General features: G+C 48.3%; 3 protein-coding genes, 2 long non-coding RNA genes and 1 pseudogene across 10 annotated transcripts; all 6 read left to right on the forward strand.

Moving 5' to 3' along the window:
* The first annotated feature begins 1,240 nt into the window (after positions 1-1,240).
* Positions 1,241-2,022, forward strand: LOC120701441. Its single transcript, XR_005686101.1, has 2 exons — positions 1,241-1,346; positions 1,724-2,022. It is a non-coding gene; the product is annotated as an uncharacterized LOC120701441 (long non-coding RNA).
* Positions 2,023-9,522: 7,500 nt separating this feature from the next.
* Positions 9,523-10,185, forward strand: LOC120699109. Its single transcript, XR_005685220.1, has 2 exons — positions 9,523-9,700; positions 9,785-10,185. It is a non-coding gene; the product is annotated as an uncharacterized LOC120699109 (long non-coding RNA).
* Positions 10,186-12,980: 2,795 nt separating this feature from the next.
* LOC120699110 (prosaposin-like) lies at positions 12,981-19,121 on the forward strand. 6 transcript variants are annotated; one of them, XM_039982978.1, is made up of 6 exons: positions 12,981-13,219; positions 14,023-14,115; positions 14,846-15,030; positions 16,025-16,032; positions 16,111-16,222; positions 18,451-19,121. In XM_039982978.1, the coding sequence occupies exons 2-6, from the start codon at positions 14,037-14,039 to the stop codon at positions 18,460-18,462; spliced, it is 396 nt and encodes a 131-aa protein (XP_039838912.1). In that variant the 5' UTR covers positions 12,981-13,219; positions 14,023-14,036; the 3' UTR covers positions 18,463-19,121. The 6 variants fall into 6 exon arrangements, 2 of the variants coding, with proteins under 2 accessions (XP_039838912.1, XP_039838911.1); XR_005685224.1 differs by lacking the exon at positions 18,451-19,121 and having other exon boundaries at positions 14,876-15,030; positions 16,111-16,371; XM_039982977.1 differs by having other exon boundaries at positions 16,025-16,222; positions 18,463-19,117.
* An 8,420-nt stretch (positions 19,122-27,541) lies between these two features.
* On the forward strand, positions 27,542-29,141 carry LOC120699112 (annotated as a pseudogene).
* Positions 29,142-36,210: 7,069 nt separating this feature from the next.
* On the forward strand, positions 36,211-36,902 carry LOC120700881. The gene is made up of 3 exons (XM_039985084.1): positions 36,211-36,312; positions 36,400-36,613; positions 36,720-36,902. The coding sequence occupies exons 1-3, from the start codon at positions 36,290-36,292 to the stop codon at positions 36,900-36,902; spliced, it is 420 nt and encodes a 139-aa protein (XP_039841018.1). The 5' UTR covers positions 36,211-36,289.
* Positions 36,903-37,306: 404 nt separating this feature from the next.
* On the forward strand, positions 37,307-38,066 carry LOC120700883. The gene is made up of 3 exons (XM_039985085.1): positions 37,307-37,633; positions 37,715-37,936; positions 38,007-38,066. The coding sequence occupies exons 1-3, from the start codon at positions 37,307-37,309 to the stop codon at positions 38,064-38,066; spliced, it is 609 nt and encodes a 202-aa protein (XP_039841019.1).
* The last annotated feature ends 32,929 nt before the right edge of the window (positions 38,067-70,995 follow it).

Here is a 70,995-nt window from a genome sequence, read left to right on the forward strand (position 1 = left end):
AGCAAGAAATTCCCAATGGTCAAATTCTTTTCTTCTTCGAAAGACAGTAAACTAAATATTCTTTTTTTTTGTTTGATTACCATTCCTAAAACATGTCGGATAGATGTATATGACTTCGAACGGAGAGGCATAGCACATACTCCCTCCATCTCATTATATAAGGCATAACCACCTCTGGTTCAAAGACCCAGAAACGTATTTATTTCTCTCTATCAACACTATTATTAGTGCATCTATGTACATATTTTCAGAGAGAGCACGCGTCTTATATCTTGGGACTTGACTAAAAAGTGGTTACGCGCCTTATCTTAGGACGGAGGGAGTAGTTCTTGAGAAGTTGAGATTGCATTATTAGTAGCTAGTTATAGACTTATAGGCACCGGCCATTGCTACGGTACACCTATTACCTCCAAAGAGGTAAGAGGTTGAATAAATTAATCTGGACCTTTGATATAGTATTAAGGAATCTGGCTTTCTGGTCTAAGCAAAATTCTATTTCTCCTCTTACCCAAGAGTCAAGACCACAGTAATTGTCTGCACATGCTTAGATTACATGATCGTAATCCAACCGCCAAATTAAACCTTGCCCACGTTCGTAATATTCTCCTCGTTAGCTGTTGGGAGATAAATAATATAGTGAAGTTCGCTCGATAAGTACATGATTGAACTTGAGCTGGATGCACATAAAAAATACATCAGAGTTATACCATAGAATTGTTTTAAGAGACGAGAATTGTAAATTAGTGGTTGTTTAACTAGTGTACTGCATACACAATGTACGTGTAATGTCGTAGAAAGAGGATATAGTTAATAAGTTAGTGAAATTTTACTTGTCATTCTAAAATTAATAGATGGTGAGCTCACAATTATTAGATTCGAGTGCAGGATCTTTCGAGTACACACAGGGATGGAGCCCAGTTAAAGCCCGTGGGTGCCTGTGCACCCAGGCCCAAAACAAAAATTAGTTGTTACTATCAGATTTTCACCCTGGGCCAATTCGTTGCACCCCCTAGGCTCCCACCAGGCCTGCAAACAGAACCCGAGTGAGATTTAGGCCCAATTTTGCAACCCCACACAAATCAGCAATTGTTGATGCCCAGCCCAGCTCAGCAATTGTTGATTGCCCCTTTGGCTCCTCATCTCTATCGTGACGCTTCGTCTACAGCACCGCCAGCGCCCATGTTTGTGCCCCTTCTTCCATGAGCAGTGAGCACACAGTGACCAAGAAGCCCAAAAGATTGCCTCCTCCCTCGTTGGTCAGACTGCCACCCAGCAAAAATGCCCGCTAACACCTGCACCAGCCTGCAGCATCTAGCAATTCGTCAGCAGCAAATTCAAATAGCAAGGTAAGAATACATGTACAAACTTCTGTGATTCTTTTAGTAATTTTGATTCCCACCAACTTGAGGCGAGTTCCGTCTATTGGATTCTAGGGTATTGTTTCAGATTGTGTCCTGCAATGCGTAGGGTTGGAGTTTTAAATATGGGTTTCTTGATTAGTTGATTAAATGATTATAATGAGGACAGCAAGCAACTGTAATTTCGATTCTTCTTTTCTTTAGGCGAGTGGGATTGAAGTTTCGCATATTATGGATTTGCTCGTGTCAGCCATCTTTTGTTCATGATTTTTACATTCTCTTATTAATTACACTAAAGTGAGCAACATTATCTTGGCTTTGTTATTATCAGTACTTCAAATTTGTTGATCTTTTCAAAATTTCAGCATTGTTCTTGGCTTATAGCGCATTCAGATACAATTTGGTACTCTAAATTATGATATACATAGCATAAATTTGGACAAGGGGCAGTGTTGTAAATCAAAGTCAAGAGAACAGTATATGAAAGCTGAACTTTGAAGGTGGCCAATTTATGAAGGGGAAGGAAAAAGTCTTTGGATTAACATTTCTGTAACTTGATCTTATCTGACCTGCTCTCCTGTACATAGGAGGTCACTCTCATCCTTATGTAAACACAAGTGAAAAGCTAAAAGGAGAAATACAGATAGTGACTCCTCTTCCTCTCCGTGCTCTGTGTGCTCTCGTGTGTCCATTTTGTATTCTTGTGTGTCCTTGTGTGAGTGCTACAAGCTGATTTCTAACACAGGTGACCCCAAGGTGTTGGGTCGATCTCTGGAACAGTGGTGCACTGCTTGCGTTTGCCATCGTTTGTGCCGTGTGTTGCTAGGCAACACTGACATGGCTTCTTACCACCCAACACTGGGTGTTCCCTTCAGCTACTACTATGATTGTTGCTGCAGCTTTTTAGTTTGGTGCTAAAGTATTTTGTGTAGATTGCTGGTGTTTTGCAATTCGCGTGGCTGAAGCTGAAGCACCTACTTTCATAGTAATATAAAGAAAAGCAACGACTGGGGTGGGTGAGCCAGAGTTAAAAAGAGGATTCCTCGCTTTTTTTGTCAATATTTTGAATATTTTGTCTATTTTGACCGTAACTTGCGTTGCTTGTTTTCATCATATATAGTTTCTAAAAATGTTTGTTGTCACTAATTTTTTTTTCGCAATATTGTTCTTTATAAACACGTGTGTGCCGCACGTGCACCCTACTAGTAGGGATAAAAGAAAGAATGGGAAAATCCGGTCCCGATCAGTGGCACCGTATTCCGTAAATATCGGCACCATATTCCACAAATACCGATCAAATACTAATTTTTCGAGATATATGAATCTAAAATCGGGAAACAAATTCATAAAAGTTCGGTGAAATAAAAAATGAGGTCAGTCGATGTATTTTTCACGATTGTATTCACAGATCCTAAATTTTAACACGAATTTCCAGCTTTCTTTCCAAATTTCATCCCATATTTAACATTGTGTTGCCGTTTATTTTAGCTCACCGGGAGGAAGCAAGTGGCGTCTACGAGGGCTTGCATGCTTCGGTTCGTGACCCGCATTTTTTGCTTTTTAACTCTTTTTATGAAAGATTTTCACAAATAAACCCCTAGACCCAGGAGGTCGGCGCCATGATTCGGGGCGCCGAGGTATCACATCTCGGCGCCATAGATCTTGGCATCGAAATATTTCTACGCTAAGTTGGCACCGACATGACAATTAGCTCGACAACGTAACCTACGGCGCCGAGCTCAGCTACGGCAACGAGGTAACTCTGCCAGCCCGAATCCCTGTTACGTGTTGAGGTTGTAATACCTCAATAGTAATTGACAATCTTGGAACTGGTGCTTGTCCGCAGAGCAAAATATACAAGATATACTCCATTTTTTTTTACTTGTCGTATAACCCTCCGGTGCACAGACCAAGGAGGTTATTAAACACCACAAAATCTTCTCTCAGTTTCTCCCTCCAACGATTAATGAGTGCATCTCGATTCCTTCCGTGCATGCAGCCATGCAGCCCGGAGATTGGCCTCTCTCAATTCCGCATGCAAAATCCTCCGTCACAAGCATGCGCGGTCCAGCTGTTTTCCACCATCTACATGCATACAGATTCAATTCTACGCGTGATCGAGGCGGGCGGGCCAGTACAACACATGCAGACGGGCCCATGAACCACTGATCCAACGGCAGAGATAAGCCATGTGCACACATGTACATGCGGCTCTGACTTTTCGGGCCGCGAGAAGAGAGAGGAAAAGGTCGGCACGGGCAGTCAGCGCCAAGGTTCACCAAACCGGTGGGAACCGGTCCGGTTTGACCGGTTACTGGTCAAACCGGTCCGGCCCGGTTCTGGTTTGGTCCGGTACCCAACCGATCAAAATTTAAATTTTAAATTTAAATTCAAAAAATGAAAAAATTTCAAAAAATTCCAAAAAATACTTCAAGGTGCAATGAATCTAATAGTGTCAAATTTTCTCAAAAATAGGCCGGCCCATTAAAGCCCACCGGTCAAACCGGTCGGTAAACCGGTAAAACCGGCCAGTAAACCGGTTGCACGGGAGCTTTTGAATTTGAATTCAAACCGGTCAAACCGACCGGTAAACCGGTAAAACCGGCCGGTAAACCGGTCAAACCGGCCGGTAAACCGGTCAGAACCGGTTGCACCAGATTTTTTGAATTTATTTGAATTTGGATTTGAATTCAACCGGTTTCCACCGGTTTCCGGTCAAACCGGTCCGGTAAACCGCTACCGGAGGGCGGCGGTTTGACCGGACCGGTCGGTTCAGTTAACCCTGGTCAGCGCAGAATACAGCAGGCCGCTTCGGCGCCGTAGCGTTTGGCCTGCTATGGCGCCGAGATATTTGCCACCGCACTCGGCGCCAAGATCTATGGCGCAGAATGGCACCACGAGTCATGACATCGATACTTGGGTTCAAAAATGCAATTCGTTTCGCTATGAGTCTATTTGTGAAAAATTTTCGCAAAAAAGATTAAAAAATAAAAAATGCAGGGTTACTAACTGTTGCAGTTTATTTGTTTGGGTTTATTTGTAATTCTTTGAGTTGAATGATTAGAGTGGTTATAATGCGTTGTTGTGTTTCATTTTTACCTATCTGTTTCTGACCGTTACCGATACATTTCCTACCTTCATTTTTCCGAAATGATTTGACTGATTCGGTTTCTGTTTTCAAATAAAAAAAATGAAAATAGTTAGATTTTTTCCGATCGCTTTGATCACTAGTTCTAACCGACACGAAAGAGATTCCCATACATTCCCTTTGAGCGCCTCAAACGGTAAAAAGTAGGAATGTAAATGATATGATTATTTCCCAACCAACCTAAAGGGCTGGGATAGTTATTCAGATATTATTTTTAGATATCCGAATTATTCAGATATTTTTTCGGATATCGAATATGAATTTCAATATCGCATTCGGATATGAGAAGGGTAATATCTGTCAGATCGGATATCCGATCGGATAATCCAGATAGTCTAGTAAGATACTAGATTCGGATAGTTATATTATACTAAATATATATTAATAAAAATATGATCAAATCTCTAAAATTTATAATTAATTCGCTTCAAATAAAAAAATATAACATTAGCATCAAATGTTTTCTAAAAATATAATCTATCTATTGGTACTCCATTGGAATAATAAAAAAATATTTTCTAAAAGTTATAACTCATTTAATTTAAGTCAAAAAATATATAATTAGTAGCAAGTATTTTCTAAATTTATAATCTATCTTTTGGTACTCTATGGGAGTTGGATGTTATTTATTCGTAGTTTAGATTGAGAATTTAACTGAACTCTAACAATAATTATATTTGTTCCATTTTAATATAAACTCAATAATAACAATTCAAAGTCTAGCAATAATTTCGTCACTCCTACATATTTATGCACGTAATAATTTAGAATGTCAATTTTGTGTAATTGAATGCTCAAAATGGTATGTCATCAGTATTTAAGTTGGTTAATCAAGCATGATTTAGTTTGAATCTAGCCTCCCGGAACATAAATCGACTAGTTGAATTTCCCACGCATTGCTGCAGGAATTTGAGGTTATAGTAAAGATGACAGTTTGGAATTATAGTTTAAGTAACATATTTAGAGATTAATGGAGAAAAATCTAAATAAAAATATTCCTAAGCAAGTAAGGATATGTTTGGCACTTTATCTAGGACATTGACTTCCCTTAGGCCCGCTTACATTTGGCAGTTTATCTAGTACATTGACTGCCCTCACAAATAAAGTCTTTTCTACATACTTTATCCTCACTCGTGCGCACAAATGAAGAACTTTCCGGTCGAGCACCCATCCCCAAATTGCTCCAGACCAAGCACGCTTAATCTCGGAGTTCCTTGGAGATCAGCTTCCGAAAAAAAAAGTTAAACTTGTTGGCATGAGTATTCTATTAATCATATTAAGCCTTAGGCCGAGATGTCGCATTGATGCTCTTGGGTCCACTCGCAGGTCTCAATATTTTTGTATGCTCCAAACTGCCCCTGCTGTCTCTCTTCTCTCCACTTGGTGACATGCGGGTCCCACATCGTATTCTTTCTCCTTCCTTTTTTTCTTGTGCTCATCCCCTCTTCCCTCTCTCTCCATGACGTCCATCCACGGCGGCTGCCATGCAGGTCGCCGCCCCTCCCCCCGGACGGAGGCGCGGCGCACGCATAGGCAGTGTACTCCCGGGTGGCAAGCTCGAGGTTGGAGCGGTACGCGACACTCGTGATGTAGTCCCGCACGTGAGCCGCGCTCTCCGCCGGCGCCACCTCCACGGTGCGAGGTTGTTGGCCCCCGTTATAGATGGCCGTTTGGCCCGATGCCCATGGGGGCTCGAGACCCGGCCCAATTTAGCCCGACTCGAGCACGATCCGGGCCCGATTATTATTGGGCTCCGGGCGGCACGGGCATGATAGCCGGGCCGTGCCTAGGCCTCACTGTCAGCCCATGGACGCGTCCAGGCACGGCCCGAAAAAGGGCGGCCCGATCGGCCCGATGGGTAGCACGATAGGCCCGTTTAAATACTATGTTATCCATTATCAAACTCTATTTAAACATTTTCGGGCTGCCGGGCTGCCGGGCCAAACGGGCCGGCCCGGCCTGATTAAATCAATTTCGGGCCGTGCCTGGGCCGGCACTTCAGCCCATGGGCAGGCATGGCACGGCCCGTTAATATTTTCGTGCTTAAGAGGGTCGTGCCTAAACGGGTCGTGCTTAGACAGGCCCGTGCCGGGCCGGGCTGGGCCGCCCGTTTGGCCACCTATAGCCCCCGTCGCGAGACGCCAGCTCGCGCTGCGCACGTCCGTCGGCACGTCATCCATCGTCCCCGCCCCGTGGACCCGCCACCAAGGACGACGGGAGGTCGATGACTAGCGGGCGCAGCAAGTGCTGCCGCGCGTCTGCCGCCTGCTCCTTGGACGTGTCCTGCACCATCGCGATCGGCACCAGATCGACCTACAACTCACCTCCAACATGCCGCGAGCCCGCGACGGTATCTGTCGGTACCTCACTCAGCTCCTCCACGCCGCCGTGGATGGACACCATGGAGAGAGAAGGAGAGAGGGGTGAGGGTAAGAAGGGCGTGTTTGTTTCTGCTTAAAACCCGATTCAGGACGGAATACTCGAAAATACCACCCAAACGGTCTGCTTAATTATCGATTCTATGTGCCGCCGATTCCTTGCGAATCAGGGAAACAATGTGAACCCAGATTCCCACCAATGCCTCCCCGAGCGAGCAGATTTTTCTATCGCTGCCCTCGCGTGTCTTCAACCCGACGACCGACACCCCGGTAATTCGATTCAGCCCCCCGTGGCAAGTGCGCCGGTAATCTGGGCGGCGGAGCGTGCGTCAGACGGGTGCAGAGGAAGGATCGAGATCGGAGCACTGTGTGTTTGGTTGGGGTGCTGGGTTCGACCTGGTTGGGTTCGACCCATTTTTGGGGTGTTTGGATGGGGGTTGGGGAGGGTTAGAGCCAACCTAAGAGGAATATACCGTGTAGATGCGGGTTGAGTTGGACTCTCAAAATCTGGCGGACGGAGCGGCTCCATCCGGGTTGAGCGCGTGCATGTGATTCCCATCACCCCTGCCTTTCCTTTTCTTCCTCCCACTCTCGACCGCACCCCATCTATCCTTCGAAAAAAAAGAAGCGCACCTGTCGCCTCGACCGCCGCCGCTTGGTCGCCTCCTCCACCGCCGCCCGAACCTCTGCCGCGCCGCCCGGACCACCGCCACCTGCCAATCCCGTGCGGGGACCAGGGATGCTCCAGGCCTGCGCGCTGCCGGCTGCTAGGCCCACGCGCCGCCGGCCGCGCGCAGGGCCGCACCCCGCCAGGCCGCCTCCCTCCGCAAGCTGTTGCTCCCACCGCAAGCTGCTGCTCCCACCGGCCCAGATCTGCTCAGTAGTTGAAGGTAAATTCATCCCCCTTCCTTCATGTGTGTATATGGCACATTGATGCTGGATTGATGGTTGATTTGAAGAATCTTGTGTTAGTACATGAAAACCGTACATGGTATTTTTGCTAGGTCATTTGTAGTCACAATTTTATTCTGTTGGATGTAGATGGACAAGAGGCTCAAGGCATTTGTTTTTGCTGCTGTTGCACATTGGTTGTTGTGTGTGATGGCAATTGTTGCTCGGTCTAGGAAAAGAATACGAGTTGTAAGAAGGGAAGGAATTACTTATGCACCAATATAAGAAAGGGATAGGAAGAGAATGGAATACCTCGGTGATAAAATCTGGAGGAACGACAGAACTTGTGTAGACATGTTTAGAATGAACAAAGCTCGTTTCTTTAGGTTTTGTCAGTTGTTTAGAGATCGTGCTTTACTTGAAGATACCGTTCATATGTGTGTTGAGCAGCAAGTGGCAATGTTTCTACATATCGTGGTGCACAATGTTAGGAATAGAGTAATTGGAACCAATTTTGAAAGATCCGGGGAAATGGTCAGTCGTTATTTTGTAATGTGCCTATGGATATGGCCTAAGACTTCTATTTCTAATGTGGCCAATACTTTTATGTGGCTTTTAAATTATTGTGTGTGCATTTCCTTGATGCATGGTGCAAGCATATGAAATATTATTATGTGTTGATGAAGTGGCTGTTAAATTATTACGTGACTGTTAAATTGCTGATGAAATTGAGGGGGGTAACCTCACCAATGGACTGCAAAGGTGATAACATTCAGATTTCATTCCAATCCATCCATCCAAACAAGTGACGGGTTGGCTCCAACCCTTTGCAGTCCTCGAACCAAACAAGAAACTGGAACGAACCCAACCCAGCAACCAAACAAAACAAAGGTTGGAGTCATCCCCAAAATGAGAGTTGGAGCCAACCCAACCCACACAACCCCAAACCAAACACACGGAAATAGAGATACGGTGCACCTTAACTCCTAAATACCATAAAATACGTATCCATAGAAATAATAAAATACTCAGTGCCATCTTTATCTTCTCCTCGTGCTTCTCAACCTCATCCTCTCTCTCTAGTTTCTCTCTCTCAATCTCAGGAGAGAATCAGGACCACGACCATCCCGAGCCGACGACTAGCCCACATGCCGCCGGCGTTGGCGGCCTGCAGGTTGTGCCGAAGTCGGCCAACTCCCTTCCTCCTCACCCGCTCTCTCCCTCAGTCCTGAAAACTGAGGTCGTTTGCTCCGCCCGTTTGTGGACGCCGGCAGCCGCCGAGGTTCAGATCCGCGAGCTCCTTCGCGGAATCCGTGCCTCCATTGGCCGGATCTGGGTCGTGGTCCCGGGGGCTGCACTCCCCTTCGCCGGCGCCGGCGCCGGCGCGGAGCTCCCTCCTTCGCCGGCGGTTGGGTGTTGTGGCCATGGTGCCCACCTGAGGGAGGTCTCCTTCGCCAGCGAGACGCAGGAACCGGCGCGGACGGCGACAAGCGGGCGGGCGGGGGGTCGGCGTTGGGCTCGGGCAAGCCCAGGTTCCCCAGGCCATTGCCACCGTCTTGCTCAGATTCACGCCCTCCTCGCCTCGGCTCGCCCCCACCGTCGGCGCGCGCCTAGGCCCGCGGCGGCCGCGCTGCTGCTCAGCTTAGTCAGCCGCGCCTCGGGCCGCGTCGCTGCTTGGCTCAGCTACCCGCGCGTTTGGCCGCTGCGGCTGTGCCTCAGCCCCCGCCACGGACCGACTCCGGCCGGACCGACTCCGGCCGCCCGAGCTCCACTCACAACTAGCCCTGTGGCGTGTCGACTGGGTCGACTGGCGGCGCGTCGGTGGCCGTGTGTGGTTGCCGAAGCCACAGGTGAACTATGATGACCATGGAGGAGCAACAGCATGCAGTTCATGACGGCGGAGACGAGGTGCACTTGCAGCTAAGGTGATTAGATCCTGACTGTTGCACCGAGACGTTGCTTTGCTTGCCAGCTCAAGATTTTTTTTTCGTTCTTTACTTTTTTCCTAGTCTGGACGATGGTACTTCGTACCCCCTGCCACTGCCGCTCCTATTCGATTCCAGAAGATGGACTAAGATGCACTTATCCAGTCGGTCCTGATCCTAATTGATGCAAATTTAGTGGCAGCAGCAAGTTTAGCTGTACATGTGGTTAGTGTGCAATATCCATTGTGCATCCTAATTTATTGTACAATTATTTAATTGTTTTCTTGAAGGATGATAATTGATATGTGGAACAGCTATTATTTCTATTATTGAGTCTAGATTTTTCACCAGCTCCAGCAGGCTTTTTTTTACATCCCAATGTAGTGAACATGTTTAGTTGTTTATTATTGTGCATCTATCATTTATATTCTGTGCCAAAAATATGTGCAACTCTTGTACAGTAAAGTACACTGTTTTATGTGCAACTCAATTTATGTGCTCTAAACTTTTGCAAGTCCATATTAGAATGTAGAATGTGTACGAGCTGATATGACATATGAGTGAAGAAATAACTAATTCATTTGCTATAGTAAAAATGTGTGGATTTTAGTGAGCACTGCTACGATATTTCCTGTACATTAATAATGCACTTATGTATATTCAACGTTTTATAATTTATTTTCTCGTTTATATATAGAGGAGTTGATATTATCCTCCGTCCCGATGCACAATTCTGTGAACATAAAGTATGTGCATCTTCATTTATTGGATTCCTAGAATTTTTTTATATCTGGAAAAAAGTTAACCCTAAGTTCATGCTACTGATTTGATGTTACAGTTGAGTTTAGCTGACCCATGTGGTGTATCCTTTCAATTCGACTCCTTTTTAGTGTAAAAAAACTGTGCTCCCTAATTTTTTACAGTTAAGTACGTCATAAAAACATGTGCATATATTGTGTTGCTTGGGTAATTACAATATGATTTTCCGGGCAACAAATTCATGTAGTGTCAATATGTTTTTGTAAAAAAAATCACTACATCGCACAATATTGTGTGCATCTTCATCCTTTATTAGTCATTCAACATTTGTTTTCTATCTTACTTTTTCATATTTATGTATAGAACTATTTATGAGTTTCTTTTGCATTAAAGTGTGTATACCATCATGCATCAGAAAAATGCATTAACACGGAGTCTCATCTAAGAATAATTTGAATAATTAGTCTATCATAATAATTTATTTGGCATGCAAAAAAATATGTGCATCATGACACAAATTTGCAAATATGTGATGCATACAAATTTCTGTTCATCTTTAATTGTCTAACAATCTAGGCTTCCCATTATGCCCAAAGATATGTGCATCTTGTTTTTTGAAATTTCTCAACCATAAACTTGTGCACCCTTATTTATTGAATGATTCCCATAGTTACTCTATACAGAAAATTATTCTTATGCATATGATTAGGGGGAATTTACAAGCTCAATATTAAATTTTTGGAACTTTACGTACTGAAAATACATATGATTAGGGGGAAGTTAGAAGCTGAATATTAAATTTTTTTTACATAATGTGATGCTTCTAAACTAAAATTTCTTGAATCATGTGCTTCTGTCGCTGAATGAACTTTTCTAGTTTCATTTGTATAAAAATATTTGCACCCTCAAACCTACTCTTTAAATAGTTGATTTTGTTTTTAAGAAATTGCTTGACACTAAAATATGTATGTTCCAATAGTATTTCCGACATTTGTTGATATGCACAAGTTCCGTTCATTGTGATAGGTATGCTGTGGGCACAACCCTAATGCATAAAGATTGAATAAAATATGTGCATCATGTATTTGATATAACAAATTTGTGTTGTGCAGCAACATGTACGTCATGGTGCATTGAGATATTTTGTAAATTTTATTGTGTAACAGAAGAATTACATGTGTGTTAATGAATATTTTTAAATAAGAGACGCCTTCTATATGAACGAACCTAGGTATTAAAATAACCTACTTTTACTGTTCAAGATTCCTAAGGTACGATGGGCTGATGGGCTGTTCCTGTTCAAAGCAGCTATCCTTTCCCCAATGCTCAGCTGCTCTCCTCGGTACTCGCTCCATATAAAAAAGAACACCTTACTACTATTTACAAATACATTCAAAATACTGCAAACTGTACCTGCCGTTCACAAATCTTAGCGTAATCCTGTCCGCACAGTTATCCGGCGCACCTGCCGCCCGCGGCTGAAAATCCGCGCTCCATCGACACCCGCCCTCCCTGCTGCCGTGCCGCTGCCCTCCCCCTGCTGCCGCGCCGCCGCCCTCTCCCTGCTCGTGCTCCGAGGCCCGCCCCCTACTGCCGCGCGCTACCCGCTCTCCCTTGCTGCCACGCCGCCGCCCTCTCCTGCTGCCACGCTGCGCAGCTGCCCGCTCTCCTCTACTGCTGCGCCACGCCGCCGCCCGCCCTCCGCTGCTGCTGCATGGGACCTCGAGGCGGCTGGCCGAAACTCCTCGATGAAGCGGAGGCGGCTGTACGGCGTTGAGCTCCACGATGAGGCGGAGGCGCGAGTGGTGGAGCCGGCGAAGGTGCGGCAGAGACGCTCCGTGAGGTGGAGTAGGCGCGAGCGGTGAAGAAGAGATATAGAGAGAGTAGGAAAAAGAAGAAAGTGAAGAAGAGATAGAGAGAGGGAGAGTTCGAAAAAGAGAGAAGAAATATGTTTGATAAAAATTGAGGTAGGAAAAAAGTCGGAAGAGTACATTTAACTTTAAAAATATTTAATATTATTGTTATATAATTATCTAGCTAAGATATAAAAAATATAAGAATGATTGACTTCTACTCATATTCAGAGAAAAAAATGAGATATCATCAACCTCAAAGACATGTCATATATTTTACCACTCAATTTAGAGAATTGACTAAAAATAATCAGAATTGTAAAACACCTAACTTATTCAGAGAGCCGATTCTCCAGACAGCTGGCTTATCTCAGAATCCAATTCTCAGAAAAGCGAGGTCTAGAAAAGCGAAAACAAACAGAGCCGACGAAAGAAAGGAGAAAAAAGATAACTTTTTATGTATCTGGAGAGAAAAGAGACAACAGGGGCAGTTTGGACCGGACAATAATACAAGACCTGGGAGCGGACCAAAAAACATAATATATATATAAAATGGCACATCTCATATAAAAAATGAATTGTAACTATGTATATCTAAACAGGTGAATCGCAGTTATTGATGTGAACTTGACAAATTGTAATGGTATTTATGAGTTAATCCGATCCTAATCGACGACAGCTCCGAGTACGCGAGAGCCGGCGGAGAGCAGCGGCGACGGATCGAGCTAGTCAACGCCCCGCTCTGTCTCCGTGTCTCATCTCGAATCCACATCTCCTCCGGGTTCTGGCTCTTCTTGCTCCACTTCCCTCTCCGTATCCGCCGCGGTCGCCTGTGGGCGTAGGCTACCCGCCAGCCCTCGGCTGCCATCGGCCGGCCATTCCAAAGGCTCTATTGTAGACGCACGAGGTTAGTCTGGAATCATCTTATATTATTTTTCTTTTTCATTTTACTTCTCATGGGATACATGGAATTAATTTGGCATCTTTAATCGTTCCCAGGCCCCGGTCTAATTTCTCATATTTAATTATAGCTAGCTTGATTGTCTTTCTGAGTTCCGACAGTTTGAGAACGAGATTTTTTTGGGAGAAATGATTGGTGATTTTTTACCCCGATACTTCTCTGCTGCCAGTTATGAGTTATCGTGTGAACTTACACATGCGCATCAAAATTAATTGTCATGCCTATGGTAGAAAGTTCCATCTTGGTTTATGGGTACCTGCCGCTGTTTCTCTAGAAAGAAAAGAAAAGAAATGACTGGTACCCTGTGCTACTGCTAACCTATGCTACTGCCAAGCACTAGTGCTAAAAATGTGTACTAAACTACTAATTTCATCAGAAGCAAGAATACATCACCTCATAAAGCATGCATGTTAATTACACTAGTTGTTTAGTTTGTATCCTGAGGATTGCCCAAAAGAAAGCAGAGAATTGGGAATCCGGTGCTGATCAATCAGCTGATAAAGCTTATCCAGATTTTTGAATATGTAGGATATCTCAGTTTCTAATATTTTAGAACTAGTTATTAGGTTTTATATGAAAATCCGCACATAACCGGTGAAACCTACTGGAGATTTGTATCTGGATGGAAATTTTTTATCTCTGCTTTTGTGCCCATCATCTTTTAAAAGCATTATTTGTTAGTACAGTTCGCAAAGATTTGGTAATGACATGGTGTATGCAGTGCTGTACTGAACTATTACTGTTTATAGGGGTTACAGACAATATGGGCAGAAGAGTTCAAGTTATTTTCGTCACCAGTCTTGTGCTTTCGTGCACCATAAGCTTGGCTTTGGATGATGCTGGTGCGTCTGATTTTTTTTATGTGCAATTGTATGTCTAGTGCAGGCATTACATGGCCAACATTGTTATTTTATTCAGAATAGTTTGTTCTGTGTTAAAGCTAATTTAATGGGAGTCCACAAAAATTAATGAACATCACTACTGACCATTCATTAGGCCCTTTTTTCAGGGACAAATAGATGAGCAAAATCATTTAATGTGGACATTTATAATTTTATTACTCTCCTGGCTGTGTTCTATCTTTGTCTGGCCTCAGCTTCCGTGGAAAGCCCTGATACAATTCATAGTAGGTTGTGTCTTTTCTGTTGTCTCCTGATGTTCATCAAACAAGCGTCACACTAGCTTTTTATGAATTATTTATGTGTATTTGAAAGGGAAACGTGAAAAATTTTGAAGAAAAAACCCACCCATCCAAGGTTCAACGAGGACTTGACCATAAGTTGTCTTGGCATAAATCCACACCCTCAACCAACTGAGCTAGGTTCACGTCGTGATTATGACAATTTCAGAGATAATCAGGAAAGCCTGCCAATTTGTAAATTTGTCTTAAATACCGAAACCCTAATCACCTAATCCTGAAGCAACTGCATGAGCATTTAGTGAGCAATAATACACAACTTACAGGACTTTTGTTGTGGCTACATTTAGTTTTTTTGCTAAATGCCATATCTCTGATCTTCACCCTTGTTTCAAAGCAACTTATCATTTCGCACTTGTTTAATGTTACTCTAGCTACTATAAAGGCTCCTAATGTGGGCACAGTATCTCTGGCAATGAAGGAAAACCCACAATTATGCCAACTTTGCGAGCAGTTCGCTTCCGAAGCCCTCTTCTATCTTAATGAAAATGAGACCAAGATCGAAATCATTGATACACTGCACCAAGCTTGTTCAAAGTTTCCTTCTTTCAAGCTGGAGGTATTGCTGTTTTACCTTCAAGATTTTCCTTGTGCTTCAATAGATGTGCCTATATTCTAAAAGTACTCCATTTCTTATGTAATGTATGCCTATGTATTGAACTGTGCAGCCGCCCCGGGCCCCCCAAAACCAAGGGCCCCTCCCCACGTATAGAGACTGCAGGTGTAGTATAGGCTCAAGCTGTATTTGTAAGCCAGACCCTATGGGCAGCAGGCCTGCACGGCTACACGTGCACCCACAACACAATGTGGCAAACATGAGTGCATGACTGGGTGAACTCCTTTAATTCTCTAGATTTATCGCCGCATCTAATCTAATCTCCTGACTCCCTCGCGACTCGTCACATCCAATCCAATCAAACGACGGCAACTCCATTTTCTCGGGAGACCTCGACCACGATCCACTGCCGAACAAGTAAAGGCAACGGAAGTTGCCTCTATGTCTGATATATGTGAAGTTCAAAATTCATCAGTATGTCTTATTGGCTGATGCGCTATTTTCCATCTGTACAATCTTCAGAGTTTAGACTTGAGAATCCATTGTCCATATCTCCATCAAGGGCATTAATATAATTTAGCCAAGCGGTTTTTGCAACTTGATAATTTACTAGTTTTGTGGACTTGATCATGTATGGGTATGGCATTACGTTTAGTAAATTATTAATTGTATTTTCATAATTTTTAGAACTATCATGTTGATAGAATGTATGTGTTAGAGCGTGCAAAAAGGAAAAAAGATGAAACAAGTATACTACTATTATTAAAATCTCTATCTCTACTATTTTTATTTTTAAGATAAGCAATAATTTATTGATCCGTCAATCGCTCTCTCTTCTATTTCTAAAACAAACAATAAATAATAATATATGTAATAATCTTCAGCCGTAGCAACACATAGGCATATTTGCTACTTAGTAATATTATTGTTATGGGGCCTCTTATTTTAGTTTCGCTCCGGGCCACCAAAATCTCAGGACCGGGCCTGCTTCTGGCAGTGCACAAGGTTGGTAGATTATTATGCCCCTCTTTTCTTCACAAGAATTGCCTCTTTAAGCCCTGAAGACTTTTGCGTATCAATAAGTTTTTGCGTTGAGGCAAAATTCATTCATCTCCCAAGACATGAGGATGCTTGCACCCTTTGCCATGAGGTTGTTGATGAGATTGTTACTAATCTTGAAGATCCAGACATGGAGGTATTTGTTTCTTACCTTTTCTTCATTTCATTTTTGTTCAATCAATTTTGGTGCCTTTTTTTGTGTGTGTTCTCGTGTTCTGTGATTGTAAGGAGTCAACCTACCTTCATCTGAATCTTTTTTATTCAATTCCTGGGAGCATTTTTCATATGTGATTGGTTTGTTACAATGGATGTTATGTGGAGTTTCGTTGTCCAAGTGTATTGGATTCTGAATCAATATTGTGTTGGCGTATTGACATTTAGTAAAATCTAGTCACTTTAGTGACTTCTATATGACGGAACTTTTTAGCCACAAATTCTGGTAGATAAAAGTTTTTGCACTGTACGTGTTCGAGAAAAAAAAAGTTTCAAAACAGTATGTTTGGTTCATCTGATTGAATGGTTATACCATCCAGCCAGGCAAGTATGTTTGGTGCATCAGATTGAATGGTTATACCATCAGGCCAGGCAAGGATTCTACATCATCATATTGAATGGTTATACCATCAAGCCAGGCAACAATTCATGAGCACCAAGCATACATGATCAACATTGCCCAGACATGCTTCCATGCATTTTCCAACTTTTTGTCAGCTGTTCTGTTAGCATTTGAATTATGTGTTACATTGTGTGCTATTCCAGTTCAATGCCCCCCCTCCCAATGAGTATCAAAATCATGTTGGTTGGCTAACTGCTAGTTAAGCATGCGTGACAGTGCAGTTGTGACCCATAACTCAGTGAACACTGAACAGCTGTGCAATCTGGGCATATGCTTTGCAGGGAAATAATGTGGGGCTCTGATTTTCCTGATGCGTCCTTATTAGAATATGTATAGCCATATGTTGTGTTGTACTTATATTTACTTGTACACCAAGCCTTCCTAGCTATATATATGAAAGTCACCCCCATCTAAGGGTATGTGGTGTTTCCTAATTCTCTACATGGTATCAAGAGTCCGGGTTCTACCATAACCCCCTCTCCTCCTTCCGCTGCCATCTAATCTACGCACGTGCACCCCTGTTGCACCACTGCACCACCCTACATCGTGACGCCCCTTCTACCACGCTATACTGCTGCAAGCATCGCTTTTGCTCCTGCTCGTCGCCGCCTCCTGCGCAACCTCATCTCGACACGCGCTGTCGCTACATCTCCTATCATCCGCTCCCCCTTGGTGATCGACGACCTATGCATGTCCACATCATCAACTCAATCTTTGACCTTGTTTGTCACCATGGCGGTCACAACTTCCTCGACCGGCTCTCCAACACCACCTTCATTGAGCGGCGAATTAGCCATACCCATCTACATCAACCCCTACGCCACCATCGCCGTGAAATTGCACGTGCCGATCACCCTCGAGCTGGCTAAGCCAAACAACACCAAGTGGGCATCATTCTTCAGCACCATGTGCGGAAAATTCGGCCTCATGTCCAACATCAACGGCTTCCCCATCGTCCTGTCGACCCAGCTTGGGTATAGGCATGCCCGGCTGCCCTTCCCCGCATGCAGCCAGCGAGGTGCCACCGTCCCCGTCCCCAGCAGCTATCTCTCTGATAACACTTGACCACGGACGCGGCAGCCCCGGCAACGCCCATCACCCTCCCTGGTTGTGGCTGTGGCGACAATGCACGGCCCCAGCCTCCTCTCCCTGCGCGCTGCGGCTTGTGCGGTTGTCCTGCCTCGGCAGCTCTCCTCCCTGGCGGCACCACCTCACCTGGCCCTGGATGCGGCCCCCGAGGCGCCGCCCCTCCCGGCGAGGTCGTCGGCGCTGCCTGGGTAGCCCGACACACATGGGGATTTATTCTGTTTCATGATTTGATATTTGCTTCTTATTTACACAAGTAGTGAAAGTCTGAATATTTTCATATATCTTGATTCTTGTTCATGTGTATCGGTAGGAAGTAGCATTTGGTGGAAAAGAGATACAAGATGTTAAAAAGGCATAGAAGGGATTCATGAACCAAAATCCATAAAATTTGATTCTAGAATCCAAGAATCCAAACAGCACTATATTTTAGTCATAATCCAGATTTTAAGAATCCATCTAGAATTCAAGATTCCAAAATCCAACATGGCTTCCAAAGGGGGTCTTAATGTGCTTCTACTATTTATATTGTAATCTATGCAAGTACTGAATCTAATTGCTTACATACTGAATTGCTCGTGGATTTATTTTGTGTACTACATTTTTTAGACGGTATCGAATACTGAATTGTATGTTGAAATTTTGATATGGCATACTCTAAGTTCCAATCCTAGGTCCGCCACTGGTGGACCATAGAAGTGATGAGCAGCACTGTAGTATGTTGCCTACCTTACCTCACCAACATGAGATAGTGAGAACTAGTTGCTGCATGTAAGTTAAAACAGTTTCTACCTGGCTGTAGAAGTTGCATACGATTTTCTTAGTACTCTTGCTTCGGTAAGTTACTTTTCAGTGTATTTCATCAGAAGCACGGCTCTTTAGTTTTGAATGATTTCAGAAGCTTTCCTACAGTATTGGTATAATGTATATTTGATATATAAGTAGCATGCCTTTATTTTTGCTTGGAATTTATAGGATGTTCTCTCAATCAAACAACTTCAATGTTGGTCAAATGGGACTATTCCACCCTCCTATCACATCTTGGGTTTTTTTATACAGAATCTTGCCACATGATCTGTTGAAGAATATTGATATTTCATTAACGGCTCACTGACCCTGCGTACCCACGACTTTCTGTCTAAATTCCTTTCGTTTTCTTTAATATATAACAGAATGTGTCTCCCCTACTGTTTTCCCTGTAGAAAATGAATATTGATATTTGAACAACAATTACATATTCATATGGATTTTTGTTAAAATTGGGATGGTGGTCCCTCTTTCATACTTTTTTTTTCTCGAACCCGCAAGAGAGCTGCCTATCATTATATTAAAAAGAAGAAAAGAGGTAAGAAACCTTAAAACACGCACACCCACACGTGCACACCCTGTTATGGTTGTTGGACCGAGGGATTGGGGAGGAAGAGAGGGGCTGCTGTGCTACAATATTGTGACTCTTGAAGATACGGCGGACACCCTCCTTGTGCTGGACCTGCACGTAAGTAGCCGCCGGGATCCCATGTAGACCATCGGAACGAGAGGGGAGGACAGGTATCGCCACCGGAAATTAGTCGCAACAGCGACCAGCGGAGACGTCCTCGTGGCGGCCGGTGATGGAACGTGATGGCGCTAGGCGATGTGCCTCCACCGATGACAAGGAGGAAAGCGCCTCCCTTATTGCTGCTGTAGGATTGGAGTTTGCTACCCAGCGCGCGCTTGAAGACAGCAGCGAGTTGGCGCGAGCGCTGGTGGCCTTCCGACGGGACAAGGTCGCGCCCCCATTTGCCGAGGTCGATCGCTGTCAAAGCCGCCTCTTGCATCTCCAAGCGCATCTTCTGCAGCCGTCGCCGCGCTAGGAGGCCGCGTGCTGCAGCCTGCAGCCGCACCGCCGCCTACAGCCGCACCGCCGCCTGGATGAATGAATCTGCTTGGTCCTGTTGCTCCTTGCGCATCACGCAGACGAGCCGTCGCGCCAAGAACTTGCGCGTTGCCGCTTGTAGGTGCACGACCGCCTCTCTCTTTCGTTCAAGTTGAATCATCTCCTGGAGAGCGGCTTGTATCTGGACTATTATAACCCTTACGTCGGCGCACAAATCCTTGGTGATCGGCAGGGTCGGCGAAGACGTTGGGGGTGCCGTGGACAGCGTGGCGGCAGCCGTCGATGAAGAACTCGCCAGGGTTGTAGATCCGTACCCTGGCATCCCATAGGGCATGGACACCACAGGGTTCGATGTCGGCGGCGGTTGAAGGCGCGACTCCATAGAGGTGATGCGTGCCTCCATGCACGTCTCCATGTCGCCCATGCTACTCAGCAGCTTCGCCTCCATGCGCGTCTCCATGTTGCCCATGCTGCTCGGCAGCTTGGTCATCTGGGCGGCCAGACCCTCCATGGTTGGCGGCGGCGGCGGCGGTTCGGACTTGTCGTCGCCTGGCATAGTTGATACCAAATTGTTATGAACGCTGATGGGGTCGAGAGGGGAGAGTGCTGAGGGAAGCGGTGGCGGCGCTACAGTACCCGCGGTGCTATAGTTCCGCGGGTACTGTTCACAGGCTGGATCGCGGCGGCGGCTAGGGTTGGGGGCGCTGGGAACGCCGGCCGCGGGGTTTCGCCCACGGCCGGCAAGAGAGAAGGGATTTCCTTCTAATCTCTTGCTTGATTAGATTGATAGATCTCCTCTCCTTATATAGAGAGGTTTAATTAACCCCTAAGCAAGCGACTAATTAACCCTAATGGGCTAAGGCCCAATAGGCCCTTGACTCCTCTAACACTACACCCCACCTGGACATACAGCTTGTCCTCGAGATGCAATCTAACAATGACGCTAACAATGACTCCACTAGACGCAAACCGAACTCCTAAGAACAAGGCTTTTACATCTCGGCTTATTTTAAATAAACTGCAACTCTTTATTTTTTTTGACTCCTGAAGATAAGGCAGACACCCTCCACGTGCTGGATCTGCACGTATGTCACCGCCTGGATCCCACGGAGACCATCGGAACGAGAGGGGTGCGCGGGTACGGCCACCTGGAATTAATCGGGATTGCGACCAGCGGAGACGTCCTCGTGGCGGCCAGTAGCGAAAAGCGGTGGCGGCAAAGAGGAAACCGCCTCCCCTATCGCCGCTGCCGCAGAGTTGGAGTTCACCGATCGCGGAAACAACACCTTGCTCACGCATGAAGACAGCAGAACATCGGCGTGATTGCTGGTGGCCGTCTGACGGGGCGAGGATACGCTCCCCTTTGCCAAGGTCGACCGCCATGAAGGCTGTTGTTATGGCTTTGATACCAGATTGTTATGGTTGTTGTTGGACCGAGGGATTAGGGAGGAAGAGAGGGGCTGCTGTGCTACAGCACCGCGGCGCTACAGTACCGCGGGTACTGTTCACGGGTTGGATCGCGGCGGCAGCTAGGGTTGGGGGCGCTGGGAACGCCGGCCGCGGGGCTTCGCCCACGGCCGGCAACAGAGAAGGGATTTACTTCTAATCTCTTGCTTGATTAGATTGATACATCTCCTCTCCTTATATAGAGAGGTTTACTTGACCCCTAAGCAAGCGACTAATTAACCCTAATGGCTAAGGCGCAATAGGCCCTTGACTCCTCTAACACACCCCACTACAGAAACAAACTATTAAGCACCTAGGACACAAAAATGCATCCGTCCTCGATGTCCCTATTTCATACTGCTTTCTTGCTGTTACTGATCAGTAATTTTTGTGCCAAGATTACTTTTAAAAGGACACAAAGCCTTATGTCATCAGTAATTTCTGCTGCGTAAAGATAGAAGCCTCGGCGTGATAGTTGTGCCGCATATTTTGTACATGGATCATGAGCAGGATGTATATTTAAGATCATTGTACGTAAGAGATCATACTGCTTCAAGCCTTCATGTATAATAATGATTAATGGAACTGTGATAATTGTGGAGCAGAATTATACACCCTGATCTGTACTGCAAGTTCTGTCCCGGGATTCTAGTGATGTTGTACTCATACCGAAGATTCTAGTTGATCCGATCCCTCAATTTTCTCAGCTTGGCATCACAAATTTATCAAATAGCTGATTAAAAAAAATATTGTCTCTGTCCAATCAAACATCTGATGGAAACAAATAGCGGTCGTTTTCAGAGGTGAAATAATGATGCTCCATTATTGTTGCTTGTTGGTTGGGTATTTGTTTCCTTGCCACTCTCGTCCTCTGGCCCAGGCAAGTACTCCCGTGTGATAGGATCATAGGATAGGTTGCGACGCTGCACCCATACCACGCCTCTTGATAAGACCGAGGGGCTATTACTGGTACATGTTCCTGATACATCCCTTGTGTTATCAGCATGGCTTGCTACAAATCATGAAAAGATAGTTAATGATAACATCATTTTACATGGTTCAGGAATTAGGATCAAAAGAAGGTGATCATTCTACAATATTTGAAATGCAGGAGTCTCTACTGTAACACCCTAATTTAAATTTCAGCATTTTATAATAAATTTAATTGGCTTTATTTAAATTTCTAAGGTTTATTGTGTTTAGTATGGCATTTAATTCAATTTTGTTCCTTAAGTAATTAAAATTTTATCATAGATTTAAATTTTGGTGTTGCATTCATGCTGGTGCATTTATTTTACTCATTTGAGTGTGGTTTGAATTCAAATTTTATTTGAATTCAAATGTGTTTGATTGTTTTAGAATTAGAAAGAAGGAAATAGAAAAGAAGAAAGACCCAAGCCCAGCCCGTGCCCACACTCCATTCCAGCCCGTTCCTTCCCGCTCGGCCCAACCGGGGGCAGCCCAGTCGCGCGGCCCACTCCCTCTTTCCCCCCTCAGTCCGGCCCAGAGCGCAGCGCCTCAGCTCGGCCCGCGATGCACGCCACGCCCAGCTCCGCGTCAGCGTCCCGACCCGCAGGCCCACCTGCCAGCGCCCTCCCCGCTCAGCCCATGTCGCCCCGCGCCGCGCGCTTCGGCCGCTGACAGCCCGGGCCCGCATGGCAGATCCGTCCCCCTCCCGAGTCGCTCGCCCGTGCAACGGAAACCGGCCGTGATCCCCGGCGAGATCCTCGCCCGCGTGCTCAACGGCACGGACGCCCAGACCCCGCCCGCCTGCTTTATATCGCACCCCGCGGCCTCTGCGCCTCATCCCCATCGCAGCCGCCGCCCCAGACCCTAACTCTCATCGCCCCGCCGTGCCGCCGTGCCTCTGCTCGCTGCGAGCACACCTCCCCGCTGCACCACGGCCCCCACAAACCCCCGCCTTAGCCCCACATCGATGCCCCGAAGCTCGCCGAGCCCTTGCTCGCGACTCCCAGGCCCTGCAGCACGGGAATTTCTCCTGTGCAGCGCCGCCGGTGAGCTCGACCGCCGCTGCAATCCCATGCCGCCGTTGCCGCTCCGTGCCTGCTGACCCCCTTTTCGCCCTCGCAGGATCTTCACGAACCGATCCGAGGACACCAGGACGCTGGAGCACACCTCGACGTCCACTTCCGCGAAGCACCGAGTCGACCTCGCCGCCGTTTCACACCGTCAACCCCCTGCGTTGCGAACCCGACCATCCCGCGCCCTCGGTGAGCCACATCCCGGTCCGCCCTATCTTTACGCGCTAAATTTTGGTAGCCGTAGCCCCCGGGAGTCATCGAACCGTCTGCTCCGGCGAGGTCTCGCCGTCCAGAGCCGCCATGGCCGATGAACTCCGCGCTCCGGACCTCCCCAGACCCAACCCGCACCTCAGGTGGACTACACGTGCCACGAGCATCCTCCACGGCCAAACCCCAGCCCAAGCGGAGCCCTGCAGCCCCTAGGACGCTTTCTCCGGCCGTGCGCCGCCGCGGGAGCGCGCCGCCGGCGAGTCCCGCCGCCGCCCGCGCGCCCTTTCACCCTGAGCCGCCAGATCCTGAATCAACGCGCACGATTAGATCCAAGCCCATCGAATCTGAGCCACCCGATCCGGATCCAAGCGCCCAGATCTAAACGTACCGGTTTGCCCTGGCGGTTTCGCATAAGAGCCCCTGGGTTTTATTGAAATAAACCCGCAGTCCTAGCGTGTTGAAAAATAATTACATCCAGGCCCAGTTTTTAACACTTAGATCCCTGAACTTCTTTAATTTTGAACCCGCCTCCAGCCCCTGTCCTTTTGCGAGTTAGACCCCAGAATTAATGTTTATTTATGTTTAGGCCCTCGATTTTTACAGAAAACTCCCTGAGACTTAGTTTTTCTCACAGATAAGCCCCTAGATCTTGTTTTAGCTCTAGTTTATGCGTTTTAGCTCCGTTTTAGGCGTTCTTTATGTCCACGCGATCGTTGTAACGCGTAGAATAGTTTTAGACTAGTTTAGTGTGCTGTTTTTATGTATTGATGTGCTGTTTCTTAGTTTTTGTTAGTATTTGCTTGTATGCTTATTATTGTGCATTGTTTTGTCCATGTGTTCGTGAGTAGACGCTGATCCATCTGAGGAGCCCCAGTACCAGTACCAGGAGCAGCCGTCTTCCGAGCACTTTGAGCAGCAGCAGGAGCAGTACGAGGAAGGCAAGTATAATATAAACAACCTATCATCTTTAAATACAATTTCATACTGCATTTAATTCTGTATGCCTATGAGGACTGTCCTAGCCACTTTTTATCCTTTATATATTACATTGGGTTGCATTTTGGTTAGTTGTGCTAGGTGCCGCGTTATAACACACTCTGGTCCTTTTTTAATTAATTTGATTAATGGTTTACTTAAATTTAATTCTGAGAGTGGCCCTCTGTGCTTCGTGCTTGGGTGGCTCACGTCTCGTTAAATATGGTTTTTGTAGAAACATGATTTAGGGGGCCAGCACGGTGCTTAGTGCTTAGTTGGCCACTCTCCATAAGGACCGGTTCATAGAGCGACAACCTGGGACAACAGCGCTACCATAAGGCTAGAATGGGATAGACTTGGCGTAATAATTATATCTTTTTGGTTTGGAGTAACTTACCTGCGGGGCAGGGGCGGTAAGCTTCTATGGCCCTCGTGCTGAGTGGCCTCGTCTGTGCTTCGTGTCTTGACGCCCACTAGACCTGCTCCATAGTCGCCGATCCACCCTCGCGGTTACTCCCTACCAACGAGATTCTTTGTAAAGGCCTCGTAGTGAGTCGCTAGTCATCTCACCTAAGGAAGTGTGATGAACAACTGGCGTAGCTCACGACTTGTGGGTAAAGATGTGCAACCTCTGCAGAGTGTAAAACTGGTATACTAGCCGTGCTCACGGTTATGAGCGGTCCAGATCCTCCTTTTGATTAGTGGGGTTATCTCCTTCCGACGAGGGAGGTGCCTCTCGAGGTTTCCTTGGTGGCTTGGTTTGGTATGGTTCTCAATAGTTTCTTGATTAATTTTGATTAATTACTATGTAACTAGGTTAATGGTAATTCATCAACTTGTAGTAAATAGCTTTAATAAAATTTTGCCAAGTCTTAAAAGCTAATGCAGTCAGTCAGCCAACCTAAAGCCTCATAGTTTGTGTTATACTTGTTGAGTACAAGTTGTGTACTCACTCTTGGCTCTTCTCTACTTTTTCCTCTTGGATACGCTACTGCTGCTCAGTTCCTGCCGACACGAGGGAGTTCGCTCAGCGCTACCAGGACTACGAGGACTTCTAGGTGTTCGTCTCCCAGTCGACGTCCCTGTGACGCCCTGCTCAGCTTCGGAGAGTTTTATTCGTATTTGTACTTCGCTTCCACTGTATCAGACATTTTTGTCATTTATGTAATAAATAACATTCGTATTTCGATTTATTATGTCTTATTCGTGATATGTGCTGTGATATACTATTCATTCTGTTGTATATACGTGTGACTTGATCCTGGCACGTATACGATTGCTCGGTTTATGTCCTTTTATAAACCGGGTGTTACATCTACGATCTATATTTGAAATGAGGCCGTATTACAGTCTCTACGTTCCCATGTTGGCAATGCACACGGTTCTATTTTGTCCCATCCAGAATATTTGAAACTTTCAGTTTCGAATAGATGCAAGTCACGAATAGAGAGGCAGAACTAGTCTCGATCATGCATCCTTTAATATTATACGACTACATGGGTAAGAACTTCTCATGGTTATTTCTGTCCAACATTGCTACCCATCAAACGCTGACTTAGTGGGCATGTTTGAGCAGCACATTTTTTTATTTTTTAAAATCATGTGGTGCTGAACTAATAAGGCCATACATGGTTAGCCATGCATGGTCGCGAAAGGGGATGTAGCCTAGTGATTATTACAAGAGCCTCGGTAGCACTTCAGGTTCTAGATTCGACTATCCATAGGAGCGAGTATTTCAGGATTTAACGGCATTGTGCATTAAATGGTACGTAGGCGACGTTCCCGTCGACAGCGAGACGCCTGTGGTTACTTCGTCAATCTTGAGGATTTGTCGGCTCAGTCTTTAAAGATACTCATAAGGGTAGGTTTTGCGAATGTTTATTCATAGTAGTATGAGTGTGCGTGTATTGTGAGTGTATGAGTTGTACTATGTAATATAAAAAAAAGGAGACACTTTAGTACCCGGTACCTAAAGGTGCTCCACGGGTTACTTCAAAACAAAAATATCTCGCTCTCAATCACAAATTGTTGTATAAGTGAGATGGTAATAAGGGAGCTATGCGTGAGAGTAGAGGTGGCGGGTTTGAATCCCGGCAACCACACTCATGTGTATTTCGTGTGAAAACATCAGGTGACGTGTGCATACCTCTTCTCGGGTTTCATACCAAAAGTACTTTGGTATCGGTTAAAATACTCGGTATCCTAGGCGTCCCCATTTAGTTTTGGTTTTTTTAGTACCGGTTCCAAAATTGGTAACTAAGGTCCGTCTCAATAGGAGTTTTATAGAGAGTTTTATAATAGTAAATATCATCAATTTTGCTGACATGGCAAGAATAGAAAGATGAGATTTCATGAAATGTGAGGAAAGTTTTATCATCATAAAACTCATTTAGCACAGTTATCTAGTTCTCGGTCTAGTTAACTCTGCTAATGAAACTTTTACTAAAACTAGCTAAGGTCATTTTCAACCGTGCCGGGCACAACATGTATGTATGTAGGCGGTGAATCTTTTTGCTATGGCCAGCCGACGTGGACTTCGCGTGACAAGACGACATGCACCGGCGAGCTGAGCCAACCTCCGGTGGACCTAACACCAATAATGAACGCTCCCTTTTCTTTGCGTTGGGTCGCCATCAAGCCAAAAGCAAGGTTAGATGGATCGGAAAGGCGGTTACGGTGACATGGATGACATAAATTCTGCAACCAGCATTTTCGATAAAATAGTACCACAAAATAAATGATGATTCGTAGCAAACACATAGCTGGGAGTTGTATCTGGTGCATGCTTGATGGTCCAATTATATTAGGTTATTACTGGTGCTTGATGGATCAGATACTTAATTTGGAGTCAACATTACAGAACAAACCGTGAAACTGGAAGTTTCGAGTTTTGATTTGTTTGAACAAATATTGTACCTTAGTTGGGTTTATCTGCTTTTATTTTACTCTTGCTTATTTTTCTCGCAAAATATTATTGAATCAGCCATACAGTTGATTTCAGCTAATTCAATAGTGTTCGATGAGAGAGAATAATTTGGAATAAGCCGAAATAAAAAAACAAGCATTGCCGATGCCATCGTCATCATAGAAAATCAGTAATTTATCATTCCTAGCGGTCGAACTAGGACAATACTGCATCTGGACTAATATGGAGCGTACAAACACTCACCTCCTATATAGACACGGCTACTTATCAAACCAAGATACTTACAACTCCCTTAATTTGAAATTGCAACTTGCAAGTTCCAACTCTCTCCCACAGCCATTCTGCTAAAGCCACAGCTAAGCGCGCGTGCAGGCTCGATGCCTCCCACCACGCCGGAGATGCCACCTGACGACTCATCAGCGGCCTCCTCCTCCACCTCGTCAGCCGAAATCCACACGAAGGTCCTGCAGGGCCGGTACGAGCTCGGCCGCGTCCTCGGCAGGGGAGGCTCCTCCAAGGTCTACCGCGCGCGGGACGTCCGCACCGGCGTCCACGTCGCCGTCAAGGCCGTCCGGAAGCCGCACCACCCGTGCTCACCCGAGGACGCCGCGGCGGCGCGCCGGTCCGTGGCGCGGGAGCTCGCCGCGCTCCGGCGCGTCCAGGGCCACCCGCACGTCGTGCGCCTCCTCGACGTGCTGACCTCCCGCACCACCGTCTACCTCGTGCTCGACCTCGCCCGCGGCGGCAGCGTCCAGTCCGCGCTCGAGGAAAGGGGCCGCTCCGACGAGCCCGTGGCGCGCCGGCTCTTCGGCCGGCTCGTCTCCGCGCTGGCACACGCGCACGCGCGCGGCGTGTTCCACCGCGACGTCAAGCCGGAGAACCTGCTCCTGGACGAGCGGGGCGACGTCAAGCTCACCGACTTCGGGCTCTGCGCCTTCGCCGACCGCCAGCTCGGCCCCGACAGCCTCACGGGCACGGCCTGCGGTTCCCCTGCCTACGTCGCTCCGGAGATCCTCCTCAAGAAGCGTTACGACCCCGGCAAGGCCGACGTCTGGTCATGAGGCGTCGTGCTGTTCTCGCTCACAGCCGGGTACCTGCCGTTCAACGACGGCAACCTCATGGGCATGTACCGCAAGATTTGCTCGGGGAGGTTCAGGTGCCCCAAGTGGTTCTCCATGGAGCTCCGGTTGCTCATCGGGAGGATGCTGGATCCGGACTTCCGGAGCCCAATTCACGCATCAAGGTCGGTGAAATCTTTGACCACCCTTGGTTACACAAAGATGGCATGCCGTTTCCTATCGCACCAACAACTGCTTCTTCTCATCCTACTCCTGAGGTGGTGAAATGGGAGGCGGAATCGGAGCTAGCAAGGGAGATGAATGCATTTGATATCCTGACATTCGCATCAGGGTGTGATCTGAGTGGGTTGATCGGGACTTTGACGGACCGGGTTCGATTTCTTGTGTCGGGTATAAATGCCAATTCAGTGTTGAACAAAGTTGAGGAGCTTGGGCGAGAAGAAGGGTTCGCGCAAGTTAGTGTTCATCCACTTCACGAGGAAATTTTGCTCGTTGAAGCAGAAAGAGCTATCAGCGAAAAGGAACCAAAATTTTGGGAGAAACTTCTTCAAGCAAGACTTAAATTCTCAACAAACTGATATAAAGACTGGATATTCAATATTGGTTTTGCTAACATTTCTATATTCTCAACAAACTGAATATGAAAACTGAATATGAGGACATATATATATATATATATATATATATATATATATATATATATATATATATATATCTCGATCATTGTTACCTGGTTTTACATGATCAGTGATGTTATCATTGATCTCTAGTGGGAGTATATATATCTAGATATTTAATATTGGTTTTGCTAACATTTCTGTTGTGCTTTTTTATGCGCACATATATATCATAAATTAAAGAAGACATGCATGCAGGAGCTTGAAATAAATCAAATACAACTGATATATATGGATCAAACATTAGGTTCGATGCCCTGTATATATATGTATCTTGTTAGTTCATCTATGGGGTGTTTAGTTCCCCCCTACACTACCGGAAAACCAAAATTTGCCTAGTGTATTGATCTTTGCCGAGTACCAGAACACAGACACTCGGCAAAGATATGCTTTGCAGAGTGCCAGGACACGAGCACTCGGCAAACATCTGCCACACCGCATGCCCGAGCTTTGCCGAGTGCCGGCTGTCGGCAACGAATGGCACTCGGCAAACTGTCACCTTTGCCGAGTGCTGGCCTGGCGGCACTCGGCAAATCCGGCGCACGTGCCCAGCACGCGCGCCCGCCATGCGACGCCAGTTGGGGGGGCTGATGGCGTCAAGTCTTCGCCGAGTGCCACCACCTGGCACTCGGCAAAGGGGATATTTTGCCGAGTGCCTCGAGCCTGGCTCTCGGCAAATTTTCTTTTGCCGAGTGCTGGAGCTTAGGTACTCGGCAAAATTGGGTAAAAAATTTTTTTTTTGACCTTCAAATTTTTTTGGTCTCTAGTTAAATTTGATAATTTAATCCCTAGTAACATAAAAAACTTTTATTGATTGGTTTACTATTTTCTGTTAATTTTTTGTTTGCGGGGAATAATTATTCGAAGTTAATATTAAATTAGAAGTGGGTCAAAATTTCGAAATCAATGAATGGAAATTTGATATTTATGTACCAGAATCAAAACTGATGCCGTATGCACGAAAGAACTTAAAAGTTGAAGCATCTTTATCAGAAAACTTGATCACAAGCGTGTGCACGGACGTTCGGAAAAAACCAAAAATAGCATGCAATGTCTGAAAATCATGGGAATTGTGCAAAACTCTTGGTTTCGTGCGAGGATAGAGTGGAAAAAAATTGACAGTGTTTCGGACACGTGACAATGTACGCCGCTCACAAGTCGAAGAATCTCCGAAGAAGTTTCGGAGAGATGTTTAGTATCCGGTTGGATTTGTGGTTGAAATGAAAGTCGCATATGATTTTCAATGTGAAACTTTTTATATAGAGAAATAACAACAAAACATGTGTCTTGTGAAAATTTGGTTAATTTTTGAATTTGTTATCTATATTAAATTATTTTTGGCACATATTGAAAATCATTATATTTAGTTTTAAGTTGATCTTTAAACGCATGAAATAATAGGGTTTTTTGCATGAAATCATGAACCATAATTTGTTGTTTTATTTTGGCAAATTATTTAGTTGGTAGTCACTAAATTTTTTATACATACCTCGTCAAAACGAATTTGTTGATATAAATTCAATTTGACTTTAGAAACACATGAAATAATAGGTTTTCTTGCATAAAATCATGAAACTTGAAATTAAAATTTTGTTAATTTGAGTTTGGAATAGTTATGCATGAAATAATATGTTTTTTACATTATGTTAATTTCAGTATCATTGCTTTTGGAACTCAGTTAAAATAAATAGTTGCCGAGTGCCACCTGGTCCGGCACTCGGCAAAGAAATGAATCAAATTTTTTAAAAAACCATTTGCCGAGTGTCGCGATCTGGCACTCGGCATAGGCATAGTTTGCCGAGTGCCGCCGATCTGGCACTCGGCATAGCCATAGTTTGCCGAGTGCCGGATCTAGGCACACGGCAAATAACGGGGATAACCCCCCGTCGGCCGACCCTTAACTCATTTCTTCATCCACGCGCCCCGGCTCGCGGTGCCCCCGCTCACGCACCCGACCCGCCGCGCCGCCCCAGCCACGCCCCGCCGTGCCGCCCCAGGCCCCTCGCTGTCCGCGGCCGGGCCTCCCGCCGCCGCTGCCCCGCTCGCCGCCCGCGGCCCCGTGCCCCGCGGCACCGCCGTCCGCGGCCGTGCCACCGCCGCCCCGGGCCCGTGCCCCGCGCCGCCGCCGGCTGCGCCCGAGCTGCCACTGCCCGAACCCCGCGCGCTGCTCGCGGCCGTCGCCGGTTCCGCCCCGGGCCCCGCGCCTCCCCACCACCGCGCCGCGCCCCCGACCCGCCGCGCCGCCCCGGCCACGCCCCGCCGCGCCGCCCCGGGCCCCACCGCGCCGCACCGGGCCTCCCGCCACCGCTGCCCCGCTCACCGCCCGCGGCCCCATGCCCCGTGACACCGCCGTCCGTGGCCGTGCCGCCGCCGCCCCGGGCCCGTGCCCCACGCCGTCCGCAGCCGTCGCCGGCTTCGCCCCGGGCCCCGCGCCTCCCCACCGCCGCACGCGGCTGGCGCTGCCGCCGCCCCGAGCCCAGCGGCGCCCCACCGCCACCTCGGCTCCGCCCCGTCGCCCCCCACCCCACACCAAGGTAATTAATTTGTGTTTTTTGTTAATTTATTTAGTTTATTTAGTTTATTGGTTTATAGTTTATTAGTTAATTAGTTTATTTAGAATATTATTTATATGTTTAGTTAGTTTCTAAATATTTAGTTAGTTTTGAAGTCTGATTTAAATATTTATTTAGTTTTAAAGTCTGATGTAGTATATTTTTTTATGTTTTTTAGTTTATTTAGGAAATCATGTTCGTAGATCGCGTAAACTAGTTAGGCGTCTCCCGTTTGGAAGAGATACGAGTGGAGATATGCAGTTTTTTCTGCATATCTTTAATCGTATCTATTTCGAATTGTCCATGCTTCTTTGGATAGCCCGAGGATGCGTAGATGGGGTCAGGTTCTATGGTCGGCTCCGATCCGAGTCAGAGTTTCGGCATCACCTCCCTGTTGTTCTCGGGATACACAATCTCCCTTTCGGGACGTGTATCTAGAGAACAGCGGGGAGGTGCTACCGAAATTCTGTCTCGGATAGGATTGGATCATGGAAGCTGACCGCATGTACGCATGGTCGGGTGGGATTAGGACCTATCCTTACCTACTAGACTAAGCCGAATTTTGATAGTAGTCGCTGATATCTTGAAAGATGGATAACCGTGAGTGGATTGAGAAGACTAACCAGTTCTTGGAAGGGGCATGGGCGCAAGCTGAAGGGTCGAGATTCATGTGGTGTCCCTGCAAGAGTTGTGGAAACCAGAAACGAAAGACAAAGAAGGTCATGGGCGAACATTTTGTCAATTATGGATTTACGCCAGACTATACCCGGTGGATCTTTCACGGTGAAGCCCATCGTATGAGGGACGAGGTCGTGAGGCAACGCATCGATGAATGTGATGCTGCTGGTGGGATTGGGGACATGTTACACGACTATGAGGAGGCACATTTCGGTGAAGGACCGCAGGAGTAGGAGCCAGAGGCAAGCACAAAGTCGTTTTACGAGATGTTGGAGGCGGCACAGAAACCTCTTCACGGCCAAACAAAGGTTTCTCAGCTGGACGGCATTGGACGCCTTATGGCCTTAAAGTCCCAGTTTGGCCTGAGCCGAGACGCCTTTGATAGTATGTTGACCGTTTTTGGGGAGCGTTCTTCCGGAAGATCACATTCTGCCCAAGACAATGTATCAGGCGACGAAAATCCTTAGTGCACTGAAGATGCCATATGAGCAGATACATTCTTGTCCTAATGGGTGCATTTTATTTAGGAAAGAGCACGAGGCTGAAACTTACTGTCCAAAATGCAAAGCCTCAAGATTCCTGGAGGTGGATGCAGGTGACGGTCAGCCTAAGAGGCAGCTCACGATTCCTGTGAAAATCGTACGCTACCTTCCGTTCATTCAAAGGATCCAAAGACTCTATATGACCGAGGAAACCGCGAAACAGATGACATGGCACAAAAAAGGTGTTCGATACAACCCAGATAAGATGGTGCATCCCTCCGACGGTGAGTCATGGACTCATTTTGATGAGATTCATCATGAGAAAGCTAAAGAAGCTCGTAATGTACGTGTTGCGCTAGCAACCGATGGGTTCAATCCTTATGGTATGATGGCCACATTGTACTCATGTTGGCCCGTGTTCATTATTCCCTTGAATCTCCCCCCCCCGGTGTTCTCTTTCAACGACAAACCATATTTGTGTCGTTGATTATTCCTGAGCACCCAGGGAATAAAATGAGTGTTTACATGGAGCCTCTAATCGATGAGTTGATCAAAGCATGGGAGGAGGGGGTGTGGACGTATGATCGAGCGACAAAGACAAACTTCAGAATGTATGTGTGGTACCACTACTCTCTTCATGACCTCCCAGCGTATGGCATTTTCTGCGGGTGGTGTACTCATGGAAAGTTTCCATGCCCAACATGCAAGGCAACTCTATAGTTCATTTGGTTGAGAAAGGGGGGCAAGTATTCGTCGTTTGACAAACATCGACAATTCCTTCCTGCTGACCATCCATTTAGAAGAGACATTAAGAACTTCACGAAAGGTGTCGTAGTTACAGAATCTGCACCACAGATGCTGACGGGTGCCGTGCTTCATGCTCAGATAGATGCTCTCTAGGTCAATGATGCAGGTGGTTTTGTGGGATATGGCGAAGAACATTCTTGGACTCAGGTCTCTGGCTTGTGGAGGCTTCCCTATATTAATGATCTCCTCCTTCCACACAATATTGATGCCATGCACACTGAAAAGAATTGGGGCGAGGCTCTTTTTGGAACTGTCATGGACATTCCTGATAAGACGAAGGACAACGTCAAGGCTCGAGTGGATCTGGCAACCTTGTGCGATAGACCAAGATACGAAATGAAGACTCCGAGACTAGGGAGACAATGGAGGAAGACTCCGGCGGATTTCGTCCTAATGAGGCCCCAAAAAAAGGAAGCACTAGAGTGGATCCAAAAGTTACAATTTCCAGATGGGTATGCAGCGAATCTGAGGAGGGGAGTTAATTTGGCTACGATGCGAATCAACGGGCTGAAGAGTCATGACTACCACATATGGATTGAGCGGCTTCTTCCTGTGATGGTTCGAGGCTATCACCCTGATAATATATGGCGAGTGTTGGCAGAGTTGAGCAATTTCTTCCGCCAGCTGTGTGCTAAGGAGTTATCTCGGGTCGTTATTTCGGACATGGAAAAAGTGGCCCCTGTGTTGCTATGTAAGCTGGAGAAGATCTTTCCACCCACCTTCTTCAATCCGATGCAGCATTTGCTTCTACATCTTCCGTATGAGGCACGGATGGGGGGGCCTGTGCAGTACCGTTGGTGCTATCCAATTGAGAGATGTCAGAAGGTCCTTCGAATGAAATGCAAAAATAAATGTAAAATTGAAGCTTCTATTGCCAAGTCATATATTTTGGAGGAGGTGTCAAACTTCACAACCACATACTATGGTGACAATCTTCCCAGCGTGCATAATCCACCCCCTCGTTACAATGCTGGCGATAATGAATCGAGTCTCAACATCTTCCGAGGACAACTTGGAAGTGCAAGTGATGCGAGGTACAAGACTTTGAACCATGAAGAGTGGCGCCGTATCATGCTATACTGTTGACCAACCTTTCCGAGGTGGAGCCGTATATTGTGTAAGTACTCAACATTGTGCCCAATTCACGAGTTTCCGTTTCACAAGTTTCCACTTATTAGCATCCAACCCCCTTTGTCATTTTTGATATAGGGAATTTCAACGACGCTTTTGGCGTCGCTCAAGGGCTCCAACCCCAATGGAAATGGAGAGTCTTCTTAAAAATGGCGCGGGAAATTCACAACCCGATTTCATTTATTGGTTTCAACAGAAGGTAGTCTTGAATTCATAGTTCTATTCCATTTCGTTGTCCTCGAACTATATGACAAACTATCCTGCATACGCTTGCAGGGCCAAACTGATTCGTCCATGAGTGCCGAGTTGAGACAGGTTGCCGATGGTTTTAGCTACAGGGTCAAGTCGTTTAACGTTTATGACGTGAACGGATATCACTTCCGCACAATGACATACGAGCAGAGTCGACCCAATCGAAGAACCACTAATACCGGCGTTTTTATGCCAAGTCAAGACAGAGTCGAGTATTACGGAAGAGTTGAAAAAATATACGAACTCAAGTTTCATGGTTCTGTACCGCTCACTCCAGTCATTTTCAAATGCCATTGGTTTGATCTAACATTAACAAGACATACCCCTAGTGTTGGCCTAGTCGAAATTCGATAGGATTCAACGTTACAAGGCGAAGATGTGTACATTGTGGCTCAACAAGCCATACAAGTTTATTATCTCTCATACCCGTGCCAAACCGACCACCGTCTTCGGGGTTTGGATGTTGTGTATAAAGTATCGCCACACGGCAAACTACCTCTCCCAAACAACGAAGATTACAACAATGATAGAGAGTTTTTTCAAGAAGAGGGGCTACAAGGGAGTTTCGAGATAGACTTATCCGACGAGATTGGAATGGAAGTCGACAATGAAAGGGAAGTTGACGAGGAAGGTGGAGATGAGGTTCAAAATATTCAGGACTTACAATTACTAGAGCAACTACGTTTAGGCAGAGACAGTGAAGACGACATTCCTCCTTCGGATTCTGCTGGTTATGTTGACATAGCTGATAGTGATGATGAGGATTACGATCCAGCTAATCCCGATTATGATGACTACTTCTAAAACATGTAGGACTCGCTTTATTTTCATTTATTTGCAAGTATTGTTTATCCTGACTAATTAGTTCACTCCTTTTGATTTCAGGTAACTAAACAAAGATGACAGGCGGTCACAAGATGACTTGGCTGAGCTCCTTGTACAGAGGCAGTGGTGGAGGAGGCGGTAGTGGGTCCGACGCACCCGAGGGGTCCAGGAGCCGTAGTGTTCGCAAAGGTGGTGGAGGAGGGGGAGCGAAAGGGAGACGGAGAGGGAGGGGTGGAGGAGGAGGTAGTGGGAGTGGTGGAGGAGGTAAGGTGAGGAGGGGGAGGAGGGAGAGGACCCCTTCTCCTGTAGAGGCCGAGGAGGAGGAGGAGGAGGAGGAGGAGGAGGAGGAGGAGGAGGAGGAGGAGGAGGAGGAGGAGGAGGAGGAGGAGAGGGTGGAGGACCAGGGGAGCGAGGAGGAGGAGGAGCACGTGGAGGGGGACGAGGAGGAGGCCGAGGAGGGGGGCGGCAGGAGATGAGCGGGTGGTGTGGTTGCGTGGACCGTCGCAACTCCCGCGACGTCCGATACCTCTAGCGAGACGCCCGATGATTCGGCCACTAGAGCCTAAGTAAGTATGTTAGTACTTATTTATTATGCATTACATATATTTAAAATTGCAATACTAACTAAAATTTTACCTTAAACACTCTTGCAGGGGGTGGTTTTTTGTGCAGCCTGGTGAGCACAAACGGAAGCCCAATGGTATCTTGGGTCTTTTGTGCCGGCTGCATTTCCCCGGGCTCGTGATGCATGCCGGGGTGCTGGAGCCGGCATACACGTGGGACCACTACATGGCCTGCCCGGACGCTACTAATCGCGAAGGAAGGAACTTCAACACCAAAGCGAGGTGGGTGGTCAGGGAGTTTTGGGTAAGTCATCCTCGCACTAAAATGGTTGAAATATCGCATTCTGTTTCAATTTTTGGAATAATGATTGCACTATAATGGTTGAAATATCGCGTGGGTATATATGCAGGATTTCTACAGGTGCGAGGAAGGCTATGAGGCCCGGGCGAACGAGCTGGCTCACCAGGCTTGCTACAAGCTGGTGAAGGACATACACTACGAGGCGCGTGTCCAGGCTGTCGTTGTGTACTGCGCCGAGTTCGAGAAGAGGAGTGTCAAGAAAGCAGCCGCAATGGACATCTTCCTCATGTGAGACCAGTACTTAAGGGGAAATAAATTCCATCTCTATTCATTTATCTTGTATTTGATAATACAATATGTCATGCACTTCATTACATTTAGGTGCCTCCGAACTGGTGCGCAAACAAGGCCGAGTGCTGGTCTATGATGGTGGACAAGTGGATCAGCAAGGATTGGGCCCGCCAGTACGCCTTATGCCGGGAGCGCCGCATGATGATGCCGGGTCCGGCACATCATCAAGGGAGCCTTAGCCTCGGCGAGTACAAGAATACTTGGGTAAGTTCACTATGATCTTCATTCTTTCTAAAGCTATATTTTTAATTCTTACTAATCATCTTGTTGACTTCTTGGCAGTCGGAGTCTCATCCAGGCCAGTCTTGCAACAACTTCACGGCGTACGCCATGTCTCACATGGGCATGGCGATGTCGGACGTGGCCTACAACCCGGCGGCTCCACCAAAGGCCTACACAAACCCAAGCATCCACGCGCGCATCAATGCGTACACGGAGGTGGGAAGGGCGCTCCACGGGGAGACTTGGGATCCGACCACCGCGCCACTCTCCGGAGAAGCCATCATGAGGGCGGGACAAGGGAAGAAGCACGGGCGGTACTTGATCGCCAACAGCTTGGTCGACACGGCGAGTACGCCCAGTCTCTCGCAGCTTAGGGCAAGTACCACCGACTCGACCCCGCCCATTCGCCCACGGCCTGAGACTTCAGTGGCCAGCGTGCACCAGAGACAGGTTAGTTTAGATTTAGTTGCCGTTCTATGATTAAAATGAAACTTTGCTTCGTATTGTAACATGGAGGTTTAAATCTTGTAGGCCGAGATGGAGGCAAAGTTTGAGGAGGAGAGGAGGTGCCGACTGGAGATCGAGGCCAAGCTGGAGCAGGAGCGGAAGCTGAGGGAGGAGCAGTCGGTTATGTTGCAAAGCATGGTCACCTGGATGCAAGGACTTGGCGCGTCGATGAACTATGCGACGCCGCCTCCTCCCTTCGTCTTACCAGCTCAGCCTTACTTTCCTGCAGGACCTTCTGACACTCCAGTGAGTATGCTTTGTTTGTAGATATTATTATATTTTTGTTATGCTTCAATTGATATATTCTTATTTGCAGAATCAGTCGTGGAATGCATCGAACGACCCTCCTCCGGACCAGAACTCGCTGGCCGCCTAGTGGCCAACTTGGCCCCACAGACCTGAGCAGTGAGTGCCTTGTAGTACTAGTGTATTGGACTTATTATACGTATTGGACTATATTCTGTTTTATGGACTAGTGTTATGTATCGGACTGGTGACATATGTGGACTATATTCTATGTGATGGACTTGTGTTATGTATCGGACTCGTGTTATGTATTGGACTTGTGATATATGTGATGGACTGTGTTATTTGTATCAATGTCATTCTCGTCATTGTCAATCATATGTGATGGACTATAACTACCTGTAATGACCTCTGCAATCACATATATTTCTGTTGTATTTGTATGGAAAAACAGAGAAAAACGATACAAAAAAAGAAAAATTCACCACTTTGCCGAGTGTTTAAGCCAAAACACTCGGCAAAGGAGCTTGCACAGGTCAGCAGTGCAGTCACTTTGCCGAGTGCTAAAGTACTGGCACTCGGCAAAGATTTGAACGTTTGCCGAGTGCCACTGCCTTGACACTCGGCAAACCAGACACGTGGAGGTACCCTGGCGCGGGGACTTTGCCGAGTGTCCAAGTCAGATCTCGGCAAAGTTTCAAACTTTGCCGAGTGTCTGCCGTTAGACACTCGGCAAACCGCGGGACCAGGGTGGAGCCACGTGGCTTCTTTGCCGAGTATCAGGGCACTCGGCAAAACCTTTGCCGAGTGCCCGTATTATGACACTCAGCAAAGTAAACTTTGCCGTGGGAACCTTTGCCGAGTGTCGTTTGCCGAGTGTTACACTCGGCAAAGACTTTGCCGAGTGTAATATATCCTTTGCCGAGTGTATCTGACACTCGGCAAAGTTTGGAATTCTGGTAGTGCTAGAGGAATGGCTACTGAGGGCTCATCGGCGGCGGCGGCCTACCGGCAGTAGGAGGGAGGGGCGTGAGGAACGGAGGCGAGGTCCTACTGGCGTGGCTCGGAGGAGAAGGAGGCGACGATGCCGTGGCGAGGTGGTGCAGTGCAGGCAGAACTGCTTCGCTGAGGTCGTTGTGCGGGTCACCGGCTCGGTGAAGGGATACGGCGATGGCTCCTCCTCTCTTCTCTTCCTCCTCTGCTCTGGGTTGGATTGGTGGCGGCGGAATAGGATAGAAATTCCCCGAGGGCTAGGGTTTGCAAGCAGTGGCTAGGGGCTTTATAGGGGAGGTGATAGGGCTTGGAGTGCGCTACCGGGCCGGGCTCGGTGCGCGGGTAGGGACATGGACATGCAGCGGGCATCCAGTGGCCGCTGGCTAGAGTTCGAGGGCGCGCGCGACGCTCGGTGGCCGACAGCGGGAGGCATGGTGTCAGTGGGGTAGCGCATGCTACTACAGAAATCTTTCTGGAGGCGGGCAAAATCGCTTTTCCGAGGCGGGCATGCCAACCGCCTCGGAGCCATCATCACGGTTAATGGAGGAATTTACCGAGGCAGTTGTACGCGGCCGGCGGCCCGGCCTCGTTTAACTGAGGCGGGCTAGGACAACGCCCGCCTCCGAGGCCATTTTTAGTGCCTCGCAAAATAGAATTATGTAGTAGTGGCAAAGCTCGGTGACGATTGTGGGCCTTTGTCGTGGAGCGGGGACGGCATCGCACGGCGCTGCGCAAAGCAGAGGGCGGTGTCATCCGCGCGGGGGAGAAAGGGAAATAGGGACGCCTAACCGGCAGGGCCAGCTCGTCAGTGGGTCAAGGTGAAGGGGTGCCGGCTGTCACGAGCTGGGCCGGATTGGGCAGTGCGGGGGCGCGGGGTAAGCAGGACGGGGTGGTTGGGCTTGGCCCTTTTGGCCTGCTAGTGAAGCTGGGCTGGGATGAGGTGTTAGGGGTTCAGGCCCGAAGGCAAAGATAGAGGCTAGTTAGCTTTTGATTTCACATTTGATTGGGTCAAATCAAGTTGAACTCCACTCAATTCCAACAAAAGCTCATCAAATAAATTGAAACAAGGTAGAGCCAAAAAGATGCAAAACTCTGAAAACTTCACACTAGCATATTAATAATCCTTAATCCAACTTCAAATTTTAATTACTAGGATAGTGTGACATCAAGGAAAAATCGCCAAAATAAATCACTTGCTAAAAATAATTTTCAAAACCATTTTCGTCATTGAGCTAAATCTTTTTCCGTCCGAGTTCCTAATCTCCCAAAATCTTTCCCGACGACCTGCCGTCCCGACACCGATACCAATTACCGTACCGCCTTTCTGTTCCTTTTACTCGTTCTGCGTGCGGGTCGCTTCCCGCCAAAGCCACGCAGCGCGCTGACGGCCAACCGACCGCCGCACGTGCTCGACCGGTCCCGCGGTCGTCGCCGCGACCTCCGCTGCCGCGAATCGCGCCGACATCTCTCTCTCTCTCCCTCTCTCCCTTTTCTTTTCTTTTTTTTCCTTTTTCCTTTTTCCTTTTCCCTTTTCTTTTTTTCTCCCTCCTTCCCTTTCTTCCTTCTCCCTCCTCCTCCTTTCCTCCCCCGCGAGCAGCGCTGCAGAGCAGAGCCGAGCTCGAGCCGGCGCCGGCCATCGCCCTCCCCAGCGCCCCTGGCCCCCACCTCGTCCCCTCCTCTGCGCGCAGCTGTGCCCACTTGCCGCCTTGGCACGCGCGCGCCCACGGCGAGGGCCCCGCACTGCACGTCCAAGCCGAGCTCGGTGACGCCCCGCCCCACCATTGGCCAGCGCACCTCCCCTGGACGCGCCTCTCCCGCTACGCGCCACCGCCCACCCCTGCATGCTGTCGCCTCAGCACCACCGCACCACTCCACGATACCAGAGCGGCCCCCACGCCATTAATGCCGCCCTGCAGAGCTGCCCCTCGCCGGCCGGCCACCTCCACCGCGGCCCGTCCTCCTCCTTGCCGTGCCTCGCCTATAAATAGGCCCTCCACCTCACCCTCAAGCTCCACGACCACCATCGCCGCCCCTAGCCCCCTCCGCTGCCCTGCAGTGCCGCCGCCACGCGCAGCACCGCCCGCCTCCGCCGGCCTCCGTCGCCCCACCTGCTCACGCCGCCCCCGCTCGAGCTAGGTAGGGGAATCGAACCCCCTTGAGCTCCTCTCCGTTTTGCCCCACACCCCGGCCGCCGCCGTGGCCCGAGCTGCCGCCGGCCAGGGTGCCATCGAGCTTCCCCCTCCCTCCCCTGTTCTGTCTTGAGGTAAAAGAAGGTTAGGGCAGTTTTGCCCAAAACCCCCTCCCTTCTTCTGTATTTAATTAAGAGCCCCCCCTCTCTATGTTATTTTTTTCCAAATAAACCCCCCATGTTCTCTCTATTTAGAAAATGAACCCTTCCACTACACAAAATAATTATGGATAAGCCCATGCCCCTTATTAGAATATTTCAGATATTTTCCAAAATTCCAACTAAGTCCTTTTCTCTCCCAGAGAATTTACAAAGAAGCCCTTGAACCCCCGTTTAACCCCTAACCACTCCTTCGACTCATTATTTCATGCGCCAAAAATCCTCTGTTTGCCCCGAAACATTACCATGCCATTTCTAACATAATTCCGGCCATGCCATTAAGAAATCTCCCAAAAATATTCTATCTACCATCATTTCTTAAGTTATTCCTGATTCGAGCTCAACGATAAAATGTTTATTTCTTTTTTATTTATTGTGTGTTTGTTTGTGTGCACCGTAGATCACGGAGTGACCGAGGAAGAACTCGTCGACAAGCAGTAGCACGAGCAGGTGTGAGAGGACCAGTACCGCGACCCCGAACCCGAAGGACAGTACCTCGATCAGGACCTCCCGGAAGGCTTTGAAGACGGCAAGTTCAATCTCATCCTTTGATTGCATATTTCGACCTAGTTTTATAAACACAACCTATTGGCCTATTTTATAAAATTGCATATGTTTCTACTGTTGAAAACATGGTTGGATAGCCACCCCTTGGTTTGTTATAACCATTCCTTGACCACCTAGATTAATGTCTAAATATGATTTATTCTATTTGGATGTTGATCGTTGCTAGAGCGCCGCTTAGGACCCGGTACTCATTTTATTACACTCTAAAATGGTTGCAACATGCTTTATAAAAAGGAAAATGCGTGAGTATTGAGAAAAGGGAAATTGGGTTATAAAGAATAAAATTTTAAGATGAGATGGATGAATGGCATTCCCTGGGTGGATTGTCATGCGTTGGAGGCTCGTACCATTGTGGTAGAGCAAGGAGGTTGGGAGATAGCCATCCTGTCACAATTAAGGACCGAGTTGATGTGTCATCTTGCCTAACTCAACTATCGTGCAAACCACTCGATCGTTGTATGTGGCAACAGCTTATCATAAACCCCACTAGTTAGTCTGATAGCCATTAGGAGAGCTGAGAGCAACGGGTGACCAAGGAGAAGGAATAAGGTCGTGGTGACTTATGCCCCTGTTAAACCTCGGTGTCAGGTCAATGGCCCCTTGGTGGAGCCCGTGTTGGCTAGTCAGATCTAGCTAATGTGGGTAATGGCTTTGATGGGATCTGCACCAACACTAAGGTGATCGTGCTGTGGTACCCCACTTGTCGGTAAAGTTGCACACCTCTGCAGAGTGTAAAACCTATTCGAATAGCCGTGCTCACGGAATTGAGCGAGTTATGGTTTGGTCATACAACTAGCACTTCTTCTGGGATTGGGTTGGGTTGGCGTGAGTGTTTTGGGAAAAGCGTCCGGCAGTTGTGCCGTGAGCTACTGTGGATGAGGAGTCCGGTAGTATTAAAACTTGGATCCTTTGTGTAGGATCAACCCCGATTATTACTTGGTTAGTAATGAATCGCTTTGAGAAAACCCTTTTAAAAAATAAACCCCTGCATGTGTAAAATCTAGCTTTACTGCAAATAAACCCAGCCTTATCCTTGATTTATCCTGTGGATATCTGTGATACCCCCTCCATGGATGGGGTTGGACTTGTTGAGTACTTTTGTACTCACCCGATATATTTTTGTGGTTTTTCTCCAGAAGAAGATCCAGACTTTGTTGTTGAAGATGCCGTGTAGAGGTTGCGTCCGAACCCCAACCTTGCCTGTGGAGTTGGCCCTCTGCAAGATGATTCTGCTAGCGCATCACTCTGAGCCCGAGCTGGAGACTATCTGGGTCATGCTTTGGTGTATCACCGTAGCTGTTTTATTACTTATTATCGTTTGTATCGAGTGTCTGCCTCCTCGGAGGTTTGTACGGTGACTCTACTTATGTGGGAACGCTTCAGATAGAGAGGTAGAACTCTTACTTAAATGAATTTACTGCAGCACTACCACAAATTTTTTTGAAATTCACATTTTTCGACTTCTTAACATTCTGAAAGAATCCGGGATGTTACATATACAATAGTAAAATGCAATACAAATATCTGGGAAAATGCTTAGTTAAGTTGAAAACAAGTGCTTTCACAAAAAGGGTGATAATATGTTTCTCTCCTCATAGTTTCTTCCTGCAATGTTTGTGGTTTAATGAACTAGCTAATCCATCAAACCATGGTCCTGCACGGGTTAATAAGTTTTTACGAGACATAAGAGTTAGAAATCTATAAATAAGGATAAAGTACATTTTTGCCCATCCAACTATTGCCCGAGTTTGATTTTGGTCATGCAACTCCAAAACCGGGTATTCTTGACCATCGAACTATCAAAATCATTGACATTTCATCATCTGGTGGTTTTGCTAGGTGGTTTTGGTGACAGTGGCTGACACATGATGGTGGGGCCCACAATGTCAGGTATGTTTTTCTTCTTTTTTTCCCTCTTTCTTTCCTTCCGTTCGAGCCCGCGGCGGAGCAGCAGCTCGCTTGCCCAGCCGCGCTAGCCCATGGCGGAGCTCGAGCTCGCCCTGATGTCGATGGCGCACTCCTACCCATGGCCTACTGTCCCCTCCTCCAGCCGCCAAGCTCACGCATGAGCTCCACCTTCGCGCCATCTGAGCTTCCCTCTCCCGCCACCTGAGCGCAGCCCCTGTTCTAGACCCGAGCGCCATCGCTGTCGTACTGAGCTTCGTCCCTGCCCCACCGTGCTCCGCCCCTGCCGCAGGGCTCCCAAGCTCCTCGACCAGATCACCGTAGGGTCCGTGTAGCTCGAATGACGAGGCAGCCGGGATCCGTCCCACTCCTTCGCCGCCAGCCGCGAGCTCGAATCGGCCGGCCTGCGCAAGAACAGGGAGGGGACGGTGGCAGCGCAGAGGAGGTCGAGGAGGGAGGAGGCTCGAGTGTTGGGTATTTTAGCATTACGAATAAATCCGCAAGCGCACGGATACCGTTGTAACTTTCACCTCAGAGTATTCCAAGGGTTATCGAATTCACAGGGAACGTGTGTGCACTCTCTTCTATTCTAATAGGTCCAAGGACACACCAAGATAGGTAGAAGGGTAGAGAGGATTCCTAATATAGTGCTACTGCGGAGTTAAAGGTCAATTTCTCGGGGACAATACTCGCTTTGGGCACCGGCTTACAACTGGTCTGCCAGTCGACTCCGGCCAACAGCTCTACGCTATATTTGAACGTGGAGGATTACAAAGGACCAATAGGGCTGTCACCACCTACAGCCTACCTCTACAAACCGTGGGATATAAGGCAAACGAAGGATAACCCTTAGCCTAGACACCACGCCTACTGTAACACCCGGTTTATAAAAGAACATAAACCGAGCAATCATATACGTGCCAGGATCAAGTCACACGTATATACAACAGAATGAACAGTATATCATAGCACATATCACGTAAAAAGACATAATAAAGCGAATACGAAAGTTATTTATTACAATAATGACAAAAATGTCTGATACAGCGGAAGCGAAGTACAAAATACGAATAAAGCTCTCCGAAGCTGAAGCAGGGCGCCACAGGGACGTCGACTGGGAGACGAAGCACCTAGAAGTCCTCGTAGTCCTGGTAGCGCTGAGCGAACTCCCTCGCGTCGGCAGGAACTGAGCAGCAGTAGCGTAGCCAAGAGGAAAAAGTAGAGAAGAGGCAAGGGTGAGTACATAACTTGTACTCAACAAGTATAACACAAACTATGAGGCTCTAGGCTGGCTGACTCAACTGCATTAGCTTTTAAATGTTGGCAAAGTTTTATTAAAGCTATTTACTACGAGTTGATGAATTACCATTAACCCAGTTACATAGTAATTAATTAGAATTAATTATACTACTACTGAGAACCAAACCACGACCAAGCCACCAAGGTAAACCCCGAGAAGCACCTCCCTCGTCGGAAGGAGATAACTCCACTAATCAAAAGGAGGATCTGGGCCGCTCATAACCGTGAGCACGGCTAGTATACCAGTTTTACACTCTGCAGAGGTTGCACAACTTTACCCACAAGTCGTGAGCTACGCCAGTTGTTCATCACACTTCCTTAGGTGAGATGACTAGCGACTCACTACGAGGCCGTTACAAAGGACACGTTGGTAAGGTGTAACCGCTAAGGAATCAGGCTCCGCAACGATGGTAACCACCTCGAGGGGGTACAAGACACACAGACCAGCCTCGTAGCCTGGCCACCATTGAAGCTCACCACCCCCCATGCCCCGTCGGTAAGTTACTCCCGAACCAAAATGGCCTAATTAGTAAGCCAAGACCGTCCCATTCCAGTCTTGTGGTAGCGCTGTTGTCCCAGGTTGTCGCTCTATGAACCGGTCCTTATGGAGAGTGGCCAACCAAGCACTAAGCACCGTGCTGGCCCCCTAAACCATGTTTCTAACAAAAGCCAGTTTTAACGAGACGTGAGCCACTCAAGCCACACAGAGTGCCACTCTCAGAATTAAGTTCAAGTAAACCATTAGTCAAATTAATTAAAAAGGACCCGAGTGTGTTATAGCGCAGCAACCTAGCACAACTAACCAAAATGCAACCCAAAGGTATATTTAAAGGATATAACTGGCTAGGAAATCCTTAAAGGCATACAGTATTAAAATGCAGTATGAAATTGTAATTAAAAGTGATAGGTTGTTCATGTTATACTTGCCTTCCTCGTACTGCTCCTGCTGCTGCTCAAACTGATCCGAAGACGGCTGCTCCGGGTAATGGTACTGAGGTTCCTCAGATGGATCAACGTCTACTCACGAACACATGGCCAAAACAATGCACAATAATAAGCATACAAGCAAACTCTAACAAAAAGCTAAAGAACAGTACATCAATACATAAAAACAGCGCACAAGACTACTCTAGAACTATTCTACGCGTTACAACGATCGCGTGGATATAAAGAACGCTAAAATCGGAGCTAAAACGCGTAATCTAGGCTAAAAACAAGTCCTAGGGGCTTATTTGTAAGAAAACTGAAGTTCCAGGGGGTTTTCTACAAAAACCGAGGACTAAAACGCAATTAACGATTAAATCTGAGGGCTGGCGTGCAAAAGGCCAGGTGCTGGACGGCGGGTTCAAAATCTAAAAAGATCAGGGGTCTAAGTGTTAAAAGGAAGGGCATACTTGAAAATATATTTCAACTGAGATGGACTGCGGGTTTATTTAGAATAAACCCAGGGTCTCTTTAGCAAAAGGGCGCGGGCGAACCGGTACGCACGATCCTGGGACGTCGGATCGCGATCGCGCGGCTCGGGTTGGACGGCAACTTGATCTAATCAGGGCCGTTGCCTGTGGATCCGGCGGTCCAGGGCAAAGGGGGCCACGGCCGGCGGCGCTGGGTCGCCGGGGACCTTTTCCCGCGGCGGCGCGTGGGGAAAAACTCGCCGGAGACGCCCAATCCGGCGCTCCGGGGGTCAAAACCGAGCGGGATTGGGTCGGGGAGGATCTACGCGCTATGCGTGATCCACCCGTGGCCTTTACTGGGCTCGGGGAGGCTAGGCTGGGGCTCGCCATGGCGCGGGGCGGAGCTGAGCGGCGGTGCTCGCCGGCGCAGGCCGATTCGGGGGTCTCTCGGGGCTACAACTACCGAATTCTAGCGCCAAAAGGATTGGGAGGAGTGGCTGGTGCTCACCAGGCTCGGAAACGAAGGAAACGGGCCGGCGAAGTCGATGGCGAGGCTGACCGGCGGCGGAGCGGGGACGGTGGTCGCGGGCGGGGTTCGGCGGCCGTTCTCCGGGCGTCTGGACTCCGCGGATCGACTCCTAGCGAGCCTGCGAGGCCGGCAGATGGGTTAACCGGACCGGAGTGGCACCGGCGGCAAGAAATCGGAGCGGCAGAGGGCTCACCGGCGGCGCAGGGGAGCTCTGCTCTGACTCCGGAAGCACGGCGGCGCGGCTTGGGGTTTTCGGGGTGGCGGCGGGGTGGAGATGGGGGCGCAGGGGGGTGCGGCTGGGGTTAAGAAGGAGGCCGAGCGGGGATTGCGGCGGGATAGGGATCCCGGCGAGCTCGCCGGTGATCCCGGGCGCGGTTGCGCGGAGCGGGGAAGGGAAGGAGGAGAGAGGGGGCTGACTCGTGGGCCATCCTCGTCAGCGGGAGCGCGGTGCGCTGGCTGCGGCGTTGACGCGGCGCCGACAGGTGGGGCCGGCAGGTCGGGCGGGCGAGGCGCGTGGCGTGCGGGATGACGCGGGGGCGCGCTGACGTGCGGGATGACGCGGTGCGGGTGAGAGGGAGGCAGGCTGCAGCTGGGCTTCAGCGCTGGCGCGCGTTGGGCCGAGGTGAGGGGAGCGCGGGGCGTAGGCGGGCTGGGCCACGCGGGGAGTTTGGGCCACGCACGGAAGGGAGAGGAGCTGGGCTGGGTTGGTGGTTGGCTTTGGGCCGGGTTTCAAGTTGGGTTGGGGTTTTCTATTTTCCTTCTCTTTTCTAATTCTAATTCAAACAAAGTTTGAATTCAAATTTGAATTTGAATTCAAACCACACTCAAATAAAATTATGCACCAGCATGTATGCAACAAAAATTTAAACCTATGATAAATTTTAATTAATTAGGGACAAAAATTAGATTAAATGCCAACTAAACACAATAAACCTTAGAAAATTTAACTAAAGCCAATTAAATTTATTAATAAATGCTGAAATTTAAACTAGGGTGTTACAGACCCTACCCCCTTAAAGAAATCTCGTCCCGAGATTTAGCTGGGCTGGCTAGCAAAGAGATCTGGATATGTCTTCTTTAGCTCATCTTCTCGCTCCCAAGTAGCCTCAGCTTCACTGTGATGACTCCACTGAACTCTGCACATCTTGATGCGCTTGTTCCGAGTAACCCTCTCTGATGTCTCCAGAATCTTTACCGGATGCTCAGTATAAGTCAGATCCTCCTGGACATCTACTCCATCCAGGGGTGCCTGCTCCTCGGGTACTCGCAAACACCTCTTCAGCTGAGATATATGGAAGACATCATGAACTCCCGAGAGACTGAGAGGTAACTCCAGGCGATAAGCAACTTCGCCTTTCCGCTCTAGCACCTTGAATGGCCCCACATAACGAGGTGCTAACTTCCCTTTGACATTAAATCTGCGGATTCCTCTCATCGGAGACACCTTCAGATACACATAATCACCGACACTGAAAGTCAGGTCTCTCCGTTTGCCATCAGCATAGCTCTTCTGTCTGCTCTGTGCAACCCTCAGATTTTCTCGCACAGCCTGAACCATCTGCTCTGCATCATCTATGATCTCAGGGCCAAAGAGCTGCTTTTCACCAATCTGATCCCAATAGAGAGGAGTCCTGCATTTTCTGCCATACAATGCCTCGAAGGGAGACTTCTTCAGACTGGCCTGATAGCTGTTGTTATATGAGAACTCAGCAAATGACAGGCACTTATCCCAACTAGTACCATACTGAATAGCACAAGCTCTCAGCATATCCTCCAACACTTGGTTGGTCCTCTCTGTCTGCCCATCTGTCTGAGGGTGATAAGCCGTACTGAAGCGCAGTTTCGTATCCAACGAATCATGGAGCTGCTCCCAGAAACGAGATGTGAACTGAGACCCTCTGTCAGATATAATCTTCTTCGGCACACCATGCAAGCAGACAATCCGAGAGATGTACAACTCTGCAAGTCTAGCACCGGAGTAAGTAGTGTTCACTGGAATGAAGTGAGCAACCTTCGTCAGACGATCCACTACTACCCAAATGGAGTTGTACCCTTTCTGAGTACGAGGCAATCCAACAATGAAATCCATCGTGATCTCCTCCCATTTCCACTCTGGAATCTTCAAAGGCTGCAACAGACCTGCTGGCCTCTGATGCTCCGCCTTGACACGCTGGCAGGTGTCACAAATAGCCACGTACTCTGCCACTGAACGCTTCATCCCATACCACCAGAAACGTTCCTTCAGATCATAGTACATCTTCGTGCTGCCCGGATGAATAGAGTAAGCTGTATCATGGGCCTCACTCAGAATCAACTTCCGGAGATCATGCACATCTGGCACACAGATCCGGTTCTTGTACCACAAAGTACCCTGATCATCCTCTCTGAAATGTGGGGCCTTGCCCTTCTTGAGCAACTCACGAATCTCCTGCAGCTTCTCATCATCTTTCTGATGCTGCCTGATCTCTGACTCTAGAGTCGGTACTGCCTCAAATGCTGCACTGGAAGTATGATGCAGGAAGCCCAGACTCAACTGCTCGAACTCCTCGCATAACTCTGGAGGCATCTGGAAAGCCACGGCCATGTTGACATAACTCCTTCTGCTCAAAGCATCTGCTACAACATTGGCCTTGCCCGGATGATAGTGAATCTCCAGATCATAGTCCTTGACCAACTCTAGCCATCTTCTCTGCCGCATGTTCAGCTCATTCTGCGTGAAAATATACTTGAGGCTCTTGTGATCAGTGTAGATATCACACCGCTGCCCATACAAGTAATGCCTCCAAATCTTCAGAGCATGCACAACTGCGGCTAACTCAAGATCATGAGTGGGATAATTCAGCTCATGCCGGCGTAGCTGCCGTGAAGCATAAGCTATCACTCTGCCCTCCTGCATCAGAACACACCCAAGACCATCCTTCGAAGCATCACAATATACCGTGAACCTCTTCGTCTGGTCTGGCAGAGTCAGGACTGGCGCCGTAGTCAACCTTTTCTTCAGCTCATCAAAGGCCATCTGACGCTCATCAGTCCATATGAATGCCACATTCTTCTCTAGCAAAGAAGTCAAAGGCTTCGCGATCTTGGAGAAATTCTCAATGAACCTCCGGTAATATCCTGCTAAGCCCAAGAAAGACCTGACTTCCTTTACTGTCTGCGGTGTCTCCCACTCGAGTACATCCTTCACCTTACTCGGATCAACAACAATGCCTCCCTGAGAGATAACATGTCCGAGGAATGGAACCTCGTCAATCCAGAACTCACACTTGCTGAACTTGGCATACAGCTGATGCTCTCTCAATCTCTGCAATACGAGTCTCAGATGCTCCTCATGCTCTTCTTCTGTCTTGGAGAAGATCAGAATATCATCAATAAAGATCACCACGAAGACATCCAGATAATCCATGAAGACCATGTTCATCAGATGCATGAAGAAAGCCGGGGCATTAGTCAAGCCGAAGGACATGACTGTATACTCATATAGCCCGTACTTGCAGGTGAATGCCGTCTTCGGAATATCCCCAGGACGGATCCTCAGCTGAAAATAGCCCGAACGAAGATCAATCTTCGAGAATATACGAGCACCTCGAAGCAAATCGAAGAGATCCTCAATACGGGGCAGTGGATGCTTGTTCTTGATAGTGACTGCATTCAGCTCCCGATAATCCACACACATCCTCTTCGAGCCATCCTTCTTATCTACCAGCAACAATGGAAAAGCCCAAGGAGAGAAGCTGCGACGGATATAGCCCTTGGCTAGCAACTCATCAATAGTTTTCTTGACCTCTTCATGCTCTATAGGTGCCATGCGGTAGGGCCGCTTTGCAATAGGAGCTGTGCCAGGCAAGAGATCAATACAAAACTCAATGGCGCGTTCGGGCGGCATACCTGGCAGATCATCCGGAAAGACATCCGGGAATTCAGACACCACGCGAATACCGTCCGTGGGTCTAGCCTCCATCTGATGAAGAAATCCCGAGGGTTCTGAAGCACTGACTGTCACCTCTTGGCCATCAGATGCTGTCAGGTGAACTGCTCGATGAGCACAATCAATTCTGACTCCCCACTTGGCAAGAGTATCCATTCCCAGAATCACATCGATACCCTTGGTGTCCAGCACCCTCAGATCAGCACTGAACATTGCCCCCCTTATGGCTACACTGACTCGGGGGCAAACAATATGGGATCTCAACTCCCCTCCCGGTGAAGAAACTAGCAGACAGTTCTTTAATGCAGTGGTAAAGAAACTATGCTCCTCAACAAATGTCTTGGTGATGAAAGAATGAGTAGCACCAGTATCGAAAAGCACTGAAGCTGGATGGGAGTTGACCATGAACGTACCAATAACCACGTTGGGAGCCTCGGCCGCTGACTCGGCCGTCACGTGGTTCACTCTGCCCTGAAGTGGCGCCCTGGGCTGAGCTGGGCGCCCCTGCTGTCCCGCCTGCGCCTTCCGGGGGCAAGTGTTGGCGTAGTGCCCCGGCTGGCCGCAGTGATAGCAGACGCGAGGAGGTGCTGGAGCCTGCTGTCCGGTAGGAGCTGCCGGACGTGGAGCCTGCGGTGCCGGTGGAGCTGGTAGAGCAGCACGAGCCGGAGGTGCCGGTAACCTCGGGCCCTGACCTGCCTGCTGCTGTCGAGGCGGGTACTGCTGCGGTGGCCTCTGCTGGTACTGCTGAGGAGGCCGGTACTGAGGCTGGTACTGCTGGGGCGGCTGGAGTCGAGGGCGAGTGTTGCTGCCGGAAGCAACGGGGACAACCTTCCTCTTCTTGTCCTCCATCTCCAGGTGCTTACGCTCAGTGTTGAGCGCACTGTCAACCAGATGGTTGAAGTCGTCGAAGCGGAGGTTGAGCAGCGCGTACTGGAGGTAGTCCTCAAGACCCTCCATGAAGTGCTCCTGCTTCTTGCGGTCATCCGCAACCTCGGCAGGGGCGTAGCGTGCCAGCTGAAGAAAACGATCACGATACTCCGTGACCGACATAGTCCCCTGAATTCACAAAGACAGATAGATATCGGAAAATTAACTCAGGATTCATAAGGATAGAACAAGGGGCATAAGCTCAAAAGAAAACGCTGAATGATTATACTTAGGATTACCTGCTTCAGTGCAAGGAACTCCTTCTGCTTCATCTTCATAACGCCCGCGGGGACGTTGTGGCTACGGAAACGCTCCCTGAACTGGAGCCAAGTGAGAGCCTCGCGGTCGTGAACTGGGTGGGACTCCCACCAGTCCAAAGCTGCCCCTCGCAGCTGTCCTGCTGCGTACAAGACGCGCTCACGATCATCGCACTGGGCGATGTCCAGCTGACGCTCCACTGCACGGAGCCAGTCGTCAGCCTGAAGAGGGTCGGACGTGTGAGAAAACGTCGGCGGGTGACCCCTCAGGAACTCAGCACGCCTGTCGCGAGGCTGCGGCGGTGGAGGAGGCAGAGGCTGAGTGTGAGCGTGCTGAAGAGCCTGAACGGTGTTGTTCAGGGTAGCCATCATCTGCATTTGGAGCTGGAAGTACTGCTCCGGAGTCAAGGGCGGAGGCATCGGGATCCCAGTACCCTGGTTGTTCTGACCCTGCTGCTGGCCAGAACCTGAACCGGTGCTCCTGGTGTTCACCATCTGATTTGAACAAAAGATTTCACGAGTAAGGATACTGCAGGAATAAACTCAGATGGATATGATAACTCTTAGCGGAAAAAGACTCAGCCATGATAAAGTAGACAGGATAGAGTGGACTGTTTTACCCCCAACGATCTAACTCATTTTATTAATTAGTTAACTTTAACATCTGAGTGATTTTCTTTAAGCAAATTTAAACTACTAAGCTATGCAATCATTCAAAGATCCAAATCAAACATGTAGCATAATAACAAGCAGACAATTTTCACGACTTAGCCGAGTTTAGCAATAGACTCGACTAACACAATGCGTCGCAGAACGTGCTATCGTATTATTATAAAAAGGTCACCTAGCTATGCTCATGGTGGTCAGATGACTGGTTCAGGCCAAAATCTACGAAACTATTCTTCAGAGAGAGAAATCAAGGCAAGAAGGGTAAAAAGTCATAGAAGTCAAGGGGTATAATAGTAAAATAGTTTCAGCAGACAAGGTTTGGTGAGAAGAAGTCCTAAAACTCGACCGGTTCTATCTAGGCTTCGTCCTACAGTCGATATGGCTCTGATACCACTCTGTAACACCCGGTTTATAAAAGAACATAAACCGAGCAATCATATACGTGCCAGGATCAAGTCACACGTATATACAACAGAATGAATAGTATATCATAGCACATATCACGTAAAAAGACATAATAAAGCGAATACGAAAGTTATTTATTACAATAATGACAAAAATGTCTGATACAGCGGAAGCGAAGTACAAAATACGAATAAAGCTCTCCGAAGCTGAAGCAGGGCGCCACAGGGACGTCGACTGGGAGACGAAGCACCTAGAAGTCCTCGTAGTCCTGGTAGCGCTGAGCGAACTCCCTCGCGTCGGCAGGAACTGAGCAGCAGTAGCGTAGCCAAGAGGAAAAAGTAGAGAAGAGGCAAGGGTGAGTACATAACTTGTACTCAACAAGTATAACACAAACTATGAGGCTCTAGGCTGGCTGACTCAACTGCATTAGCTTTTAAATGTTGGCAAAGTTTTATTAAAGCTATTTACTACGAGTTGATGAATTACCATTAACCCAGTTACATAGTAATTAATTAGAATTAATTATACTACTACTGAGAACCAAACCACGACCAAGCCACCAAGGTAAACCCCGAGAAGCACCTCCCTCGTCGGAAGGAGATAACTCCACTAATCAAAAGGAGGATCTGGGCCGCTCATAACCGTGAGCACGGCTAGTATACCAGTTTTACACTCTGCAGAGGTTGCACAACTTTACCCACAAGTCGTGAGCTACGCCAGTTGTTCATCACACTTCCTTAGGTGAGATGACTAGCGACTCACTATGAGGCCGTTACAAAGGACACGTTGGTAAGGTGTAACCGCTAAGGAATCAGGCTCCGCAACGATGGTAACCACCTCGAGGGGGTACAAGACACACAGACCAGCCTCGTAGCCTGGCCACCATTGAAGCTCACCACCCCCCATGCCCCGTCGGTAAGTTACTCCCGAACCAAAATGGCCTAATTAGTAAGCCAAGACCGTCCCATTCCAGTCTTGTGGTAGCGCTGTTGTCCCAGGTTGTCGCTCTATGAACCGGTCCTTATGGAGAGTGGCCAACCAAGCACTAAGCACCGTGCTGGCCCCCTAAACCATGTTTCTAACAAAAGCCAGTTTTAACGAGACGTGAGCCACTCAAGCCACACAGAGTGCCACTCTCAGAATTAAGTTCAAGTAAACCATTAGTCAAATTAATTAAAAAGGACCCGAGTGTGTTATAGCGCAGCAACCTAGCACAACTAACCAAAATGCAACCCAAAGGTATATTTAAAGGATATAACTGGCTAGGAAATCCTTAAAGGCATACAGTATTAAAATGCAGTATGAAATTGTAATTAAAAGTGATAGGTTGTTCATGTTATACTTGCCTTCCTCGTACTGCTCCTGCTGCTGCTCAAACTGATCCGAAGACGGCTGCTCCGGGTAATGGTACTGAGGTTCCTCAGATGGATCAACGTCTACTCACGAACACATGGCCAAAACAATGCACAATAATAAGCATACAAGCAAACTCTAACAAAAAGCTAAAGAACAGTACATCAATACATAAAAACAGCACACAAGACTACTCTAGAACTATTCTACGCGTTACAACGATCGCGTGGATATAAAGAACGCTAAAATCGGAGCTAAAACGCGTAATCTAGGCTAAAAACAAGTCCTAGGGGCTTATTTGTAAGAAAACTGAAGTTCCAGGGGGTTTTCTACAAAAACCGAGGACTAAAATGCAATTAACGATTAAATCTGAGGGCTGGCGTGCAAAAGGCCAGGTGCTGGACGGCGGGTTCAAAATCTAAAAAGATCAGGGGTCTAAGTGTTAAAAGGAAGGGCATACTTGAAAATATATTTCAACTGAGATGGACTGCGGGTTTATTTAGAATAAACCCAGGGTCTCTTTAGCAAAAGGGCGCGGGCGAACCGGTACGCACGATCCTGGGACGTCGGATCGCGATCGCGCGGCTCGGGTTGGACGGCAACTTGATCTAATCAGGGCCGTTGCCTGTGGATCCGGCGGTCCAGGGCAAAGGGGGCCACGGCCGGCGGCGCTGGGTCGCCGGGGACCTTTTCCCGCGGCGGCGCGTGGGGAAAAACTCGTCGGAGACGCCCAATCCGGCGCTCCGGGGGTCAAAACCGAGCGGGATTGGGTCGGGGAGGATCTACGCGCTATGCGTGATCCACCCGTGGCCTTTACTGGGCTCGGGGAGGCTAGGCTGGGGCTCGCCATGGCGCGGGGCGGAGCTGAGCGGCGGTGCTCGCCGGCGCAGGCCGATTCGGGGGTCTCTCGGGGCTACAACTACCGAATTCTAGCGCCAAAAGGATTGGGAGGAGTGGCTGGTGCTCACCAGGCTCGGAAACGAAGGAAACGGGCCGGCGAAGTCGATGGCGAGGCTGACCGGCGGCGGAGCGGGGACGGTGGTCGCGGGCGGGGTTCGGCGGCCGTTCTCCGGGCGTCTGGACTCCGCGGATCGACTCCTGGCGAGCCTGCGAGGCCGGCAGATGGGTTAACCGGACCGGAGTGGCACCGGCGGCAAGAAATCGGAGCGGCAGAGGGCTCACCGGCGGCGCAGGGGAGCTCTGCTCCGACTCCGGAAGCACGGCGGCGCGGCTTGGGGTTTTCGGGGTGGCGGCGGGGTGGAGATGGGGGCGCAGGGGGGTGCGGCTGGGGTTAAGAAGGAGGCCGAGCGGGGATTGCGGCGGGATAGGGATCCCGGCGAGCTCGCCGGTGATCCCGGGCGCGGTTGCGCGGAGCGGGGAAGGGAAGGAGGAGAGAGGGGGCTGACTCGTGGGCCATCCTCGTCAGCGGGAGCGCGGTGCGCTGGCTGCGGCGTTGACGCGGCGCCGACAGGTGGGGCCGGCAGGTCGGGCGGGCGAGGCGCGTGGCGTGCGGGATGACGCGGGGGCGCGCTGACGTGCGGGATGACGCGGTGCGGGTGAGAGGGAGGCAGGCTGCAGCTGGGCTTCAGCGCTGGCGCGCGTTGGGCTGAGGTGAGGGGAGCGCGGGGCGTAGGCGGGCTGGGCCACGCGGGGAGTTTGGGCCACGCACGGAAGGGAGAGGAGCTGGGCTGGGTTGGTGGTTGGCTTTGGGCCGGGTTTCAAGTTGGGTTGGGGTTTTCTATTTTCCTTCTCTTTTCTAATTCTAATTCAAACAAAGTTTGAATTCAAATTTGAATTTGAATTCAAACCACACTCAAATAAAATTATGCACCAGCATGTATGCAACAAAAATTTAAACCTATGATAAATTTTAATTAATTAGGGACAAAAATTAGATTAAATGCCAACTAAACACAATAAACCTTAGAAAATTTAACTAAAGCCAATTAAATTTATTAATAAATGCTGAAATTTAAACTAGGGTGTTACAGACCCTACCCCCTTAAAGAAATCTCGTCCCGAGATTTAGCTGGGCTGGCTAGCAAAGAGATCTGGATATGTCTTCTTTAGCTCATCTTCTCGCTCCCAAGTAGCCTCAGCTTCACTGTGATGACTCCACTGAACTCTGCACATCTTGATGCGCTTGTTCCGAGTAACCCTCTCTGATGTCTCCAGAATCTTTACCGGATGCTCAGTATAAGTCAGATCCTCCTGGACATCTACTCCATCCAGGGGTGCCTGCTCCTCGGGTACTCGCAAACACCTCTTCAGCTGAGATATATGGAAGACATCATGAACTCCCGAGAGACTGAGAGGTAACTCCAGGCGATAAGCAACTTCGCCTTTCCGCTCTAGCACCTTGAATGGCCCCACATAACGAGGTGCTAACTTCCCTTTGACATTAAATCTGCGGATTCCTCTCATCGGAGACACCTTCAGATACACATAATCACCGACACTGAAAGTCAGGTCTCTCCGTTTGCCATCAGCATAGCTCTTCTGTCTGCTCTGTGCAACCCTCAGATTTTCTCGCACAGCCTGAACCATCTGCTCTGCATCATCTATGATCTCAGGGCCAAAGAGCTGCTTTTCACCAATCTGATCCCAATAGAGAGGAGTCCTGCATTTTCTGCCATACAATGCCTCGAAGGGAGACTTCTTCAGACTGGCCTGATAGCTGTTGTTATATGAGAACTCAGCAAATGACAGGCACTTATCCCAACTAGTACCATACTGAATAGCACAAGCTCTCAGCATATCCTCCAACACTTGGTTGGTCCTCTCTGTCTGCCCATCTGTCTGAGGGTGATAAGCCGTACTGAAGCGCAGTTTCGTATCCAACGAATCATGGAGCTGCTCCCAGAAACGAGATGTGAACTGAGACCCTCTGTCAGATATAATCTTCTTCGGCACACCATGCAAGCAGACAATCCGAGAGATGTACAACTCTGCAAGTCTAGCACCGGAGTAAGTAGTGTTCACTGGAATGAAGTGAGCAACCTTCGTCAGACGATCCACTACTACCCAAATGGAGTTGTACCCTTTCTGAGTATGAGGTAATCCAACAATGAAATCCATCGTGATCTCCTCCCATTTCCACTCTGGAATCTTCAAAGGCTGCAACAGACCTGCTGGCCTCTGATGCTCCGCCTTGACACGCTGGCAGGTGTCACAAATAGCCACGTACTCTGCCACTGAACGCTTCATCCCATACCACCAGAAACGTTCCTTCAGATCATAGTACATCTTCGTGCTGCCCGGATGAATAGAGTAAGCTGTATCATGGGCCTCACTCAGAATCAACTTCCGGAGATCATGCACATCTGGCACACAGATCCGGTTCTTGTACCACAAAGTACCCTGATCATCCTCTCTGAAATGTGGGGCCTTGCCCTTCTTGAGCAACTCACGAATCTCCTGCAGCTTCTCATCATCTTTCTGATGCTGCCTGATCTCTGACTCTAGAGTCGGTACTGCCTCAAATGCTGCACTGGAAGTATGATGCAGGAAGCCCAGACTCAACTGCTCGAACTCCTCGCATAACTCTGGAGGCATCTGGAAAGCCACGGCCATGTTGACATAACTCCTTCTGCTCAAAGCATCTGCTACAACATTGGCCTTGCCCGGATGATAGTGAATCTCCAGATCATAGTCCTTGACCAACTCTAGCCATCTTCTCTGCCGCATGTTCAGCTCATTCTGCGTGAAAATATACTTGAGGCTCTTGTGATCAGTGTAGATATCACACCGCTGCCCATACAAGTAATGCCTCCAAATCTTCAGAGCATGCACAACTGCGGCTAACTCAAGATCATGAGTGGGATAATTCAGCTCATGCCGGCGTAGCTGCCATGAAGCATAAGCTATCACTCTGCCCTCCTGCATCAGAACACACCCAAGACCATCCTTCGAAGCATCACAATATACCGTGAACCTCTTCGTCTGGTCTGGCAGAGTCAGGACTGGCGCCGTAGTCAACCTTTTCTTCAGCTCATCAAAGGCCATCTGACGCTCATCAGTCCATATGAATGCCACATTCTTCTCTAGCAAAGAAGTCAAAGGCTTCGCGATCTTGGAGAAATTCTCAATGAACCTCCGGTAATATCCTGCTAAGCCCAAGAAAGACCTGACTTCCTTTACTGTCTGCGGTGTCTCCCACTCGAGTACATCCTTCACCTTACTCGGATCAACAGCAATGCCTCCCTGAGAGATAACATGTCCGAGGAATGGAACCTCGTCAATCCAGAACTCACACTTGCTGAACTTGGCATACAGCTGATGCTCTCTCAATCTCTGCAATACGAGTCTCAGATGCTCCTCATGCTCTTCTTCTGTCTTGGAGAAGATCAGAATATCATCAATAAAGATCACCACGAAGACATCCAGATAATCCATGAAGACCATGTTCATCAGATGCATGAAGAAAGCCGGGGCATTAGTCAAGCCGAAGGACATGACTGTATACTCATATAGCCCGTACTTGCAGGTGAATGCCGTCTTCGGAATATCCCCAGGACGGATCCTCAGCTGAAAATAGCCCGAACGAAGATCAATCTTCGAGAATATACGAGCACCTCGAAGCAAATCGAAGAGATCCTCAATACGGGGCAGTGGATGCTTGTTCTTGATAGTGACTGCATTCAGCTCCCGATAATCCACACACATCCTCTTCGAGCCATCCTTCTTATCTACCAGCAACAATGGAAAAGCCCAAGGAGAGAAGCTGCGACGGATATAGCCCTTGGCTAGCAACTCATCAATAGTTTTCTTGACCTCTTCATGCTCTATAGGTGCCATGCGGTAGGGCCGCTTTGCAATAGGAGCTGTGCCAGGCAAGAGATCAATACAAAACTCAATGGCGCGTTCGGGCGGCATACCTGGCAGATCATCCGGAAAGACATCCGGGAATTCAGACACCACGCGAATACCGTCCGTGGGTCTAGCCTCCATCTGATGAAGAAATCCCGAGGGTTCTGAAGCACTGACTGTCACCTCTTGGCCATCAGATGCTGTCAGGTGAACTGCTCGATGAGCACAATCAATTCTGACTCCCCACTTGGCAAGAGTATCCATTCCCAGAATCACATCGATACCCTTGGTGTCCAGCACCCTCAGATCAGCACTGAACATTGCCCCCCTTATGGCTACACTGACTCGGGGGCAAACAATATGGGATCTCAACTCCCCTCCCGGTGAAGAAACTAGCAGACAGTTCTTTAATGCAGTGGTAAAGAAACTATGCTCCTCAACAAATGTCTTGGTGATGAAAGAATGAGTAGCACCAGTATCGAAAAGCACTGAAGCTGGATGGGAGTTGACCATGAACGTACCAATAACCACGTTGGGAGCCTCGGCCGCTGACTCGGCCGTCACGTGGTTCACTCTGCCCTGAAGTGGCGCCCTGGGCTGAGCTGGGCGCCCCTGCTGTCCCGCCTGCGCCTTCCGGGGGCAAGTGTTGGCGTAGTGCCCCGGCTGGCCGCAGTGATAGCAGACGCGAGGAGGTGCTGGAGCCTGCTGTCCGGTAGGAGCTGCCGGACGTGGAGCCTGCGGTGCCGGTGGAGCTGGTAGAGCAGCACGAGCCGGAGGTGCCGGTAACCTCGGGCCCTGACCTGCCTGCTGCTGTCGAGGCGGGTACTGCTGCGGTGGCCTCTGCTGGTACTGCTGAGGAGGCCGGTACTGAGGCTGGTACTGCTGGGGCGGCTGGAGTCGAGGGCGAGTGTTGCTGCCGGAAGCAACGGGGACAACCTTCCTCTTCTTGTCCTCCATCTCCAGGTGCTTACGCTCAGTGTTGAGCGCACTGTCAACCAGATGGTTGAAGTCGTCGAAGCGGAGGTTGAGCAGCGCGTACTGGAGGTAGTCCTCAAGACCCTCCATGAAGTGCTCCTGCTTCTTGCGGTCATCCGCAACCTCGGCAGGGGCGTAGCGTGCCAGCTGAAGAAAACGATCACGATACTCCGTGACCGACATAGTCCCCTGAATTCACAAAGACAGATAGATATCGGAAAATTAACTCAGGATTCATAAGGATAGAACAAGGGGCATAAGCTCAAAAGAAAACGCTGAATGATTATACTTAGGATTACCTGCTTCAGTGCAAGGAACTCCTTCTGCTTCATCTTCATAACGCCCGCGGGGACGTTGTGGCTACGGAAACGCTCCCTGAACTGGAGCCAAGTGAGAGCCTCGCGGTCGTGAACTGGGTGGGACTCCCACCAGTCCAAAGCTGCCCCTCGCAGCTGTCCTGCTGCGTACAAGACGCGCTCACGATCATCGCACTGGGCGATGTCCAGCTGACGCTCCACTGCACGGAGCCAGTCGTCAGCCTGAAGAGGGTCGGACGTGTGAGAAAACGTCGGCGGGTGACCCCTCAGGAACTCAGCACGCCTGTCGCGAGGCTGCGGCGGTGGAGGAGGCAGAGGCTGAGTGTGAGCGTGCTGAAGAGCCTGAACGGTGTTGTTCAGGGTAGCCATCATCTGCATTTGGAGCTGGAAGTACTGCTCCGGAGTCAAGGGCGGAGGCATCGGGATCCCAGTACCCTGGTTGTTCTGACCCTGCTGCTGGCCAGAACCTGAACCGGTGCTCCTGGTGTTCACCATCTGATTTGAACAAAAGATTTCACGAGTAAGGATACTGCAGGAATAAACTCAGATGGATATGATAACTCTTAGCGGAAAAAGACTCAGCCATGATAAAGTAGACAGGATAGAGTGGACTGTTTTACCCCCAACGATCTAACTCATTTTATTAATTAGTTAACTTTAACATCTGAGTGATTTTCTTTAAGCAAATTTAAACTACTAAGCTATGCAATCATTCAAAGATCCAAATCAAACATGTAGCATAATAACAAGCAGACAATTTTCACGACTTAGCCGAGTTTAGCAATAGACTCGACTAACACAATGCGTCGCAGAACGTGCTATCGTATTATTATAAAAAGGTCACCTAGCTATGCTCATGGTGGTCAGATGACTGGTTCAGGCCAAAATCTACGAAACTATTCTTCAGAGAGAGAAATCAAGGCAAGAAGGGTAAAAAGTCATAGAAGTCAAGGGGTATAATAGTAAAATAGTTTCAGCAGACAAGGTTTGGTGAGAAGAAGTCCTAAAACTCGACCGGTTCTATCTAGGCTTCGTCCTACAGTCGATATGGCTCTGATACCACTCTGTAACACCCGGTTTATAAAAGAACATAAACCGAGCAATCATATACGTGCCAGGATCAAGTCACACGTATATACAACAGAATGAATAGTATATCATAGCACATATCACGTAAAAAGACATAATAAAGCGAATACGAAAGTTATTTATTACAATAATGACAAAAATGTCTGATACAGCGGAAGCGAAGTACAAAATACGAATAAAGCTCTCCGAAGCTGAAGCAGGGCGCCACAGGGACGTCGACTGGGAGACGAAGCACCTAGAAGTCCTCGTAGTCCTGGTAGCGCTGAGCGAACTCCCTCGCGTCGGCAGGAACTGAGCAGCAGTAGCGTAGCCAAGAGGAAAAAGTAGAGAAGAGGCAAGGGTGAGTACATAACTTGTACTCAACAAGTATAACACAAACTATGAGGCTCTAGGCTGGCTGACTCAACTGCATTAGCTTTTAAATGTTGGCAAAGTTTTATTAAAGCTATTTACTACGAGTTGATGAATTACCATTAACCCAGTTACATAGTAATTAATTAGAATTAATTATACTACTACTGAGAACCAAACCACGACCAAGCCACCAAGGTAAACCCCGAGAAGCACCTCCCTCGTCGGAAGGAGATAACTCCACTAATCAAAAGGAGGATCTGGGCCGCTCATAACCGTGAGCACGGCTAGTATACCAGTTTTACACTCTGCAGAGGTTGCACAACTTTACCCACAAGTCGTGAGCTACGCCAGTTGTTCATCACACTTCCTTAGGTGAGATGACTAGCGACTCACTACGAGGCCGTTACAAAGGACACGTTGGTAAGGTGTAACCGCTAAGGAATCAGGCTCCGCAACGATGGTAACCACCTCGAGGGGGTACAAGACACACAGACCAGCCTCGTAGCCTGGCCACCATTGAAGCTCACCACCCCCCATGCCCCGTCGGTAAGTTACTCCCGAACCAAAATGGCCTAATTAGTAAGCCAAGACCGTCCCATTCCAGTCTTGTGGTAGCGCTGTTGTCCCAGGTTGTCGCTCTATGAACCGGTCCTTATGGAGAGTGGCCAACCAAGCACTAAGCACCGTGCTGGCCCCCTAAACCATGTTTCTAACAAAAGCCAGTTTTAACGAGACGTGAGCCACTCAAGCCACACAGAGTGCCACTCTCAGAATTAAGTTCAAGTAAACCATTAGTCAAATTAATTAAAAAGGACCCGAGTGTGTTATAGCGCAGCAACCTAGCACAACTAACCAAAATGCAACCCAAAGGTATATTTAAAGGATATAACTGGCTAGGAAATCCTTAAAGGCATACAGTATTAAAATGCAGTATGAAATTGTAATTAAAAGTGATAGGTTGTTCATGTTATACTTGCCTTCCTCGTACTGCTCCTGCTGCTGCTCAAACTGATCCGAAGACGGCTGCTCCGGGTAATGGTACTGAGGTTCCTCAGATGGATCAACGTCTACTCACGAACACATGGCCAAAACAATGCACAATAATAAGCATACAAGCAAACTCTAACAAAAAGCTAAAGAACAGTACATCAATACATAAAAACAGCGCACAAGACTACTCTAGAACTATTCTACGCGTTACAACGATCGCGTGGATATAAAGAACGCTAAAATCGGAGCTAAAACGCGTAATCTAGGCTAAAAACAAGTCCTAGGGGCTTATTTGTAAGAAAACTGAAGTTCCAGGGGGTTTTCTACAAAAACCGAGGACTAAAACGCAATTAACGATTAAATCTGAGGGCTGGCGTGCAAAAGGCCAGGTGCTGGACGGCGGGTTCAAAATCTAAAAAGATCAGGGGTCTAAGTGTTAAAAGGAAGGGCATACTTGAAAATATATTTCAACTGAGATGGACTGCGGGTTTATTTAGAATAAACCCAGGGTCTCTTTAGCAAAAGGGCGCGGGCGAACCGGTACGCACGATCCTGGGACGTCGGATCGCGATCGCGCGGCTCGGGTTGGACGGCAACTTGATCTAATCAGGGCCGTTGCCTGTGGATCCGGCGGTCCAGGGCAAAGGGGGCCACGGCCGGCGGCACTGGGTCGCCGGGGACCTTTTCCCGCGGCGGCGCGTGGGGAAAAACTCGCCGGAGACGCCCAATCCGGCGCTCCGGGGGTCAAAACCGAGCGGGATTGGGTCGGGGAGGATCTACGCGCTATGCGTGATCCACCCGTGGCCTTTACTGGGCTCGGGGAGGCTAGGCTGGGGCTCGCCATGGCGCGGGGCGGAGCTGAGCGGCGGTGCTCGCCGGCGCAGGCCGATTTGGGGGTCTCTCGGGGCTACAACTACCGAATTCTAGCGCCAAAAGGATTGGGAGGAGTGGCTGGTGCTCACCAGGCTCGGAAACGAAGGAAACGGGCCGGCGAAGTCGATGGCGAGGCTGACCGGCGGCGGAGCGGGGACGGTGGTCGCGGGCGGGGTTCGGCGGCCGTTCTCCGGGCGTCTGGACTCCGCGGATCGACTCCTGGCGAGCCTGCGAGGCCGGCAGATGGGTTAACCGGACCGGAGTGGCACCGGCGGCAAGAAATCGGAGCGGCAGAGGGCTCACCGGCGGCGCAGGGGAGCTCTGCTCCGACTCCGGAAGCACGGCGGCGCGGCTTGGGGTTTTCGGGGTGGCGGCGGGGTGGAGATGGGGGCGCAGGGGGGTGCGGCTGGGGTTAAGAAGGAGGCCGAGCGGGGATTGCGGCGGGATAGGGATCCCGGCGAGCTCGCCGGTGATCCCGGGCGCGGTTGCGCGGAGCGGGGAAGGGAAGGAGGAGAGAGGGGGCTGACTCGTGGGCCATCCTCGTCAGCGGGAGCGCGGTGCGCTGGCTGCGGCGTTGACGCGGCGCCGACAGGTGGGGCCGGCAGGTCGGGCGGGCGAGGCGCGTGGCGTGCGGGATGACGCGGGGGCGCGCTGACGTGCGGGATGACGCGGTGCGGGTGAGAGGGAGGCAGGCTGCAGCTGGGCTTCAGCGCTGGCGCGCGTTGGGCCGAGGTGAGGGGAGCGCGGGGCGTAGGCGGGCTGGGCCACGCGGGGAGTTTGGGCCACGCACGGAAGGGAGAGGAGCTGGGCTGGGTTGGTGGTTGGCTTTGGGCCGGGTTTCAAGTTGGGTTGGGGTTTTCTATTTTCCTTCTCTTTTCTAATTCTAATTCAAACAAAGTTTGAATTCAAATTTGAATTTGAATTCAAACCACACTCAAATAAAATTATGCACCAGCATGTATGCAACAAAAATTTAAACCTATGATAAATTTTAATTAATTAGGGACAAAAATTAGATTAAATGCCAACTAAACACAATAAACCTTAGAAAATTTAACTAAAGCCAATTAAATTTATTAATAAATGCTGAAATTTAAACTAGGGTGTTACACCTACGCTACTGATTACTACTGTAGTCTAACTACTATGATATCCCGTAGCAAACTATAGCACTCTGTATGAATACAGAGCGACGAACCCTCGAGTAAGAGAACTGATCTCACTCAACTACAAGCACTACTAGCATATACTATACCAAGTATAAAACTAGAGATAGGCACCACGAATACTTACTAAACCCGAAGAATGTAGTAGCATCCGTAGAGGTACAAGCTGGGAGCAGAGAGCCGACACCCCGGCACTTCTACCGAACTATTCTCTCACTCTCGTAGAGGTATAAAATGGAGAAGAATGCCTAAGACTGGCACCCCTCCTGAGTACCTCTACCCTCTCCCTAACCTAAGACAACTCTAAACCAAGAGAAGACTTGAAGTTGAGCACTTGATGGATGTGAACATTTGGAGCCCCCCTCTACTATTTATAGAGGGGTGCCATGGCCTCTTCTGCCGTGAATTCAGCTATGAGCCTCCTGGAACCGACCTTGGCGTCGAATGGGGAGCCAACATGTGGAAAATGGGGCCGAGACGAACCGACCTTTGGTCGGCCGACCAGTAGAGGTGGCCGTTCGGCCCCAAACATGACCGGGACACTGCTAGGTGGGCCCCCATTTCATATATGTGGGGCATGGCTTGTCTTAAGGCAGTTTGGAAGCTCTGGTGGGCCTGTGGATCCTCATGAACGCGTCTGATTCATCGAGAAGGTGTTGCCATGGATTGATGATGTGTCGCCTTGCTCGTGGGCTGCATTCCTTCTCATGTGAGGCTGTCTAGTTGGCCATTTGATCCTTGTACATGGTTGGACATTCATACCTTGGATCATACTTGTTAGTTTCTTGCGCTTTTGGCCCAAATTCACCTGCACACATTCTCGGACCAGCATCTGTGGAACTTGTCAATAAATAACCCTATGCTAACATTTAGTCCTTCTGATGCTCAACTTTTGCACGATAGTTGACGCTTGAAATGAGTCATTAGCGAGCGTCAACAAGATCCCCCACACTTAGTTCTTTTCTCATCCTCGAGTAAAGGCTAGAACTAAGGCGGACCCGGCTTCTATATGATATGAGACCTGCATATATAGATTATTCTAAGCCTTACCTTTACCTGTGAATTTTGATGTGTCTACCATAAAGGTTTGGGAAGTTGAAGAGTGGAACGGTGCTGACTTCAGTTTCCTCCACTTTCCTGTCATATGTCTGGGATTTTGAAAATATTTTTTTTTGCAAAGAACAACCATAGCTTTACTTCTCCATAGTATCTCTCATGTCGCTCATTGTGTATATATCCTCACCAAAGCATTGCTTGATTTCATCCTACTTCTAAAGATGGCTTTTGTGGAGCTCATGATAGGAGAAAGTAGAAGCATGCACTTGTGTCACATATATTGCAAAATCAAACAATGGATCTATGGGGATGACAAATCAAAGTTGATCAATATTGTGCACATGTGTGGAGGGTGGATGGTAGAAATGAAGTACTCCTTTTATGGATCTCTCTCCCTTTTATTTGAATAACATGAGGACATGGCTATATTATTATTTTTTTCTTGGACATTCATGTGTCCAAATTTTTTTCCAACACCGGGACCTTCATGTGTCCCTATTTTTTTTGGGTCATGCTTCTTGGGCATGCCATTTTTTTTGGATAGCTCATGCCTCATTTGAGAGATACTAGAGAGAGAGATCTCTTTAAACATGGAGTTTATTTTGTGGATGGATGGAAATGGCATAACTAACTTTCAGTATAGAAGTTTAGCTGGTGGAGTGCACGTAATCTTGGTCAAGCAAGTATGAAAGATATCTCACTAGGGTCACAAAGTTTGATGAAGCTCAATGCAACAACAAGGCACATATGCATAAGGTTTTATCACGAAGATCGACATATGATTTTTGGTAGGAGAAACACGAGGAGTTGTAAAGCTATGGAGGTTTCCCTTTTGATAAAAATTTCCCATACATATAAGCAAAGAAAGCAAGGATTCTTCCATCAAGCCATATCTCACTTTTTAACAGCTTAACAATTATGGATTCCCTACGATATGATTCACAAGCTCAAGCTTAGCAAAGAATAAAAAGTATGCAAGGCAATCATTGAGAAGCACAGAACCAGAGGATACCTTGAGTTTAATTTTAATGATTGATCAAAAATTTCATTTAAACTCTTAGGTTGGGGAGAGTGAGGGGAAGAGTGCACAAACCTTCGTGATGTAGAATGAACGGGGTTAGTGCTAGTCGGTCAAACCTAGGTTCCTGCCGACCAACGCTAGCACCAGTTCATCTTGGCCTTTTGCATTCTGGTTCGTTCGGTGTTGTGCACGTGTTGTGGGAGATCTCTAGTGTATTTGCTTGAAAGTTTCAAGAGATCCCCCCACACTTGTTCTTGTACCTGGTGTTTATTCAAAAATAAAAATATGGAAACAAACTAATGGCTCTACTAGTTTTAAGAACCAGGGAGCTCCTAAACTTTATTTGAACTAAAAATTAATCTCAACAAGATACTTACTCAAGCAAGTCTGAACTAAAATTGCATCAACATGAGTATGTTGTGCAATATTAATCCAAAACCTTGTCTTACCTTTCCATTTGAATTCAGTTCAATGACTCACCCAATCGGATTTGATGACATCTGCAGGGGTTAGTCCACATATGCAACCAATATCTATACAAGTATTAACTCTAGAACATCAATCAAACTTAACACAAAGTCTAGTTTGACTGATGAGGACATTTTAACCTAAGCACCATGCTTAATTTAAAACGCCTATGATTGTATGCTGCAGACACAATTCAAACTAGAGCATACAAGAACAGATAAAGAAAACATGAATCATGATTGAGCTTTATTCAAACAGAGATAAGCATGAGCACGTACCTGGTGATCCTCGGGGGACCTCCCGGCAGGGCTTTGTTTAATGTCAAAAGCAGGACATTGAGAGCACTTACCATGGTGTCTTGTTGATGAAGACTCAATGTTTGCCAATTCCTCTCTTTTTTTATATATAGAGCAAGATGCGAGGACTAGCACCAATTCAAAGACAAGATATGGACTGAGAAAGAACTTACTTCAGGGCACTCACATACCTCCCCCACACTTGGAGTTTGCAAAACTTCAAGTGTATGGAGTTCAAGTCTCCTTCTGCAGTTGTTCCTTCATCAAGGCATATCGAGGGGTTGTAGTTGGTGTAGCTTTCATGTTTGTAGGTGTTGCTTGTCCGTCATTCTTCTTGATCTTTCCCTGGAAAGGTTAGCGACCAAAAATACCCGAAGGAAAAATACATCCTAGAACATGCTCTTGGTTTTGTTGAAGGGAAATAAATAAGTAAATAAATAAATGATAATCCGGGCTATCTTCCGGTAGTGCTTTGTTTTTATGGTCATAAGCTCGACCATGAGACCCCTTGTAGCCATCATTGGTGATGGGTCATTGTTTCACCACCAATTGTTAAAGCTAGCTACAAGGTTAGTGCCACGGTGCACCCACGAAATCGGTAATTTTTACGATAAACATATACATCTACAACTAACCTCCTGAAAGTTTTACAGAAGAGGACCATAAGGTGGTTGTAGTCCTCGTGTGTGCATAGTGCACTAAGCATGCCTGACTCTGGAGTTGCATTGGTTGAGCATGGTGTTTTAAAGATTATGGTCCCATGCTCATCTATGGAATCCTTTTCATCGAACTCCAGAGTCGGCGCCTCACAAAATTCCATGGGCCATAGGTTCTCCATCTCAAGAGATTCATCGTGGGAAATCATAGTTGAATCTTGATCGTGGTCGAGAACAACTTTCTCGGGGCCAGAGGGAAGATGCTGTTGTCGGTCAAAACCCACCGGCGAGCAGCGACAGGCAACACGAAGAGCCGGGAGGTTGCCGGGGCGCTGGCAGGCACTGCTCCCTCGTCGACGGCCTGCAATTCCGTCACGCGCCCGGAGATTCTGTGGAAAGCCGGGCGTGCCACCTGACCTATACCCGATCAGGAGGGTGCGAACGTGCTCCAAACAGTTTCTTGCGTACAAAGACACGTGTAAACATAAGTCCGAGCCGTGGTCGGCTCCCCGGGATGACTCTTGCATTGGCTTTAAAGAGCCGATCGAGTCCCGGTGTCTGATTGGATCTGTATCTATCTGGATATGATGAATAGAGCAAATAACTGTAAAGCTGCTTCAATTAAATCTAATTAATCTAATCCACGATGGTAAAAGCTTCACTACTAGATCGGAACATCCTACACGTGACTGGGCCTAATAAACGTAACAGATAACTAGACCATAACCCAAAACAGAGGCCTAAGAACTAGCAAAAGCCGATTCCCGGAACAATCCCTATCAAGGCTAAGATAAAGCATCTACTACACCACCGGATCATCCAACCCGTTTGCAAGGCCTAACCTAGCAGATATTATGCCAACTCCTAAAGATAAGAGCAAACCATAACAGATGAGATCTACTAGAGATAAAAGAAGCAGGGTGTTGTCTCTGTGCAGCTAATTCTATGCGACAAGAACTAGCATAAGATTGAAACGTGACTGCACAGAAACAACATGATATTCGTAGATGATAAGCAACAAAGCACAACAGATCTACTAAAAGCCATACTACGAACATCGAGATAACTAGTATTACTCGCCATAAAAAAATGCTTCAGTACGAGTAATACCAAAGTAAAAGCAAGAACAACACTGCCCTGATCGCAAGAAGCGATCAGGGCAGCATGGCGCTTACTTGGATGAAACCCTAGAATTTGGGGTGGCGATGCGCCGAGAGTTGTTGTTTGCGAGACGTGATGATGTTCCTCCTTTATGAATAACATAGGGTACATATTTATAGTCCGGAGACTTGGGAAACAATCTAAACTAATCTTGTCCCGATCGGAATCTATCTCTAATCTTGAACTAAATCTAGAGATACATGGCCCATGGGGCCCAAATGCTCACGCAGGAGCCGATTTACAAGCCTTCTTAATCTTCTGCTTTAAGCCCATCTTGCTTTCGGCCCATAAATTAATCCTGTTAATTTATGGCGATAACACATGCCCCCTGGTTTTGGCAATGATAGTTCCAAAACCACTCCGTCGCTTCATCTTCCCGTTAATGTTCATTAAACACACTGCAACCCCCAAGGAAGACGCAACGTCTCTGCAACTGGCTCCTCGTAGAATGTGAAACTACCGATCTGTCTTCCATCTTTCACTATTTAATCTCACCCCGAATCGGCTCTTCTTCACAGCAAACTCCTTTTTCCTCCCAAAGCCAGTAGCGCAGAAAGCCCCACTCCTCCACCAGCCATGTCGATCTCTTCTTCCTCCGGCTCCAACTCTTTTGGAGATTCCTCTTCTTCCTCCTCCTCACCCCCTTCTTCTTCTTCCCTCTCCGCCTCCTCCATCGACTCTATCCCAGAGAGCCGAGAGCCGACCCCCGAATGGGACCCAACAGCGGCGTACGAAGCGCTGGCTCCTCTGCATTGGGATGCAGAGGAGTTCGATTTCGGGACCGTCTCCGAGGAGGACGAGCCCGAGATCGAAGGAGAAGAAGACCTCCAGTTCCTGTTCCAAGAGGAACTAGAGAGCAGCGAAGATGACGTCTTCTCTTGGGAGGGAGCCGACTCCTCCGAAGAGATTGACTCCCCCTCCAGCAACGACACGGCGGCAGGAGGATACCCCCACCAATTCCTCAAAGCCCCCACAGAGGGGAGTGAAGAAGAAAGTAGCAGCGGCGGTGGAGGAAGCAGCAGCAGTGCCAAGGATGATGGCAACAGCGGCAGCGACGACGACGATGACGACGACGGAGACACATCGGCGCGAAGCCCCAAGCGTCGTAGGCACTCAGATACCTACGATTGGTAGATGTAGGTATCATCGTAGGAGTAGGATCACAAAGCCGAAGGATTAATTCCTTTGTAACAATCGGCTTCCCTTGTAATGATCTTTCCTTTTAATGGAATCGATTTCCCCTTTAATCCTGTGT

Source organism: Panicum virgatum, chromosome 3K (genome assembly GCF_016808335.1).
Source record: "Panicum virgatum strain AP13 chromosome 3K, P.virgatum_v5, whole genome shotgun sequence".
NCBI lineage: Eukaryota > Viridiplantae > Streptophyta > Magnoliopsida > Poales > Poaceae > Panicum > Panicum virgatum.

Bases quoted from the DNA above. Each gene is read 5' to 3' on its own strand.
- LOC120700883 (XM_039985085.1), top strand. From the start codon at position 37,307: ATGGCGATGTCGGACGTGGCCTACAACCCGGCGGCTCCACCAAAGGCC. The intron at 37,634-37,714 runs GTTAGTTTAGAT...TAAATCTTGTAG, and splicing joins CCAGCGTGCACCAGAGACAG to GCCGAGATGGAGGCAAAGTT. The intron at 37,937-38,006 runs GTGAGTATGCTT...TCTTATTTGCAG, and splicing joins CAGGACCTTCTGACACTCCA to AATCAGTCGTGGAATGCATC.
- LOC120700881 (XM_039985084.1), top strand. From the start codon at position 36,290: ATGATTCGGCCACTAGAGCCTAA. The intron at 36,313-36,399 runs GTAAGTATGTTA...ACACTCTTGCAG, and splicing joins ATTCGGCCACTAGAGCCTAA to GGGGTGGTTTTTTGTGCAGC. The intron at 36,614-36,719 runs GTAAGTCATCCT...GTATATATGCAG, and splicing joins GGGTGGTCAGGGAGTTTTGG to GATTTCTACAGGTGCGAGGA.
- LOC120699110 (XM_039982977.1), top strand. From the start codon at position 14,037: ATGGGCAGAAGAGTTCAAGTTATTTTCGTCACCAGTCTTGTGCTTTCG. The intron at 14,116-14,845 runs GTGCGTCTGATT...ATGTTACTCTAG, and splicing joins CTTGGCTTTGGATGATGCTG to CTACTATAAAGGCTCCTAAT. The intron at 16,223-18,462 runs GTATTTGTTTCT...TTCCAATCCTAG, and splicing joins TTGAAGATCCAGACATGGAG to GTCCGCCACTGGTGGACCAT.